We start from the raw sequence: 72089 nt of genomic DNA on the forward strand, positions 1-72089 counted from the left end.
TCACAGTTGAGTTCCTTAGTCCAAGATAGACAGTGTCCACTAATACAATTAAATATTAATGTCCTACCCCTGCGAGATGCTGCTATGTGGTGCAATCAGTTCAGGGTGAATGATAGGTTATTGATGAATGAGGGAGGAAGGGCATGTAAGATGGTAAAGAAGAATGGCAGAAACAGTTCAAAATAACCAAGCGCTGCTTCTGCAGCTCCACAATATTGGTAGTGTGAGTCTGTCCTGTTTTTATTCAAAGAATTCAGGGTATGTACAAGGAGATTACTGAACTTGAAGCATCTCTGCTTGACAATCATTCACCAAGTCTATCTGGACATCTCTCTCCTCAAATAAACTCTGAGCACCTCTTGCACAGGAATCATGTCTTTCATTTTCATTATGTTCACCCAAGAGTACATCACAATGTTCTGTACATGGTAGTTGCTCAGATGAGCACTGTACACTCAGTAGACACTCACTCAATGTTATTATTAATTCTGCAGCTAAGACTTTGAGGTAGTAGATGGGGGTGCTAATAGAGGAGGATGGGGGAAAGGAGGATGACTGAAAACAAAATCAAAGATGGATACTGCCCATGCAGAACTTTATCATTATCATCATCATCAATAATATTTACTGGGTGCTCCCTATGTGCAAACCACTGTACTAAGCCCTGGGAGAGTACAATACAATCAAGTTGGATAGGCACATTCCCTGGCCACAACGAGCTTACAGTTTACAGGGAACTTCTTAAGGAACAGGAGTAGGGAAGAGGACTGGGGGCAGGGTTTGGGGAGGGAATCTGTAAGTGAGCAGATTTATCTATTTATCTATTTTTAAATTTATATAATGCCTGTCTTCCCCTCTAGACTGTGAGCTTGCTGTGGGTAGGGAACCTATCCAGTAATTATTTTGTATTTTACTCTACCTTGTGCTCAATACAGTGCTCTACACATAATAAGAGCTCAAGACCTACCATCAACTGACTGACCGATCGATTGCTTGCCAGCAATGTGGAGGATTTTTAGTCTTTTCATGTTTAGAATTTCACTCGATGTATCTTTGAAAACAAAGGACAGACAATTGTACATATATATATGACAACACAAACAGGGAGCAACCTTCTTCTTTTTTTTTTTTTTGCACAATGTACCCAGTATTGTGGGTCCTGTCTTGGCCTTTTTAGTCAGTCAAGGGTAAATTACATGCTACTGGTGTCTTCAAATACACACGTATATTTATGTGTATGCAGGGACATCTATAAAAACAGTGCTTCTTCGGGAAAGGAACGTGACCAGTGTCTTCAATGTTACAGAAACTGTCTGAGGTATATACATATGATTATTGGAGGGAGAGTTTTACAAAAATTGTGTCATCATTCTAATTAAGGGTTTAAAAGGGGTCAGACACATTACCATTTTTTTTACCAAAGTGTAGCTATCTCCCTTAAAACCTTAAATGAAGTCTTTCTTCCCCTCAGCGGAGGAAAAGACAAAGTGATTCCCCAGAGACAAGAATGCACTTGTAAAAGGAGAACTGGAAGGGAAAAGCTTGAGAAATCTCCATTGTCCAAGGGAAAAAAGGCTGAAGAATCTGCAGCGTGAGTACTCGCTGACAAAAGCACAGACTATCAGAGTGGAATTGAACCGACTGTAAAGTCTAATTAAAATAAACCAACATTGGCTGACAGCTGGGAGCTAATCGTGCGCCAGAATGTAGGAGAATGAACAGGGAAACTTTGACTGAACTTAACTTTCGATTTGAAAAGTGGCCACAGGGCAGCTGGTTTGCTGTATATCCTCCAAAGAAGAATATGGGAGAAACATGATAATGAGCCATAACTTAGGGAAATGAAAACCAATCTATGTAGGGGAGATGAAATCAAGGAGCAAAGCACCTAATGTAATTAATCCAGCTACTTGATTTAGGCAGAGATTTAATTGTCTCAGATTTTTCCATTTATATCCTGCTGCTTCCTTCTTCCCGTTCAGCGAGTTTGGTCTGCTTCAACCCCTCAATCAATTGTATTTATTGAGAGCTTACTACTTACAGATCACTGTAGTAAGCGCTTGAGAGAGTTAAATTTGTAATCTCCCATCATTCCCTAAGGACCAGCTCCTTTTTCATTTTCTTTGCAGTGTCCCTCCAGGAAGGACACCTCCTGGAAGGCCTCTCAGATTCACTGAGCTGCAGCTTCCATCCAGTGAGTTGAAGCTTTCTTCCACCTCAGTCCTAAAACAAAAGGGAGAAAGAACTGATGATTAAAGGAATAGAAAGCAAGGCATTGGTCAGAAATTTTCTTTCCCCTGGATAAAATACATTGTTCTCTTCTAGTCCTTTAACCTGCCTCCCTCCTTTGCATTGAAGCTAGCTGGAAAACCTTGCACTGGTATAACTGGTGGTTATAGGTAAGTAGTGTGGCTCAGTGGAAAGAGCACAGGCTTAGGAGTTAGGTCATGGGTTCAAATCCCGGCTCTGCCACTTGGCAGCTGTGTGACTGTGGGCAAGTCACTTCGCTTCTCAGTTTCTCAGTTACCTCATCTGTAAAATGGGGATGAAGACTGTGAGCCTCACGTGGGACAACCTGATTACCCTGTATCGCCCCCAGCACTTAGAACAGTGCTCTGCACATAGTAAGCGCTTAACAAATACCAACTTTATTATTATTATTATTATCCACTTCCTGGTGTTAAAAGGAAGGGACCTCACACCACCCTAGGAAGAGAAGATGCCATTCTAACAAAAATAATAATAATAATAATAACAATAATGGTATTTGTCATGTGCTTATTATGTAGCAGGCACTGTACTCAGTGCTGGGGTGGATACAAGCAATTCGGTTTGGACCCAGTCCTTGTTCCACTTAGGGCTCATAGTCTCAATCCCCATTTTACAGATGAGGTAACTGAAGCAAAGAGAAGTGAAGTGACTTGTCCAAGGTCACCCAGCAGACAAGTGGCAGAGCCAGGATTAGGATCCATTACCTTCTGACTCCCAGGCCCATGCTCTATCTACTACAGAGCCTTTCAGATTCCCAAAGATTAAACATAACTGCAGAAAGCAGAGCCTGAAGCCCGGTTATAGGTACCAAGGAGAGTTGAGAGAGGAAAGTGAGCTTTGACTAGTAAAATAAGTTCTAAAAGTAGCATCCTTTGGAGAGAGTGCTGGAGGAAAGGAGGATTCAAAGAAGAAGAATGATACAGAAGGAAATGTGGTATTGGTAAGAGACCACTACCAGTACTTGATATTGCCTAGGGAAGTAAATGAAAGGAAATGGTTAAAAAAAAATTTCAGGAACCAAGACACACACAAAAAAACTACCCAATACTACTCATACCATGCCAGAGGAAGCACTCATACCGTCTTATGCTATACTATCTTATTCTGAACCCACTGTCCTCACCAGTTGTTCCAGAAGTTTAACTACCTCCCACTCTCACCCCCTTGCCTTGCCCATCCCTTGCCCCTAATGAACTGGTGATTACCTTTATTGAGAAAATCGACACTATCTGGCACACAAGATCTATCTCAAATATCCCCTGCCCTTGCCCAGTCCATTCCCCCATCCTTCTTCTGCTTTGACTCTCCCATCATTCCCAGCAGTATTTCTAGAGATCTCCTGTCTTCTCTCAAAATCCACCCACTCCACCTGCACATCTGACCCCATTCCTTCACACTTTATCAAAACGCTTTCCCTCCCTCCATGTCATTTTCATCTGTTCACTTTTCAGTGGCTTCTTCCTCACTGCTTTCAAACACACCCATGTCTCCCCTATCCTAAAAACAAAAACAAAAACTTCCTTGACCCCACAGCTCTTTCTAGTTATTGCCCCATCTTTCTCCTATCATTCCTCTCCAACTCTTTAAGTGAGTTGTCTACACCCACTGTCTCAAGTTCCTCTCCCCTAATTCTCTGATAGGAGTGGGTGTCGAGGGAGGGGGAAAAGGGGTGGTGCTGGGACAGGATGACAAGGATGGGGTGGGGAGGGACAGTGGGGATGAAGCAAGGGTTGAGGTGGGGTTGAGTGGAGGAAGGGGAGGGGAAGGTGTGGTGGGAGGGGATAATTGGGATGCACTGACTGGAGGGTGGGTGTTGAGGGGACACGGTAGGGTCAGTGAACTTTAAGCATGATAGGTAAGGTAAGTAGGAGGGAGAACAGGAGAGAGAAGCTGAGTGGACTGGTGGAAAGAGACCGGTCTGGGAGTCGGAAGACCCGGGTTCTAATCCTGGTTCTGCCACTTACCTGCTTTGAGACCTTGGGTAATCTATTTTACTTCTCCATGCCTCAGTTTCTTCAACTGCAAAACTGTGAAGCCCACGTGGGACTTACTGATCTTTTATCTACCCCAATGCTTAGTACAGTGCTTAGCAAATAGTAAGCGATTAACAAATGCCACAGTTATTAACAGGCACTGATTCCCCATTTTACAGATGAGGAAACAGAAGCATAGATAAATGAATTGCCCAAGGTCACACAGCAGACAGGTGACAGAATTGGAATTAGAGCACAGATCTTCTGACTCCCAGGCTCGAGCCCATTCCACTGGGCCATACAGAGTGATTTCAGAAGGCTAGCATGTCCCTGTGTTTCAGATAGTGAATTAGGGACCCGGTGGAAAATTTAACATACAATCTCTTGAGAGTCTATTGCTTAACTCACTGAGTCACTCTGTCCTTTTTGCCCCCTTTCTGAGGGATGCCAAGAAAACAGATAATTGTAGATGGACCCCAAAGAACCCCTCCTGAATTTTCGATGAGTCTGAAACATCTGGGCTAGAAATTGATTCCTCTTTTGGTTCCACTGAATAGAAAAGGCAAAGGAAATGTCAGCAGGTTAGGCATCCTCCCAGCCAGCTCTCAGTAATATGTTCCTTCCCCTGATCCTAATATCAGAGTGGGCCTGCTTTCAGTCCCCTGCCAAGAGGAGAAGGCTGTTCAGTGTAACAAGAGGCTTTGGGATGAGGGCCAGAAACTAACATCACCTCTCCCATCCCACAAGTCAGCCCGAGCAGTCAGCCAGCAGTGGTTGCTGCTGACCATAGCAGTGTTGTTTTAATTGCTATTGAATAACAGTAAATTACGAAAAGCGGCAGAGGACACATGAGGGACAGAGATAAGAATCATACTTGTGTTTTGAAACATAAATGGGGAAGGACACTTGCAATGATACCCCAGATTTTCTCAAACAGAAAGAAGAGAAATTGTCGTTTTAATTTTCTTTGAAATAGCCCATAGTTGACTTTTTTTCTGGCAAGCAGCATCTCTGTTTGTTAGAAAATGGTGGTGGTTATCCAAATAAGGATATTTGAGAAATCAGTCTGGAAACTGAAGTCCTATGGATTTTGAACTGATGGTGAGCTGACTGGCCGGGGAAAGGAAAGCAGATAGGGAAAATGGCTATCACATTTTTCACCACATGGCTTGAAACCCAAAAGAGCAAGGAAATCAACATTCCAAATGATCATACCTTTTGGGGTCTTATTATTTTTCTCCATGCCTCTGAAAAAACATGAAAATATCTCCAGAAGAGATTTCCCATCGATTTTCAAAATGTTCCTCCTCTATTTGCGCCTCTGATTCCAACCCTTCTAACTTTATAAAATCCCTTTCACTGTCCCTATCATCATCAACTGCTCACTCCCTAATGACTCCCTGTCTTCAAACTTGCTCATATGACTCATGAATTCTTAAAAAAAACAAACCTCTCAGTACCCCAGTGATCCCACTGCATCCTCCAGCAGTTACCTCATCTCCCTCTGCTCATCTTGTATACATTCCTCAGTCAGTCATTCATGTTTACTGAGCACTTAGATACTCCTCCCCGATTCTCAAGCCACGAGCTTGACATTAACCTTGATTCCTCTCTCAGACATAAATTGATCAATCGTACTTATTGGGCACTTACTGTGTGCAGAACACTGTACTAAGCTTCAGATTGTGAATCATAAAATCCTCTGATCTCTTTCCTCATAACATAATCAGATTCTGCCCTACCTCTCCATTAAAATGGCTACCCTGCTAGCCAACATTTGGCTGCTGAACCAGGTGGCTCTCAGACCTCTCTGCCTCTAGCCTCTTCCAACTCCAATCCATTCTTCACTCTGCTTCCCAGATCATTTTTCAAAAATATCATTCTGCACCCATCTCTTCTCCTTCTCAATACCTCCAGTATTCACCCATTCCTTACCACGGGAAAGTGGTCAATCTGCTACCTCAGCACTTCTGAGCCAGCTAAACACTGGTGTGTTCTCAGTCTTATGATTTCAGAACTAACTCATGTACATATCCCCTTTTCCTTTGTCCTCTTGTCTGTAAATTACTTGAGTGTCTGTCTCCACAGGCAGATTGTAAAGTCCCTAAGGACAGTCTTATTTACTGTATTTTATTCTACCAAACATAGTTTCAGGGATTTAGAGTTTCCTCTTCCTGGCAGAGGCATACTGTAAGGTCAGGCTTGTCTTGCAGGAAATACCAGCCCAAATTGAAATCCGGGTCAAGGACACTTTATAATGAATGCATTTATTGGGCATGCATTCATCACACTGACTTTTCTTAGGCCCAGTTAGCACACACATGCTACCTAGTCTCATGTCCTGCTATATGCGCTCAGGTCAGGGGCATACCGGTGCCCATTTCCTGGCAATTATGGGTCTGTTATGGTGTAACAGGTGTGTGGTCAGGGGCCACAGGTAAGCACAGTAGGGGGTGAAAAGGAGAATACCAATACTTACAGCAACCATGATGACAAAACTATGAAAGACTAGGGCTGTTTCTTCTGGTGTATTATTTTTCTTCCTCATTAATGGGTACTACAGGGAAGATGGAAAAACTTGGTTATAGGTTGTGCTGTCCAGTGAGGGAAGTGAAATGAAATGATTATGTTCTTACAGGTCGATGCTTCCATAATTCCCTCACTTGTGTGCTGTGAAAGCCACAGCTCAGAATCAATTAATTCATGGTATTTATTGAGCTACTGGTGAAGAATACTGTACCAAGCACTTGGGTGAGTAGAAGTGAGGTGGTAGACATGATCCCGGCCCTTAAGGAGATTGTGATCTAGCTGGAACCACTCTCTGATTTAGATTGGGAAGTATCTTCATGGATTTCAGAACATCCAAAAGATTTAACTGCACTTATATATAGCTAGAATAAATGGGACAAGTTAGAGGAACCAGACATTTCACTGACTTTCCCATGGTTTCCTGGGGTATTCTTTTGGTAGAACACTTAAAATAAAATATCTCTCTTTCAGTGAAATCTGGGTGTAAAGAATGTGTGAATGACATCTAGAGAAATGCAACTCAGGTCAGACTGAATGAAAGTAGCTTAGTGGCTGGGTAGGCATGATGTTAGCAGGCCAGAGGCCTAAAGAAGGAGGCAGGGCTAACATTTCCCTTAGAGCTTTAGCATTTTTTATAATGACTCATGGGTGATTAAAAAAAATAGTTGCTTTATTTTGATGATTTTCCATGAGAAGCAAGGGAAAATTCTCTGGACAACAACCATTTTGTTTTCTTATTGCAGGTGAAGTTTGTATGACTGCATGTACCATGCATGTACTTTTGATGGCACAAGGAGATGTGTCAGACCCGGGGTCCCTGAGCTTAAAACCTTTGTCCTCCCTGGTAATAAATCTACTTTTTTAAACTGTTTGTAATTAATAACAGGGCAGTTTGTTCATTCTACTGGAAAAGAAGGCTATCTCCCAATCTTCCTCTGGAATAGGTCAACTAATTAATGTAATTGTTTCCATGACATTCATTTGAAAAGTGTTCTGAACACTTAAACTCTTTATTATTTTTCCCGTGCTCCGAATCTTTAGCTAAAATCCTTATGAGAAGAATGGAGTCAACAGTCCTTAATTGGTTTGGATCTGTAACCTGGTGGGAAGAATGAGAGCTGGAAATACATTGCTTGCTCTTAACTTGCTCTTTCTTCCTCCATCCCTATACCCAATCCACTCCCTCCAAATGAAGGGGGTATGGTCTGGGGAGACTTGAACTCACTCCAACATAAAACAAACCCTTAATCTGTGTGGTTCTAATGATGAAAATAATGATTGATATTCATGATAATGGTATTTACTAATCAGTGTGTGAGGAAGATAGATGGTTATCAATCCATCCGTGGTATTTACTGACTGCTTAATATGGGCAGAGTACATTGAACACATTGACCCTCCTTCAACTCTCCTGTCCTTCAACTCTCCTGCCTTCTCTCAAAATCCACCCACTTCACTTGCACATCTACCTCATTTAGCCATTCATTCATTCAGTTGTATTTATTGAGAGCTTACTGTGTGCAGAACCCTGTACTAAGCGCTTGGAAAGTACAATTCAGCAACAAAGAGAGACAATCCCTACCAACGGCTCACAGTCAGTCCTTTAGACTTATTAAAGCACTGGCCCCCTCCTGTCTTCCCTTACTGACTGTCATCTTCCACAATTCATTTTCAGGTGGCTTCTTCCCAACTCCTTTCAAACATGCTCATGTCTCCCTTTCCTAAAAAAAAGCTCCCTTGACTCCCACAGCTCCCTCTAGTTATCGTCCTGTCTTCCTCCTACCATTTCTCTCCAAACTCCTTGAGTGAGTTGTCTACACCCACTGCTTTAAGATCCTCTCCCCCAATTCTCTCCTTGTCTCACTCCAATCTGGCTTCTGCCCCTTTACTCCCAAGAAACTGCCCTTTCAAAAGTCACAAATAATCCCCTTCTTGCCAAATTTAACACTTAGTACAGTGCTCTGCACACAGTAAGCACTCAATAAATATGTTTGAATGAAATCCAACAGCGTCTACTCCATCCTAACCTTCTCGACCTTTCAGCTGCCTTTGACACTGTCCATCACTCACTGCTCACGGAAGTATTATCCAACCTCAGCTTCACTGACATTGTCCTCTCCTGGTTCACCTCATCTCTCTCTGGCGGCTCATTCTCAATATCTTTTGTGGACTCCTCCCCGGCTTCCCACCCCTTACTGTGGGTGTCCCTCAAGGTTTATTTCTGGGTCCTTTTCTATTCTCCATCTACACCTATGCCTTTGGAGAACCCATTTGCTCCCATGGCTTCAATTACCACCTCTATGCATATGATTGCCCAAACTGTATCTCCAGCCCTTATCTCTCTCCCTCTCTGTAGTCTCACATTTCCCCCTGCCTTCAAGGCATCTCTACTTGGATGTTGTCCTATCATCTCTGGCTTCACATGTCCAAAACTGAACTCCTTATCTTCCCACCCAAACCCTGTCCTCCCCATGACTTTCCCATCACTGTAAAACAGCACCACCATTCCTCCTGTCTCACAAACCCATAACCTTGGCATTATCCTTGATTCTTCGCTCTCATTCAACCCACATATTCAATCTATCGCTAAATCTTGTGGGTTCTACCTTTGCGACATCACTAAAATCTGCCTTTTTCTCTCCATCCATACTGCTACTACATTAATCCAAGCATTTCTTCTATCCTTCCTTGTTTGTCATAGTAGTCTCCTTGCTGTCCTCCTTGCCTCCTGACTTTCCCCACTTCAGTCCATACTTCACTCTGCTGCCCAGATCATTTTTCTATAAAAATATTTAGTCCATATTTCCCCACTCTTCAAGAGCCTCCAGGGTTGCCCACCCATCTCCACATCAAACCGAAACCTCTTACCATTGATTTTAAAGCCTTCAGTTACCTTGCTCCCTCCTACCTCATCTTGCTCCTAGTGTAGATTCAAGATAATTAAGTTGGACAAAGTCCTTGTCCCACATAGGAATCACAAAATTAGTCCTCATTTTATAGATGAGGTAACTGCAACACAAAGAAGTTAAGTGACTGGCCCAAGGTCACAGAACAGATGAGTGGCAGAGCCGGTATTAGAACTCAGGTCCTCTGACTTCTTGGCCCATGTTCTTTCCAATAGGTTGCTTGGATCTGTACCTCTTAAGCACTTTGCTATCCACCCTACCCCCAGCCCAACAGCATTGATGTACATATCCATAATTCATTTATTTCTTTCACTGTCTCTCTCCCCAGCAGTGTGGTTTAAGGGCTAGATCCCGGGTCTGGGAGTCAGAGGGATCTGGGTTGTAATCCCAGCTCTCCCACTTGTCTGCTGTGTGATCTTGGCCAAGTCACTTCTTTGGGCCTCAGTTCCCTCATCTGGGGGATAAAGAAGGGGATATTCAATTGTACTTTCAATTGTTTCCTTTGATTACTCTTATGTAAATATTTTCACATCTGTCTTTCTCATTAGATTGTAAGCTCCTCTGGGCAGACAATGTGCCATTTCTTTACTTTGTATCTCTGAAGTGCATACTATAGTCCTTTGTACTCAGTGGACACCCAATACATATTAATACAACTGCTAATAGTACTCCTCTTTCCCTTTTAGGCCAGAGAACTGATTAAACTCGTGCTTGGAACTTCACTTTCTTAGATACAAAATCTGTTCCAGAGCCCTGGAACTACCCTTTCTTAATACAAAATCTGTTTCAGAGTCCTGGGAGTAGTAATGGAATTTACTGAGTGCTTGCTTGGGGTGAGCACTGTACTGTGTTAGAGTGAGTACACAGTAAGAGAATTTAGGTATGGTCCTTCTCTCACAAAGGGCTCAAAATCATAGAGGGGATGGGGAGATAATGCCTGGCTCCTCCTCTATTTAAGCTTGTTGTGGGCAGGGAACGTAGCATCCAATTCTGTTACATTGTATTCTCCCAAGTGTTAGTGCAGTGTTCTGCAGTTCTGCACACAGAAAGTGCTCAATAAATATGATTGATTGACAGATTGGTTGGGAGATATGTAGGAAAAATTATATATATATATATATATATATATATATAAAGATACAAACTCCTTGGGTGCCTAGGGAATATAAATCCAAGAAAGTGATGTAGGTCACTCTAATAAAATGTCAGGAGTCCAAGCTGAAGAAGACCGATAGTGTTCTTTTACATATTTTCTGTATAGCATTTCAGTTCAATTCATCTATTATGACTTTGAAACGAATGCATTTCTTTGAAAGGTCAAACAAAGCCCACACTTCCTATTCTAGAGTAACACAAACACCATTTCATAACTTAAAACAATTTTTGTCAGTTCTTTTTTCTAGTCTCAGGATTCTGTCAACCCACAAAAGTAGACAATCAGGGCTTTCTTTTTGAAAGTATTCCCAGGTGTGTACACTAAAAGCATGTGGGTGGAATTCAGTCTCAAAGTTGAAGGAAATACATGTTCTTCTCTGTCTTAAGCATGGCAGTGAATAGTTGGGAGACCCCTGAGGCAGACAGAGTAGCTTGGTGGGAGGTGGGGCTGGAGAAGCAAATGGGAGCGAGTTTGCTTTCTTTGTGGTAAGGTTTCATTAAGATATGCAAACCAAATTTGCAAACAGAGAAAGACTCTGAATGAAACAGATCTGTGAACTTGCCAATCATTCAATCAATCAGTGGGATTTTTTGTGTGCTTACTGTGTACTCAGCACTTGGGAGACTACAGTACAATAGGGTTGGGCAACACAATCCCTTTCCCCAAGATGCTTATAGGCTAGAAGGAGGTGCCTATTCCTAAATTCGGATAATGGGTCAGAGTGAGTTGGTCACACATTGATCTTTTCAGGAGCACAACCTACTTACATAAGGGAGCTACGCCTGCAGCGTCATCTTCAAAAATGAAGAGTAGTTATATATATTTATGCATGTGTGTGCTGTATGTGTGTGGGGTGTGTGTGTGTGTGTGTGTGTATACACTTGCATTTATGTATACATGTGGAAGAAATGATTTTGACGTTATCTTTCTCCAATGGATTGGCTGTTTAACTGACCAATTCCTTTAAATCACATTTTAAGTTGACGTGAAATAGAAAACGATTTGGGGGCTGGGGCAAGGTCACTTTGATTGTGTAATCCCAATTTCATCGCCAATTCTTTGAATTTTCTAAGGCAAATGAAGACTGGGGGATTTCTCTTTTTAATTCATCCAGGTCTCAGGACTGCGGTCTTGGAGGCTTAGAGTAAATTTGTTTTTCTTCTTTTTGATGTTACAATGTGTAAATTGTTTCTGCCAGTTTACAAGATTTCTTTCCCTTAATGATATGAAGGAAGATGAACTACTCAGAGAACTGACAGAAGTAAGAGGACTCGAATCAGTTATGCTTCAGAACTGATATAAGGTCGCTTGCTGCAAAATCAACAGAGATTCATATTCCAGAAGACTAGTCTATTGGTGGTGCTGCTGCTCTTATCTCTTGGACCACAAATCTCCAAATAAGATTCAAGGTCAGCCACCACCATTTCTGGAGCTCCTGACTCTACTATCAATACCAGGGGATGAACATTTTCCTCTACCTCAAGCAATCTGTTATAGAAGGAATACTTAGATCCAGGTTTTTTGTTTGTTTTTTTTTCTGGCTGGGGGGTTATTTTAAAATGGGTAATGAATGAAAATGTCGTGGGCTTGTGAGTTATTAAGAAAAATGGGCCATCCTTTACTTTGGTCTGCAGGGAACTCCAGATGATCAAGTCATTCGGGATCATTCTGGGAGAATGGCAGAGACTTCAACCTTTAAGCATCAGCGAGATTTCGGATGGCAGAGACATTCTCTCCATGACCCCTTCACTAGATTGCCCTACCGGTGTGTACTGTGGTCTCTGTCCTTGAGGTTCATAATGTTTCTTTTGGAAATCATCACAAGGAAATTGACTGAATTTGTACCAAGTAGAATTAATGCAGGATGCTTCTAACACATTTCCAGATGTTCCTGTGGATGAGATTTTAACACCTTCTTGGGGTCTCTGGGCAATCAAGAAGATATTCTACCCCAAGTGCTAAATACTCATTAATCAATCGTTTCTCATTGTAAATGGACAGCCAGTTTTCTTCCCAAAGACTGACAGCCTGTGTCCCACAGGCTGTGTCTGGACCCCTGACAGCTACCATCTTTCCATTGTCAGCATGACACAGAAATCTCAATGGTTGCCCCAGCCTATGCACACAAAATAGGTAAAATATAATAATACTCCGGTGGGATTTTGAGTAGGTTCTCTGAAACCAAATCTAATTTGGGATACCTCCATGCAATCCCACCTTCAGGCCCCAAACTGTAGTCACATTCTCCTCCTTGTCAATCAATCCATGGTATTCACTAAATGCTGCCTATTTGCACAGAGGCAGGTGAAGAGAGCATAAAAATGGTTGATAAGGAGAGAACTGGGGGTTAACTTTTCTAGAAACCATCTGTTTATTTGATTCTTTTCTAAACCTACAAGCTGAGCAATTAAGACATTTTCCTTCAGTCAATGGGAGGTCTATAGATCTACGGCAGACAGGTTCTAGGGTTGAAAAACCGAATCATCTACATACAGATTTAGTAGACGCTGAGCCATCATCGAGAGTCCTACACTTTTGATACAAGGGTAATCTGACAAACTGATTCACTTTGAGGTTTACAATGCTTGAGCCTTCCCTATAGCCTCTGTCATTCCCCTGACATTTTTAACATCAACTCCCTACTGATCTGTTTATTCAACAACTTAGGTTCAGTGAATCAATCAATGGTATTTATCATTCATTCAATCCTATTTACTAAGTGTTTACTATGTGCAGAGCACTGTACTAATCACTTGGAATGTACAATTCGGCAATAGATAGAGACAATCCCTGCCCAACGACGGGCTCACAGTTTAATTTCTTACTCTGTGCAGAACACTGTATAGGCACCTGGGAGAATAAATGACTCCTGTCCTTAAGGAGCTTAATATTCCCAGCAAAAAGTGAGCTGCTTCTTTCCAGCTTAATTTCAAACTTCAAACCCTACCCAAAGCCTGTCCTCTGCCCTCCTGTTACTTTCCCATCAGTGTAGATGACGTCATTATCCATCTTGTCTCCCAAGACCTTAAACCTGGTATTTTCCTTGACTCCTCTTTCTCATTCAATCCACACAATCAATCTATCACTGAATCCTGTTGATTCCACCTTCATGGCATAGCTAAAATCCTCCCTTTGCTCTCCATCCAAACTGCTATCACATTAAACCCATCACTTATCCTATCCCATTTTGTTACTCTATCATCCTCCTTGCTGACCTCTCAGCCTCCTATGTCTCCCCGCTCCAGTCCATATTCCATTCTGCTGCCCGTATCTTTTTTCAACAAAAACATTCAGGACATGTTTCCATTCCTTGAGAAACTCCAATTGTTGCCCATCTACTTCTGCATCAAACAAAAACTCCTCACCATTGTCTTTAAAACACTGCATCACCTTGCTTCCTCCTACCTCACCTCACTACTCCCCTACTTCAACCCAGGCTGCACACTTGACTCCCAATTCTAATCTTCTCACTATCTTGCCTAACTCGCCACCGGACCTCTTGCCCACATCTAACCTCCAGCCTGAAACTCCCTCCCTCCTTATATCTGATGGACAAGTACTCTGTCCCCCTTCACGGTGGTATTGAAGGCACATCTCCTCCAGGAGGCCTTCCCTAACTAAGCCCTCTTTTCATCTTCTCCCTCTCCATTCTGCGTCACCCTGACTTGCTCCCTTCATTCACCCTCCCATCCCATCCCCAAAGCACTTCGGTTCATATCTGTAATTCATTTATTCGTATTAATATCTGTCCCCCCTCTAGACTGTAAGCTTGTTATGGTCAGGGAATGTGTCTGTTATGTTGTTGCGGTGTACTCTCCCAAGCGCTTAGTAGAGTGTTCTGCACACAGTAAGTGCTCAACAGGCTGGCATCTCCTCCTGCCTTAAGACATCTCTACTTGGATGTCCTCGCATCATCTCAAACTTAACATGTCCGAAACAGAGCTCCTTATCTTCCCACCTAAACCCTGTTCTCTCTTACACATTCCTGTCACTGTAGGCAGCAGCACCATCCTTCTCGTCTCACAAACCCAAAACCTTGGTGTTATCCTTGACTCTGCTTTCACGTTAAACCCATATATCCAACCTGTCACCCAATCCTGTTGGTCTCACCTTCACAACATCACCAAAATCCACCCTTTCCTTTCCATCCAAACTGCTGCCACTTTAATACAGTCATTCATCCTAGGCCACCTAGAGTACTGCATCAGCCTCCTTGCTGACCTCCCCACCTCCTGTCTCTCCCCACTCCAGTCCACAGTTCACCCCACTGCCCGGATTATCTTTCTACAGAAATGTTCAGGACATGGCACCCCTCTCCTCAAATCTCCAGTGATTGCCTATCCACTTCCTTATGAAACAAAAACTCCTCACCAGTGGCTTTAAGGCCGTCCATCACCTCGCCCCCTCCTACTCCACCTTGCTTCTTTCCTTCTACAGCCCAGCCCTCACACTTCGTTCCTCTGGCATTAACCTTCTCACTGTGACTCCCTCTCACCTGCCTTGCCTCCGACTCTTGGCCCATATCCTACCTCTGGCTTGGAATGCCTTCCCTTCTCAATTCCCACCAATTACTCTCCCTGCCTTTGAAGCCTTATTGAGAGCACGTCTCTTTAAAGAGGTCTTCCCCGATTAAACCCCCCTTTTCCTCATCTCCCGCTCCCTTCTACATCGCCCTGACTTGCTTCCTTTGCTCTTCCTCCCTCTCCCTGCCCCACAACACTTATGTATGTGGCTGTAAATTTATTTATATTGATGTCTGTTCATTTGTATTCACGTCTCTGCCCTTTAGACTGTGAGCTTATTGTGGGCACGGACTGTCTCTATTGCTTTATTGTACTTTCTCAATCGCTTAGTACAGTGCTCTGCATACGTAAGCGCTCCGTAAATATGATTAAATGAATGAATGAATGGATGTATCAATAAATACAATCGACTGAATGATTTAACTTGTGTGCCCTTCAGTTTCCTAATCTGTCGAATGCTTATTTTACCTGTCAGTCAAATAGAATACCTGGGATACCTGTTGTCAATGTGGTGGAGAAAAGTGAGAGTATTCAACACAGCACTCAAGGAGGTGTTGTTACATTTCAGACAATTGGCTGATCGTCATGGGAGAAGGGATTTTGACATCTTTCTCTTACTTTCTGAAGCTAGAAAAAGAACAACTTCAATATAAATATTGTTCCCTTGAATGCTACTTTCATTCTAAGTTGGATTCAAGGAACATTCCTGCCAGGACACTGACAGGAAATAATTTTTCCTTTTTGTCACTTCTTCCTTCACAACACCACTAAAATCCACACTTTCCTCTCTACCCACCCTGCTACTAAGCTAATCCAAGCACTTATCATGTCTCACCTCTACTACCTTATCAACCTCCTTGCTGATCTCCCTGCTTCCTATCTCTCCCCACTCCAGTGCATTCTTTACTCTTCTGCCCAGATGATTTTTCAAAAAATGCATTTAGCTCTTGACTCCCCTTTCTGCAAAAATCTCCAGTGGTTGTCCAACCAGCTCAGCATCAAAAAAACCTCCCTACCTTCAGCTTTAATACATTCAATCAACTCACCCCCTCCGACCTTACTTTACTGATTTCCTACTGAAAACCAGTAGCCCCCACACTTCACTCCTCTAATGGCAACTTATGGTGCCTTGATTTAATCTATGTCACTGATGACCCTTTTCCCACATCCCCCCCCCCCCCCCGCCCAGAACTCCCTCCTCTCTCTGGTACAACAGATCATCGCTCTCCCCACATTCAACACCTTATTAAATCTCATCTCCTCCAACAGGCCTTCCCGACTAAGCCCTCATTACCCCAGGTCCCTGTCCATTCTGCATTACCTATGTAGTTTGATCTGCATCTTTTAAGCATTTGAAAGTCACGTCCTGCTCCTCTCCATAGCACTTATGTACACATTCTCAATTTATTTTAATATCTGTCCTTCCCTGCTAGACTTGTACGCTCCTTGTGGGTAGGGAATGTTTCTACCAACTCTGAGGTACTTTACTCTCCCAAGTGTTTAGTCTGGTGCCCGTCTGTCTGTCTTATGCCATCGAGTCGTCTCTGACCCATAGCGACACCATGGATGCAACTCTTCCAGAAGGCCCCACCTCCATCTGCAATCATGCCGGTAGTGTATCCATAGAGTTTTCTTGGTAAAAATGCGAAAGTGGTTTACCACTGCCTCCTTCCACGCAGTAAATTCAAGTCTCTGCCCTAGACACTCTCCCATACTGCTGCTGCCCAGCACAGGAGAGTTTTATTTGTAGCAGAGTACCTTCCACTCACTAGCCATTGCCCAAGCTAAGTATGGAATCGATAGGCTTCTGCTTGACTCTCCCTCCCATAGTCAAGATTGGTAGAGTACTGGAAACTCTCCAGGTATGACCCTGAGAGGGGAGGTTGGAGGCCTTCATACAGTAAACTCAATAAATATCACTGATATATTGATTTTATGTCCGTGTGTATTTGTGAAGCATTTTCTATGTGCCAAGCATTGTACTAGGTATAAGATAAGCAGGCCAGACACAATCCCCATCTCACATGGTGCTCACAGTCTAAGCAGGAGGGAGAACAGATAGTGAAATCCCATTTGGCAGATGGGGAAACTTAGGCACAGAGAAATTAAATGATTTGCCCAAGATCACACAGTAGGCAAGTGATGGAAACTGGAATTAGAATCCAGGTGTTCTGATTCCCAGTCCTGTGCTCATTCCACTAGGCCAGGCTTCCTTGTCCTCCATCCCCTTCCTTTATACTCTCTTGAGGGGGAATTTGTACAATTCCCAACAGGGCATTGTCATGTCATGTCAGAAGCAGCAGGGTAAAGATACCAGAGGAAGCAAATGGCTGATTCTGTGCTTGCCACAGACCTGTGTTCACTCTCCTGCAGCCCCATACCACGGTGCAACAGGGCAAAGAGTTGATAGTCATTAGTCCTCCACCATTCCACATCAAGCCACAGAAAATGCCGTGAAACCCCATGAGGGGCAGGAACTATGTTCAATTCCCACCTGTGCATTCTCTCCCAGCGCTTAGTAGAGCACTTTGTGCACACTTATGCTCTGCTGAGGAGATACCTCCACTTCCAGACACTCAGGATCATTCAACCCCTGCAAATAATCCAGATAGTATTCTAGCACTGGCCTTGCTTTTCTGGATATTTTAAACTGACAAAACTTACTTTCATTGCAATAGAGCCACCACTGAGGATAATCTGTATGGACATTCAGCCCAAAATTAACCTGTAGTATTAACCATGACCTAATGTCATTATTCTTGTGGATCTAAAACATCGTAAAGAAGGTATTATACTGATTTAGTAAACATGTAGATTTATACAGAGTAGGGGCTATGGATGGACTATACTGTCAATGTCTCGATTTTGCATGGGAGGCACATTTGACTCCACTCACACAAGTGATGAGTCTACCAAAACCTGCATATTTCTTGTCAATTGCCAATAGTTTGGGTGGTAAATTGTCACCCAGGACTTACCTGGACCTGGGTAGCCTCAGTGACACAAAAAAAGTCAAACCACAACCAACCACCAAAGTTACTGTGGAAACTTTTTTACTTAGTTTTACCATTATGCAAAGGAGTGACAACTACACACTCTCACTCATTCCACTCCATCAAGAGTCCAGTACCAGTCTGCTGATGAAGGAAGCCTCTTCTACAGAACCCATGGTAGAAGGTAGGGAGAAGTTCCGGGTGAAGCGAGCCGCTGACATTGCAAGCCACCTCTTCCTCCGCCCGCCGTGTCCTCCAAGCTTTGCTTTCCCCAAATGCTGCTTCCCTCTCTGCCGCCTCTCTGCTTCCGATTGTTTAGACTGTGAGCCCATTATTGGGCAGGGATTGTCTCTCACTGTTGCCGAATTGTACACTCCAAGCGCTTAGTACAGTGCCCTGCATATAGCAAGTACTCGATAAATACTACTGAATGGTTGCTGCCGCTTTCTCCTGCTTCCTTTTTAGTGATTCAAAGTGACTCTTATCTGTGTTAGACATAGCAGCTGTAGCTCTATGTGGCAGTCATTGATTAGTCCAGGCCCGGTACAGGTTAGAGCAGGGGCAGAAGGCCATATCTCCCTCCATGCTCTACCCCAAGGGCCAGTAACCACCTGTCAAGTAGATCACATCAGTGTCTTTGTGAGTTTCTTCTTTTTCTTCATCATTGTTCATGGGATCACAAATAGCCACTAGTAAAGTGGCCTGCCGCCCGTTCACCACAGTCAGAGGTAGCACGTTCTTGCTTCCTCTTGAGGAAGCACTTCGCCATTAGGGGATGAAACATAAGATGAAAAATCAATCAATCAATCAATCCACGATAGTCACTGAGCACTTACTATGTGCAGAGCACATTATCAAGCACTTGGGAGAGTATAATGCAGAAGAATTACCAAGGCAGGTTTCCTGCCCTTAATGAGCTTCTAGTCTAGAAGTGGAGAAAGGCATTAATATGAATAACTAATTTGTAATATATAATTTAAAGATATGTACAGAAGGACTTTGGGCTTGGGGGTGGGGTGAACATCAAATGTTCAGAGGGCACAGATCTAAGAACATAGATGATGCAGAAAGGAGAGTAAGCGAGGGAAAAGAGGGCTTAATTGGGGAAAGGAAATAGATTTGCAAGGTTACCCTCCACAACAAAATGGAGTACTGGAAATGTCTGAGTTCTTCATATTCTGGTCATTCATAAGGTCCAAGCAATCTCAGCTTTCAGAATCACTTGAGAAATCCTCAAAGGTCAGTGCTTCCTTAAATGACACCAAAACAATGGGTTCTATTCTGAGAAGCACAAAAGTCTAAGTCTTACCTGAATGAAAATTCAAGGTCCATAATATTTTCAAAAGGATAATTCAACTAACCAACCCACATTTGAAAACAAAAATGGCATGCTTTTTAACTGTCTAAACATTGGCTGCTTCTTTATTCTGGGCCAAAGGAGAAATGTTCTTTCAGTGCTATTTTCTGAGTCCTTACTGTATTCAGAATATTATACTAAGCACTTGGAAGAGCACAGTACAACAGTAAATAAGTATATTCCCATCCCACAACGAGCTTACAGTCTAAAGGAGCTTGTTCAGCGAATTTGGGGGTGGGGAAGGTGGGTTTTGGTTGTTGTCAAAGAATATCCAGAGTAGCCAAAGAAAGTGTGGAAAGTAGACAGTCTCTTAGATCTAAAGCTATGCTCACCTAAACAGAGATACTCTGAGTAGCAAATGAGAAGTGAATGAGCAACATCAGCGATCCCAAGAAACTGCTACATGGAGAACTGAAATCGGGAAACTGATAGGAGGGCAGAGGAAACATTTTAAGGACACATGAAGTAAAACCAAAGACACTGCTGCATCCCAACTGTCAACTGGAAGTCAACCACTGAGAAAGACCAAAAGACTATACTGCTATCAGGAAAGGAGTGTCTCTTGTAGAACAAAAGGTTTGCAATCAATTGATCAATCATTTTTATTGAGTGAATACCGTGTGAAGAGCATTGTTCAAAGTCCTTGAGCGAGTACAGTACAGCGGAATTGGTAAACAGATTCCCTGCCCACTGAGGGAATAACTAGAAGGGGATACAGACATTAAAATAAAATTATGGATAAGTACATAAGTGCTGTGGGCTGTGGGTGAGGTGAATATCAAGGACTTAAAGGGCACAGATACAAATGCCTAAAAGATTCAATTTGGAGATGGAATAGGGGAAATAGGGCATTATTAGGGGAGGCCTCTTGAAGGAGATGGAATTTAAACAAGGCTTTGAAGGTGAAGAGAGTGATGGTCTGTCTTATACAAAGGGCCAGGAAGTTCAAGACCAGAGGGAGAATATAGGTAAGGAATTAGCAGCAAGATAGATGAGACCAAGGTACAGAGAGTAGTTTGTTATTAGAGGAGTGGCATGTGTGGGGTGGGTTGTGGTAGGAAAATCAGTGAGATCAGATAGAAGTAAACTGGTTGTGAGCAGGGGATATGTCTGTTCATTGTTATATCTTGCTTTCCCAAGTGCTTAGAACAGTGGTCTGCACACAGTAAGTGCTCAATAGATACAATTAAATAAATGAATGAAGAGGAAGGTGTGAGCTGATCTAGGGATTTAAAACCAACAGTAAGGTTGATGTGTTCCATTTGATGTGGAGGTGGATTGACAAACATTAGAGGTTTTCAAGAAGTGGGGAGATGTGAAAGGAATGTTGTTTTATAAAAATGATCCAGGCAGCAGAATAAAGTGAGGATTGGAGGGGTGAGAGACAGAAGGCCAAGGAGTAAGCAAAGAGGCTGATGCCGAATATTCTAAGTGCTTGGATCCCCAAAGTAGCCATTTGGATGGAGAGGTAAGGGTGGATTTTTAGTGATGTTTTGAAAGGTTGACACTTACAGGATTTGGAGACAGACTGAATAAGTGGGTCGAATGATAGAGATGAGACAAAGATAATGGCAAGATTTCGGGCTTGTGAGACAGATAAGATAGTGATGTTGTCTACATCAGCAAAGACAGGGCAAGATCAGGGTTTGTGGGGGACTATAAGGAGATCTCTTTTGGTCATGTTAATTTTGAGGTGTCTGTGGGACATCCAAGGAGAGATGTCCTAGTAACCTTATTAGAGATGTTGTGTAAGGAAGGAGAGACAAAAAAAAGTTAAAACTGCTGTGGGCGCTCCAAAAATTATGCATGACAAGGCGGAAAGGTACAGCCATTTTTGTGTGCACAACACAGTCAGGACTGTGGGTCCCACATTGACCTTCTCAGCCACACATGAATTCACAAGTGAATTTCTGCCTCAGTGAGGTCTTCCAATATGACGGGTAGGTAAATACAGCCAGAAGAAAGTAGTCTGTGTAGAAGCTGTAGCTGTACAGTACAGAAGCAGCGTGGTCTAGTGGATAAAACATGGACTTTGTTGTCAGAAGCCCCTGGGTTCTAATTCAGCTCCACCACCAGTCTGTTGTTTGACCTTGGGCTTGTGACTTCACTTCTCTGTGCCTCAGTTACTTCATCTGTAAAGTGGGGAATAAGACTGTGAGCCTCATGTGGGAGAGGGACTCTGTCAACTCTATTTGCTTGTATCCACCCCAGCGCTTAGAACAGTGCCTGGTACCTAGTAAATGCTTAATAAATGCCACAGTTATCATTATTATTATTACAGTACAGTAGATGTAGGTTGCACAGACAGGACTTTGCAATACTGGGATCACCGGACCCCATTTCAGTGACGAACCCCTTGCTGAAGCCTATACTTCTCCGGGTTCAGGCTCAGGACTTTTCTTGTTGGTCGAGTTGGCCGGTGTATTTCAAGGGTAAAGGGTATGACCTGGATCTCCAAGCCCCAGCCATCTGGCTTGTTAAATCGGGTAGCTCCTTTCTGACTGGAATGGTTCATCAGAAACCCTTCCTGCAGACAGAGAGATTTCCATTTTTCTCTGGGCCCTACTCTCCAGTTCTCAAAGGCCCAGGCTGAACCTAGGCAGCCCCTAGTGTGTAGCCTGATGTTTTAGTTCATTGTTCAGGAACTTTCCAGATCTTGGTAGCCACTAGCTTGGCTTCTTCTAAGCTATCCGGGGGGAGTGTGGATTTCCGCACAAAGTCACGCCTCCCTCTCCTTAATTCTCAATCCAGCTCTTCCTACTACCTTAGAGCTACCGATGTTTTCAACTCCTTGGGTGCTGCCAAAGTCTCTCTCTTAGTTTCAAGAGGGAATCACCATCAATTTGAATTTCTTGAAAGACTCTTTTGTCTCCCAAAGGTTGGTGCCCTTCCATGTCAAAGTGAGCCAACAGGCAGGAGTTGCAGTGGAACCAACAGTGAGTGAAGCGCCAGGATTTACAAGCCAGATGGCTGGGGTACGAATATCCAGGTCATACCCTCTACCCTGAAATACAGCAGCCTGCTTGGCCAACGAGGAAAGTCCTGAGCCTGGACGTGGAGAAATCTGGGCCTCAGTAAGGGGGTCCATTGAACAAACAGCAAATAAAATCAATCTCCTTTCTTGTTCCCAAGGCACACTTTGCAGTTGCTGCAGCCCGATAGTCAAGCAGTTCTTCAAATCCTAGGGTGGTCCTGAGAATGACAAAGCCCATTTCAGGGCATGTGGCTATGGCAGAAGGGAGAGGGGTGAGGTAGACAAGTCTGTCCACAACAAGATCTGATTTTATCATGCTAGATATCTTTAGCAGATAGATGCCATCAGCCTTAGGACACTCGTCAGCTCTACCCACCTGCCTTACTTTGTTGATTTACTATAACCCAATTGGCACCCTTCGCTCCTCTAAAGCCAACCTATTCTCTATCTCTCTATCTCGTCAATCCTGCCACCGACCGCTTGCCCACATCCTCCCTGTAGGCTGGAACTCCCTCCCTCTTCATATCCCACAGACTGTCACTCAACCCACCTTTTAGGCCCCATAAAATCACACCTTCTCCAAGAGGCCTTCCTAAAGAAGACCTCATTTCTCCTACTCCCTCTCTCTTCTCGGTCACCTATCCACCTGGAGCTGTACCCTTTAAGCATTTGATATTCACCGTGCCCTCACCTTCAAAGCACATATGTATATATTCTTCTATCCTGTCATTTTGCCTACCTGTAGTTTATTTCTAGGACTGTCTTCCAATCAATCAATTATATTTATTTAGCATTTACTGTGTGCAGGACACTGTACTAAACACGTGGGAGAGTATGCCACAACAATGTCACAGGCACACTTCCTGTCCGCAGTGAGCTTGCAGTCTAGAGCTCCTTGTGGGCAGAGATCATGTCTACTCACTCTATTGTCTTGTTATTCATTCATTCAATTCATTCTATCATATTTACTAAGTGCTTACTGTGTGCAGAGCACTGTACTAAGTGCTTGGAAAGTACAAGTACTGTTAGGGAAGCAGTGTTCCCCAAAGGATAGAACAAGGGCCTGACAGTCAGAAGGACTTGGGTTCTAATTCCGCATCCACCACTTGTCTGCTCTGTGACCTTGGGAAAGTCACTTCATTTCTCTAGGCCTCAGTTACCTCATCTGTAAAATTGGAATTAAAACTGTGAGCCCTATGTGGGATAGCAGCTGTGTCCAACCTGATTACCTTATTTCTACTCTAATGCTTAGTACAGTGCCTGGCACATAGTAAATGCTTAACCAATATTATCATAATTATTACTCTCCCAAGCACTTAGTACAGCAATCTGTACACATTAAGTGCTCATTAAATACCATGGATCTACTGGCTGATTGATAACAATGTTGGTATTTGTTAAGTGCTTACTATGTGCCAAGCACTGTTCTAAGCACTGGGGCATATACAAGGCAATCAGGTTGTCCCACGTAGGGCTCACAGTCTTAATCCCCATTTTACAGATGAGGGAACTGTGGCACAGAGAAGTTAAGTGACATGCCCAAAGTCACACAGCTGATCAGTGGTGAGCTGGGATTAGAACCCAACCTCTGACTCCCAAGCCAGTCCTCTTGCCACTAAGTCATGCTGCTTCTCTATGGTTGCAGCACCTGGAGCTGATTACTTTGCCTTTCTCCTAATAAGATTCACAGGCTGCCTAATCACAGCCCCCTATTCCTGTTGGCTGGCCCATCTGACATTAATGGGCCCTCAAGATTGAGGGAGATGCCACTGGGTTCACCGTATGTCTCCATCCACTGTACCACCCACTAAGACTGAACTTGGTGGCACTTTACAAGAGTGGAATGAAAAGAGAAGGGCTTGAAAACTGGGGAAGGGGGCAAGACCTGGGACTGGAGTATTTTGGACTGGGAAGCTAATAGCTGGGAAGAAGGCTGCCTCTCGACCGGACACCTAGCTTGGAAATCATCACCTAGAGCCGCCCAATCCGGAGAGTGGCAGAGTGCCAACCTCACGGCCAGCTTGGCAGCACTGAAAGGTAAATTCCTCTTCAGAATCCTGGCCGGCCTCAGTGGACCCAAGGACAGGATCTTGGCAGAATGCACTTGGTCTCGGGCATTATGGCACCAGTACTATTTAGCAGTCCTGAAGGCAGGGGTTAAATGACTTTGCCTTTCTTCCTGTTAGAGATATCAAGGCACTTATGAGGTACGTGATAGATGTGCAATTTTTTTTAATGGTACACGTTAAGCACTTACTATGTGCCAGGAACCATATTAGCACAGGGGTAGATACAAGCTAATCAGGTTGGACACAGTCCATTTCCCACGTGGACCTCACCATCTTAAATCGAATTCTGTCAAATGGCATCAAATGGTTTATGATTCATAATGACTTTATGGACTTCTATCCATAGAGTTTTCTTGGTAAAAAAATATGTATATATGTGGATGTGGTTTACCATTGTCTTATTCCGTGCAGTAGAAACTTAAGTGTCTGCCGTGTCTTTGATTGACAGAATCCCATTTTACAGATGAGGTAATAGAGGCCCAGAGAAGCTAAATGACTTGCCTGAGATCACACAGCACACGTGTGGTAGAGCCGGGATTAGAACCCAGCTCCTCTTTCTCCCAGGCCTGTTATCAATGGACTTTTCAATAGTCCATGCTGACTTGACACTAAGCCGAGCTGCTTCTCAGCAGAGGTATTTGTTTGGATTATGAATGTGTCTGAGGAACCTATCGGATCTACCTATCCCCAAGAGAAGGAGCTGAATCATGATCCAACATGGCACCGCCTCCCCTACGATTGATCTCCGCCAATCATGGTACCCAAGCTGATGGCAGCCTGGCACCCTCTCCCCACATAATTCCCCAGTGAGGCCCTTTCCCCAGATGCACCAGAAACTTAATTCCCCTGCCCCTGCTGTACTCTATCCCCTGCCCCTGCCAGAGCAGCCTCTCTGACCCCCTCCACCCACCCAGCCTGAACCAGAGGTTTAATCCCTCCTGCCCCCACCAGCAGCCTCTCTTTCCCCTATCCACACAGCTGCCGTGGAGGTTCCATCCCCCTGCCCCTACTGCAAGAGCCTCCCTGACCCCATCCATCCACATAGCAGAAACTCCATAATAATAATTGTGGTATTTGATAAGCGCTTACTATGGGCTAGGCACTGTACTAAGGGCTGGGTTGGATTCAAGCCAATCAGGTTGGATACAGTTCTTGTCCCCCGTGGGACTCACAGTCTCAATCCCCATTTTACAGATGAGGGAACTGAGGCACAGAGAAGTAAAGTGACTTGCCCAGGGGTCACACAGCAGACAAGTCACAGAGTCGGCATTAGAACCCATGACCTTCTGACTCCCAGGCCCATGCTCTATCCATTACGCCATGCTGTCATCCTGTCCGCTTCTTCTGGAGTGGCCTTTCTGTCCCCCGGAGGGATAAGGAGAGACATGCTTGGGAAGGCACAGTCCCTCCCGAGGAACTGGGATAGAGATGCTTTGATTTGTATCAGACTCCTGTTCTGGTGGAGGAAACCTTGCCTGTCCTAGGTAGATTTTGCCCCACTGCCCCTACTGTGGGGGTCAGTTCTGTCCTATCCAGCTGATCCTATCCCTCCTTGACTACTGCATCAACCACCTCACTGACCCCCTGCCTCCGGTCTCTCCCCACTTCAATCTATACACTTGACTCTGATGCTGGTATCATTTTCCCACAAAACTGTTCAGTCCACATTTCTCGACTGCTTAAGAACTTTCACTGTTGCCCATCCACCTCGGCATCCAAACAGAAATTCCTTACCATTGGCTTTAACCCACTCAATCACCTTGTCCCCTCCTACTTTGTCTCTCTGAATTCTTATTACAACACAACCCACATGCTATGCTCTTCTAATGCCAACTACTCAATGTATCTCAATCTTGTCTACCTCACCACCATCCTCTTGCCCACATCCTGCTTCAGACCTGGAATGCCCTCTCTCTCAATATACATCAGATGGTCACTCTCCCTATCTTCAAAGCCTTCTTAATAGAACATCTCCTCCAAGAGGCCTTCTCTGACAAAGCTCTCATTTCCTTTTCTACATTACTCTTGCATTTGGATTGCACCCTTTATTCACTCCACCATCAGCCCCACAGCATTAATATACACCTGCACAATTTATTTATGTATTTATATAAAGGTCTATCTCTGCTCTCTAGACTGTAAACTCCTTGTAGGGAGGGAACATGTCTACCAACTCTATTATATTCTACTCTTCCAAGTGCTTAGTATAGTTCTCTGCACAAAGTAAGTGCTCAATGTATGACTGATTGAATGATTGAATGAATGCGACCTCAGTGTAGAAGGATGTGAATTTATTACTGTCGATTGCATTTTGCTAGGTGCCTGTATCTTTAAAGGCAGAAGAAATACTAGGTAGAAAAATATTCTTAATTACAGTTGGTCAATTATTTAACCACCAGAAAAACATTGTCAGTATTTTATTTGGGATTAAAAAAGCCGTGGGTGAACAGAGGACAGAAAAGTGGTGACAATGGAGAACAGACAAATCAGGATTAAGGAAATGATAGTGTCTTTTTATTGTATTGAAGGGAGTCATTACAAAATAAAGTATGGATTAATCCTTGAATATTTTAATAACTTATGTTTTCCAAAGTATTTTCAGTTCAACTATCTTACTTTGTCCTCTTACCAGCCCTATAAGATAAGGACAGGAAGATATTTTCATTATTTCAGAGACAGGGACACTGAGGCACAGAAAGGTTAAGTGCCCTACTCAAGGTCACAAAGAGGGAATTTGGTAGAAATAAGACTGAGTCAAGCCATTTACCTTTAATCCAAGAGGGCTTTTTTGGGTTTTTTTTCAGATGGCATGTGTTAAGCACTTACTACAAAAATAATAATAACACTAATAATGTTGGTATTTGTTAAGCACTTCTTATGTGCCAAACACTGGAGCGCTAGAGTAGATACTGGATAATCGGGTTGTCCCACGTGGGACTCACAGTCTTAATCCCCATTTTACAGATGAGGGAACTGAGGCACAGAGAAGTGACGTGACTTGCCCAAGGTCACCCAGCTGACAAGTGGTGGAGCGGGATTAGAACATGCGTCCTGACTCCCCGAGCCCATGCTCTTTCCACTAAGCCACATTGCTTCTCTAAACTGGGATTGAGACTGTGAGCTTTATGTGGGACAGGGACTGGGTCCAACCCGATTTGCTTGTATCCATCCCAGTACTTAGTATGGAGCCTGGTATATAGTAAGTGCTTAATAAATACCATTATCATGATTATTATTCTTATCATTATTACAAATGAATGAGTTCTCTCTTTTGTCTGATCATCAGTTCTGGCTCTTTTCCCTTGCTGATGGTTGTTATGGACCACAGTCCATCACAGAACTTGGTATGGTAACTATAATTCACATTTTTAAACTTTTTGATAATTTAAGCTAAACATTTTGTAACATTTCCCTCTATATCATGTGGTGACCAAAATATGTTGTTTTGGATTAAAAGTGCTTTTCAATTACCTGTGCTACCACAGTAGTTAATGATGGATATGTGAATAAATCAGGAGATGCAATCAATTAGTAGTTGATTTATCTGATTTATTTATTGTTCACTCCCACGGCTTCAACTTTCGCTCCCATGGCTTCAAATATCATCTCTATGCAGATGACACCCAAATCTACATCTCCTCCCCTGTTCTCTCCCCCTCCCTTCAGGCTCTTATCTCCTCCTGCCTCCAGGACGTCTCCACCTGGATGTCTGCCCACCACCTAAAACTCAACATGTCCTGAAACTGAGCTCCTCCTCTTCCCTCCCAAGCCCGGTCCTCTCCCAGACTTCCCTATCACCATGGATGGTACGACCATCCTTCCCGTCTCTCAGGCCCACATCCTCGGTGTCATCTTTGACTCATCTCTCTCATTCACCCCACACATCCAATCCGTTACCAAGACCTGCCGGTCTCACCTTTACAATATCGCCAAGATCCGCCCTTTCCTCTCCACCCAAACGGCTACCTTACTGCTACAGGCTCTCGTAATATCCTGGCTAGACTACTGTGTCAGCCTTCTCTCTGATCTCCCTTCCTCCTCTCTTGCCCCGCTCCAGTCTATTCTTCACTCTGCTGCCCGGCTCATCTTCCTGCAGAAACGCTCTGGGCATGTCACTCCCCTTCTTAAAAACCTCCAGTGGTTGCCTATCAACCTCCGCTCAAAACAAAAACTCCTCACTCTAGGCTTCAAGGCTCTCCATCATCTTGCCCCTTCCTACCTCTCCTCCCTTCTCTCTTTCTACTGCCCACCCCTCATGCTCCGCTCCTCTGCCGCCAACCTCCTCACCGTCCCTCGTTTTCGCCTATCCCGCCATTGACTCCTGGGCCACGTCCTCCTGCGGTCCTGGAACACCCTCCCTCCTCACCTCCGACAATCTAATTCTCTTCCCCTCTTCAAATCCCTACTTAAAGCTCACCTCCTCCAAGAGGCCTTCCCAGACTGAGCTCCCCCCTTTTTCCCTCTGCTCCCTTTAGCCCCCCCTTCACCTCTCCCCAGCTAAACTCTCTTCTCCCCCCTTTCCCTCTGCTCCTCCCCCTCTCCCGTCCCACCCCCTCAGCACTGTACTCATCCGCTCAACTGTATATATCTTCATCACCCTATTTATTTTGCTTAATGAGATGTACATCACCCTGATTCTATTTATTTGCCATTGTTTTTATGAGATGTTCTTCCCCTTGACTCTATTTATTGCCATTGTTCTTGTCTGCCTATCTCCCCATCAAAGGGCAGGGACTGTATCTGTTGCCGATTTGTACATTCCAAGTGCTTAGTACAGTGCTCTGCACATAGTAAGCGCTCAATAAATACTATTGAATGAATGAATTCACCCTACACATCCAATCTGTCACCAAAGCCTGCTGGTCTCACCCTCACAATATCGCCAAGATCCACCTTTTCCTCTCCATCCAAATGGCTATCATGCTAGTACAAGCTCTCATGATATTCTGGCTGGATTAATGTGTCAGCCTTCTCTCGGATTTCCCTTCCTCCTGTCTCTCCCCACTCCAGTCTATTCTTCATTCTGCTGCCTGGATCATCCTCCTGCAGAAACACTCTGGGCATGTCACTCCCCTCCTTAAAATCCTCCAGTGGTTGCCCATCAACCTCTGCACGGAACAAAAACTTCTCACTCTGGGCTTCAAGGCTCTCCATCACCTTGTCCCCTCCTACCTCAACTCCCTTCTCTCTTTCTGCTACCCACCCCGCATGCTCCCCTCCTCTGTCGCTCACCTCCTCACCATCCCCCATTCACACCTATCCCACTGTCGACCTCTGGCCCACGTCCTAGCACTATCCTGGAATGCCCTCTCTCCTCACCTCTGCCAAACTAACTCTGTTTCCCTCTTCAAAGCCCTACTGAGAGCTCACCTCCTCCAAGACGCCTTCCCAGACTGAGCTTCCTCTTTTCCCTCTACTCCCTCTGTTACCTCTCTGCTCCTCCTCCGCCCTCTTCTCCCTCTCCCTTCCCCCTTTCACCTCCCGTCAGCTAAGCCCATTTCCCTCTGCTCCTCTCCCTCTTCCTTCCCCTCCCCTCATCACTGTGCTCATTTGTATACATTTTTATTACTCTATTTATTTTGTTCATGAGGTGTACATTCCCTTGATTCTATTTATTGCTACTTTCTTGTCTGTCTCCCCCGATTAGACTGTAAGCCCATCACAGGGCAGGGATTGTCTCTATCTGTTGCCAAATTGTACATTCATTCATTCATTCAATAGTATTTATTGAGCGCTTACTATGTGCAGAGCACTGTACTAAGCGCTTGGGATGAACAAGTCGGCAACAGATAGAGACAGTCCCTGCCGTTTGACGGGCTTACAGTCTAATCGGGGGAGACGGACAGACAAGAACAATGGCACTAAACAACGTCAAGGGGAAGAACATCTCGTAAAAACAATGGCAACTAAATAGAATCAAGGCGATGTACAATTCATTAACAAAATAAATAGGGTAACGAAAATATATACAGTTGAGCGGACATTCCAAGCACTTAGTACAGTGCTCTGCACATAGTAAGCACTCAATAAATACTATTGAATGAATGAATGAATGAATCTGTCATGACTCTTTTTTAAAACATGGTATTCATTAAGCATTTACTATGTGCTGAGCCCTTGGGTAATTACAATACAATCATGAGGCTCTCAGAATAGCAGGGAAGGAGATCAAGTGCTTACTCCCCAGTTTGCAGTGGAGGAAGCTGAGTTGCAGAGAAGTTAGATGACTCATGCAAGATCACTCAGTAGATAAGTGGCAGAGCTAGGATTATTCATTCATTCACTTGTATTTATTGAGCACTTACTGTGTGCAGAACACTGTACTAAGTGCTTGGAAAGTGCAATTCAACAATAGATAGAGACCATCCCTACCCAACGATGGGCTCACAATCTAGAAGAACCCAGTTCCCCTGACTCCCATCCTGGGCTTTGTCCTGTAGGTCACACTGCTTATCTATTTACTAAAAACATTTGTAACCACCTCTAAAGGTGTATTCTTTAACAGAGTTGAAACCATTTATATTCTCATCTAATGGAAAGGTGTACCTCTCTGAAATGAGATCAGTATCCAGAAACTTAGCCTTGTTGTCATTCATTCATTCAATTGTACTTACTGGGTGCTTACTGTGTACAAAACACTGTACTAAGTACTTGGGAGAGGACAGTATGACAAGAAACAGGCACATTCCCTGACCACAAGAAGCTCCATGACACATCACCAAACCAGAGACATACTCTAGCGTTATAATACTTGTTACACATCTCCTGGGTGCCAAGCTCTGTAATTAGCACTGGGGTAGATACAAGATAATCAGGTTTGATACAGTCCTTGTCCCTCGTGGGGTTTCTCAGTCTAAGTGAGACGAGGAACTGAAGCACCGAGAAGGTAAGTGATTGTCCAAGGTCACACAGCAGGCAAGTGGCAGAGTTGGAATTTGAAACCAGGTTCCCTGATTCCTAGACCTGTGCTTTTTTGATTAGGCCATGATATTTCCCCCACAGGAACCCTGTAGCAGTAAGATTTCTGCATAAGTAGGAATCGGCAGAAGGCTTTTTGATTAATATTGGCCCGGAGGGAATGCCATACAGTACAGCATCTCTTTAGAAACTCTTGTTCCAGGTAATTTCCCTGATCAGCTATGACGTTAATCACTGCCAACATAGGACACCCATAAACAATCAACCACATACATCTTCCCTGACATGACCCTTCATCATGGAAAAGGGAAAGCTGTTGCCCTTGATTAACATTGCACTGCTGAATCCGATCAGTCTGCCATCTCATTGATCATGGACTGAAGCTGGACTACTCTGGGCTTCTGGGTGAATCTCCAGGGGAGAAGGAATGCAGGGCAGAGCTTCTTATTGGCTGCCTCATGTCAAAAGCAGGACAGAGGAGGTTGACAGAGAAGGAAAAGCCCGCTTCTAGAAACAGTAACAATGGGAAGGTGAACCAGTACTAAGTTAAGGAGAGAAATGCTGGAGACCAAACTATTTCCCAACTCATTAAAGACCCTATTTCAATCTGGTTCAATTCCCCGAGGGCAAAGAGAGAAGCCCAGTTTTATCCTGTCAGTTCTCCACAAGGAGCCCATCCCATTCCTGTCGGAAAGATGCCCTCTGCTTGCTTTCACCAAAAGGAGCCTTGTTCCTCCTTCCCTTTTTCCTTCTTAAGGAGGCAGCATGATCTGGTGGACAGAGAGCTGGTCTGGGAGTAAGAAGATCTTGGCTCTTGTCACGGAAGAGCGAGCAGAGAAAAAGAGGCCTTAGTCTAGGAAGGCCTCCTGGAGTAGGCGAGCTTTCATTCGGGGTTTGAAGGGGAGGGGGGTAAGTGTGGTAGTTTGGCAGATTTGAGGAGGCACTAAGCATTTGGCAGAATACAATATAGCTGAGTTGGAAGAAATGTTTCCTGCCTACAAGGACCTTACAATGTACAAGGAGTTTACGGTCTAGTACTTGATAAATTCAAACAATCATCATTCCAAGCTGTACTTAAATTCACCTCTTCCAGGGAAAACTCTCAAAATAGAAAGGACTTAATTCCATTAGTGTCTCTCAGCCCTTTGCCATGTGTGTCTACAAAATGTTGAAATATTTCTCCCCCATGACATTTGTGTTCATGCGAATCATCCAGATGTAAACACTTCAATCCTGTGTGTTTTCATTCTATATTTTACTCCAGTCAGCATTTATTACATAGAAGTCTCTCATGGCAAGAATTTTCACTAGCTGTTTTGGGATATAGTATCATGGTGGGGGGGAGGGGACAGTCTTCCCACACTGCATTTCTGCTGACTAGAAAACAGCGCAGTGTCAGAATTGACGGTTGAGTTCCTGCACCGGATCCTGATTGTGCTGCGGTCTGAGTCTTCCTTAATGAGCGACTCTTCAAGAACAGGCCTGCCAGGTTATCAGAGGATTTGGATCTGATAGAGTAGAACACATGTTAATGGAGCTTAGGTAAATTTCTGTTACTTGCCATATCTGTAATTGATTTTAATATTTGTCTTCCCTATTACATTGTAAGGCCCTAGAAGGTAGGGATCCTGTCTACCGACTCTACTGTATTTCACTTTCCCAAGCACTTAGCAGAGTGCTCTGCACATAGTCGGCTCTTAATAAATGCCTTAAGAAGGTCCTGGAGGAACTGAACTGCTTAACCAGTTATGCAGTGGCAATTATGGACATTATCAAGTGCTTTAAAGAGTAGAATTTATTTTTTTTGTGTGTGTGTGATCTCATGGCCATTTTAAATGTGAGCTTCTTGGATGTGTCTGAATAGTACCTATCTACTTTCATTTTGCTTTCCCTAGCCACCGTTAGTGCTGGGCATATTGCAATGTGTTTAATAAAGAATTATATTCAACTGTAGTGATTTTTCATCACTAGACTAATTTCAAATTGGTTTGCCTTTAGAATATGTGGTGGCCACAGTGAAAATTAAGAACATATTGTGGTACTTAATTGTAGCCCATCAGTAAATCAATAATATTTGAGAAACTACAGTAGAATTAGAATCAATCAATCAATTGTATTTAGTGAGCACTGTGTGCAGAGTACTGTACTAAGTGCTTGGGAGAGTACAATATAGCAATATAACGGAGTCGGTAGACACATTCCCTGCCTGCAAAGACTTGACAGGTAGAAGACAGGATCTCTGCACTCAGGGAGCTTACATTCTAGCAGCGGCAGTTGAAATGAAATTATTTTCAGTTAGAAGAGAAAGAAAACACTAATTTGCAGATAGATGATTAAGCGTTTAAATAGTAGGCTAGGTAGATAGCAACATAAATTCTAAGGGCAACTGAGTGGATAAGTGTGAAGTTGCACAGAAATGCTAAGGTGGTATTTTGGGGTGGGGGTAGGAGGAGACTAAGACCTGGAAAGAAGAAAAAGTGATAGAGGAAGGCCTCCTGGAAGTAATGTGATTTCAGAAGGGTTTTGAAGATTGGGAGATCTATGGTCTGGCAAATTTGACTGGAAAAGGAGTTCCTGGCAGGAAGAAAGACATGACAGGAGGAGGAGTGTGGCCCAGGGGGAAAGAGCAACAGGCCTGGGAGGCAGAGGCCCTGGGTTCAAATCCCAATTCTATTTGTCTGCTGTGTGACCTTGGGCAAGTCACTTCACTTCTCTGCACCTCAGTTACCTCAGCTGTAAAATGGGGATTAAGACTGTGAATCCCATGTGGGACAGGATCTGTGTCCAACCTGATTAGCTTGTATCTACCCCAGCACTGAACACAGTGCCTGGCATATAATAAGCACTTAAGAAATACAATGAATAAATAATAATAATTGTTTGATTGATAAAGTGTCCCTGGGAATGCAGGTTGGCCTCCCTTATCAGTGAGAAGGAGGGGGTAGTTCTGATCACATACAGGCTTTTTGATAGAATGATTTCTGAAGTGGGGAGCTTTTTCTCAGCTTTCCACCCACACTAAAGTGCCATCTTCCCATTTCATTGCACGGGGACTAGCTCCAGTACACACAGGGCTTTGTGTCTAAGATGGACAATGTGAATTTGGACCTCTGGGATCTGCTCTGTCTGACGAGGGCCTAGTCACTGAGGAAAAGACAAAAGAGGAGCCAAGACCAGATACTGAATGGTGGCTTGAAGCAGAGTAGAGAAACTCAAAAATGAACAGGGTTACAAAACAAGGGAAAAAAAATCAGAGGAGAAAAGGACTAAGACTCTTGATCTAAACCAAGAAGTGGCTTTAAAAAGCAGCAGTGTTGTAGGTGCTGTATTCTCAAGATCAAATGCGAAACTATGAAAGGTAACATTCAACCTGCTTCTTCTTGAGATAAGGAATAAAATGCCCATTCTTTCAGAACTGTGAAGAAAGGATAGCCCTCCAAAGTTAGTTTTTTTATTGTAATAGTTACTTAATTTCTATTTTATCATCTCTCCTTTCCGTTCTTCTTCTTCTTATGGTATTTATTAAGCGTTTACTATGTGCCGAGTACTGTACTAAGGACCGGAGGAAATACGAGCTAATCAGGTTGGACACAGTCCATATCCCACATGGGTCTCACAGTCTTAGTACCCATTTTACAGATAAGGGAACTGAGACACAGAGAAGTTCAGTGACTTGTCCAAGGTCGTATAACAGACAAGTGGTGGAATTGGGTTTAGAATCCAGGTCCTTTTGACTCCCAGGTCCATGATTTAACCACTAGGCAATGCTATTTCTCTGCTTCTCTTTTCTCTGTTTCTTCTCTTTCTCCTTTCAGGGTTAAGGTCTCCTTTCCTCTGAGTTATAGTAAAGCTAAAGAGCAATCAGTCAATCAGTGAGCAACTAAAAAGTACTAAGCCCTGCATTAAGCATTTGGGAGAGTACAACAGAAGGAAAATACAAGTTTCCTCCTCTCAAGAGGCCTACAACCTAATAGAGGAGACAGTCTAATAAAAATGATCTACATGTAGTGAAAACAGAAAGGAGAACCAAAATGCAAAAGGTCACAGCAGGATGAACTTCGGGGATGAAATAGATAGATAAAGGATTGAATAAACGTATATATCAAAGTGCTGAAGATGGGCATGAAATGAATAAGTGCTAAGGTTGGCTGTTGGGTTGGAATGGTTTCTCTTGTCTTTAGCTGTTGAGTCATCTCCTACCATAGCGATGCCATGGCCTCATTTCTCCCAGAATGTCCCAACACCATCTGCAATTGTTCTGGTAGTGTATCCACAGAGATCCCTTGGCAAAAATATAAAAGTGGTTTGTCACTGTCTTCTTCTGTGCAGTAAACTTGAGTCTCAGCCCTCGACTCTCTCCCATGACTCTGCTGCCCACCACAGGTGAATTTTGACTTGTAGCAGACTGCCTTCCACTTGCTAGCCACTGCCCAAGTTAGGAATTGAATGGATAAGGCTCTGTTTGAATCTTCCTCCTGTACCTGAGAAAAGTAGAGTACCGGAAACTCTCCAAGTGCATCTCTGAGAGGGGTGGAATGGTTTAGGATGTTGGAAATTCAGTGAGAAAGGTTTCCTGGAAAATGAAGTACAAAGACTTGCTACCTGCTATGAATGATCATGAAGCTAACCTATCTGGCTCTCTTCTATCAAATTGGGCTTCTTACTGAACCTGATGCTACCAAATAGCCCATTTCTTCGATGATGAACTAGAACACATGTTCATCGAGCTGACTGGTGAAACCCTGAAGACAGGGTGGCCAAAACATTGGAATAAAGAATTAAAACAGAGAAATAGCATGGCCAAGTGAAAAGAACACAGGATTGGGACCTGAAAGCTTGGATTCTAATCTCAGTCTATTGTGTGATCATGGGTAAGTTATGTAATTTCTCCATGCCTCTGTTTCTTCCTTTTTTAATTGGAGAATAAATATCTGTTCTGTCTCCCACTTAGATTGTGTCCGACTTGATTACTTCATACATACCCCAGAACACAAAGTAAGGGCTAAAAATTACCTTAATTACTATTATCATTATTCTTATTATTATTATTGTTACTAGCAGTTTTCAGAAGGCCATTGAGCCCCTCTGACAAGCTACTTGGGAGATGTCCGCACTATTTTCACAGTTCCACAGACTGTGTTCATGCATATTTTGGGTATGAGAAACTGAGATCTGGAATGAGGGTTCTTCTTCTTCCCTGATCTCCAGGCCGTGTCCCAAGAAACTTGTAGCATTCACAGTTAGAAAGAACACCTTGTGATTGCTATTTCTGAACATCCTTTAACATGAAGACTGAAAAATGTGGTGTTGAAATTATTGAGGGAATACTCATATCATCTCACAGGGTCAGTCCTCAGAAAAAACTTTCCTCCTACAGGAGCAGATGGGATCTGCGTATACTGTGGGAATCATACGCTTGGATTATTTTGAATTTCAGTTAGGAAGAATCCCTCACCCTGCTGGAAGGGTGTAAACAATCACTAATTATACCCCAATAACAATATTGTCACAGCAATACCGTCAAAGTGCATTTTGATGATGGTCCCAATTACTGCTTAAATTCTGAAAAGAACCTAGTCTTGAGCACAAAGAATTTACTGGCTTCCCAAGGAAATAGTCCTTTAAAAATCTATATGCTATCATCATAAGTGAAAATTTCCCAAGAACTTCTGATGCACAGAGGTACTTGATATTGACCCTAGGGAAGTAAGGTGACCAGATATCCCACACTTGGCAGGACCACCATACTGCTTTTAGGTCCCTACCCCACCCACCCAACAAGCCTAAGGTAGGAACCATTAAAGTTGGGATGGTGGAGCAGAATCTCATACTTGCTTCTTCTTCCACTTCGCCTGTCACTTCTGATGCTACTGCTATGTCCATCATTAACAGCTGAACTCCTCTTTGCAGGCCAGAGTGTACATTTTTGATCAGGCTAGAAATGTTACATCTGGATCTATCACATACAAAAGGAAGGGTCAGTTTGAGCATAGCTGAGTGGCTAGATTACCATGGATGCCCTCTGGTCACAACATGCTGCACATTACCCTCTATCTGTCTTTCTAACGGTATCCCCTTCTTTGGGGTCCCAAGAGGCCCAGATTTGAAGCTTGTACTATCTCTTTAAAGATAATTTTAATAAATATGTGTGTTGTACATAAAAAAAATCAATAACATATTATTGAGTGCTAACCATGTGCAGATCAAAAACATCAATAGTATATTACTGAGTGCTAACTGTGTGCAGATCACAGTACTCATTCATTCATTCATTCAATCATATTTATTGAGCACTTACTGTGTGCAGAGCACTGTACTAAGCTTGGGAAGTACAATTCAACAACAAATAAAGACAATCCCTGCCCATTACAATCTCATTGTCTAAAAGAGGGAGGTAGACATCAAAACAACTAAACAGGCATCAGTAGCATCATTATAAATAGAATTATAGATATATACACATCATTAATTAAAAAATTGAATTATAAATATGTACATACATATATACAAGTGCTGTGGGGTGGGGAAGGGGTAGAGGAAAGGGAGTGAGTTGAGGCAATGGGGAGGTGGGAGGGCTGAAGAAAAGGGGGGCTTAGTCTGGGAAGGCCTCCTGGAGGAGGTGAGCTTTCAGTAGGGCTTTGAAAGGTGGAAGTGTGCTAGTCTAGTGGATTTGAGGAGGGAGGGCATTCCAGGCCAGAGGTAGGATGTGGACCAGGGGTCGACAGTGGGACAGGTGAGAACGAGGTATAGCGAAAAGGTTAGCGGCAGAGAAGCAGAGTGTGCGGGCTGGGCTGTATAAGGAGAGAGGGCAGTGAGGTAAGAAGGGCAAGGTGAAGGACAGCTTTGAAGCCAATAGTGAGGAGTTTTTGCTTGATAAGGTGGTTGATAGGTAACCACTGAGATTTTTGAGGAGGAGGTGACATGCCCAGAACGTTTCTGTGGCAGATGAGGTTTGGTAGGGAAGATAAGGAGCTCGGTCTTGGACACGTTGCATTTTATGTGGTGGGAGGACATGCAAGTAGAGATGTCCTGAAGGAAGGAGGAGATGCAAGCCTGGAGGGAAAGAGAGAGATCAGGGAAGAGATAGAGATTTGTGTATCATCCGTGTAGAGATGATAGTTGAATCTGTGGGAGCGAATGAATTCACCAAGGGAGTGAGTATAGATGAAGAAGAGAAGGGGACCAGGAACTGACCCTAGAGGAACCCATACAGTTAGGGGATGGGAGGGGGAGGAGAAGCCCGTGAAGGAGACTTAGAATGAATGGCCAGAGAGATGAGGAGACCCAGAAGAGGACAGAGTCAGTGAAGCCAAGGTTGGATAACATGCAATAGTAACAGTAAGCATTTGGGGGATTAAAATAGAGGTAGTAGATAGGATCACTGGTCTCACTGATATTAAAATCTATAATTCATAATTGGGAATGTGTCTTTTTATGCATAAATTCTGGCTGGGTGGTGTTTTGGTCATTATGCCCTGGATATGGCCTGAGAAGAAGACAATTAACTGGGGAAAGTCTCTGGTGAGGGTGGGATTTCAGGAAGACTTTGAAACAGGAGTGAGCTGTGATATGGCAGTCTTGAAGGGGGAGGAATTTCCATATGGAAGGAAGGGCATGGACATGGAGTTGGAGGCGGACAGTCAAGAAGGAGGGATTTGACTCATTTCTCCTATTTCCCCTTTCCACAGCCTCTCCTAAAGAGAGGACCAGAGTGGATCCTTCTGTCAATGTGCAGCAAGAGGGGATAGAATTTGATTCCTGAGCACTGAGAGCCCCTGGGAGACTGACTCTATGCTCAAGATCAGAGAGTGACTCCCAAGGCTTGATTTTTGCTCTCTCCACAAGAGAAAAGATCAGAAGCATAATAATAGTCAGTGTGGTATTTGTTAAGGGCTTACCATTTGCCAAGTGTTGGGGAGGGAGTAAAGAGTGTTAAGAGAAACAGAAGGATTAATATTGAGGTTGGGAAACAGCAGAGGAGGGAGTGACAGATTTATGGAGGCAAAACAAGATAAGAGAGACACCGTTTAAAAGGGGGCCTTAGAGAAACGACAGCATCAATAAAATACATGATAAAATGTGAGGGAATGTACAGACAAGGCTCGCAGTTGGATGTCATAGTATGCTGTGTACTTTGTTACTAATTGTAACTGATTGTGGTACCCGAACTGTGGTACCTCTGCTGTGCTTTAGTGGGATTTATAGCATAAGGGAGGGGCTGCAGTCTAATGGAACTGGCTGGAAACTGGCAGAGGAAACAAAGCAGTGCCCATGTCAAGGGGCAGAGGCCTGTAGGAGGAAACATCACTTGCCATATTGGAGGAGCAAAATGGGCACCAAACTGCTTAGACCTGATCAACCAACAACGGAGGGATAGGGATGTTGCAGAAGACCAATGGACACCCAGTGGAAATACTGGCAACCAATGGACATAATAATAACATTCACTAAATGCTTACTATGTCCCAGGCACTGTTCTAAGTGCTGGAGAAGATACAAGATAATCGGGTTAGACACAGTCCCTGTCCGACATAGGGCTCACAGTCTTAATCCCATTTTGCGGATGAGGGAACCAAGGCTCAGAGAAGTTAAGGTCACAGAGCAGACTGGTGGTGGATCCAGGATTAGAACCCACAACCTTCTGACCCAGGCCCGTGTTCTAATAATAATGATGGTATTTGTTAAGTGCTTACTAAGTGCCAAGCACTGTTCTGGGACTCTATGCACTCTATCCACTAGACTATGCTGCTTCTCATGAAAGAAGGTTTATATAGCTCCTTATCTTCCCTCCCAAACCCTGTCCTCTTCCTGACTTCCCTGTCACTATGGACGGTACGACCATCCTTCCCGTCTCTCAAGCCCGCAACCTTGGTGTCATCCTTGACTGGGCTCTCTCATTCACCCCACACATCCAATCCGTCACCAAGACCTGCCGGTCTCACCTTTATAATATCACCAAGATCAGCCCTTTCCTCTACACCCAAATGGCTATCTTACTGGTACAGACTCTCATAATATCACGGCTGGATTATTGTGTGAGCCTTCTCTCTGATCTCCCTTCCTCCCATCTCTCCCCTCTCCAGTCTATTCTTCATTCCGCTGCCCGGCTCATCTTCCTGAAGAAACTCTCTGAACATATCACTCCCCTTCTTAAAAACCTCTAGTGGTTGCCTATCAACCTCTGCATGAAACAAAAACTTTTCACTCTAGGCTTCAAGGCTGTCCATCACCTTGTCCCCTCCTACCTTTCCTCCCTTCTCTCTTTCTACTGCCCACCTCATAGGCTCCGCTCCTCTGCCACCCACCTCCTCGCCGTCCCCCATTCTCACCTATCCCGCCGTTGACCCCTGGCCCACATCCTCCTGCTGTGCTGGAATGCCCTCTCTCCTTTCCTCTGCCAAACTAACTCTCTTCCTCTCTTCAAAGCCCTATGAGAGCTCACCTCCTCCAAGAGGCCTTCCCAGACTGAGCTTCCCCTTTTCCCTCTGCTCCCTTTCTGCCCCGTTTCACCTCCCCTCAGCTAAGTCCCCTTTTCCCCCCCTTTCCCTCTGCTCCTCCCCCCTCCCTTCCCCTCCCCTCAGCACTGTGCTTGTTTGCTTATTTGTATATATTTTTATTACCCTATTTATTTTAATGAGGTGTACATCCCCTTGATTCTATTTAATACTACTGTTCTTGTCTGTTTGTCTCCCCCGATTAGACTGTAAGCCAGTCAATGGGCAGGGATTGTCCTTATCTGTTGCCGAATTGTACATTCCAAGTGCTTAGTACAGTGCTCTGCACATAGTAAGCGCTCAATAAATACTATTGAATATAGGTGGTGGATGGTACATATCGGGGTCCATTCTTCAGTAATACTGGAGAGTGCATCCATTAGGCGGCACCCCGATGTGAAGTGGGGATGGGGAGGGTTTCCCTGGTGTACCGGGCATCAGCGGGATTCAGTAAATAACTATTGTTGACTGGGAACAGGAAACACCAAATAGGTCTCATCGATGTTCACTGTCTCCAAGTATCAGTGATGGGGGACAACACAAAGGATTGAAATAAGGATTGGGGCATACACAAGATAATCAGGTTGGACATAGTCCCTGGCCCACAGTCTAAGTAGGATGGAGAACAGGTGTGGAGTCCCCATTTACAGGTGATGAAACCGAGGCACAGAAAAATGAAGCAACTTGCCCAAGGTTACAGAGCCACTAAGTCTCAGTGAGGGGATTAGAACCCAGATCCTCTAACTCTCCAGCCTGTGTGTTCCACTAAACCATCATGCTTCTTAGACATACTCAGCACCACATGCTTCGGCTGGTGGTGATAATGTCGAGCTTGGGAAAAGTTAACTCTTTCCTTGCATGACCAGGTGAGTTGCTCCATAATTATGGGGATGTTGTGAGCTAACTTTAATAATAATTATGATAATAAAATTAATTGTGGTATTTGTTAAGTGCTTACTATGTGCCAAGCACCGTTCTGAACGCTGGGGTAGTGCAGTTGTATCAGGTTATCCCAGGTGGAGCTCACAGTCTAAATTCCCATTTTACAGATGAGATCAATGAGGCACAGAGAGGTTAAGTGGCTTGCCCAGGGTCACACAGCAGACAAGTAGCAGACAAGTGGGATTAGAACCCACGTCCTCTGACTCCAAAGCCTGTGCTCTTGCCACTAAGCCACTGTCCAAGGAAAGGGAAGCCCAGGGTGGGGGCCTGTCTTAAATGTTGAGAGCAGAAGGAAGTCAACAAGGCAAGAGAGACAGCTGGAGCTTTGGTTCCAGGGAAAACAATAACTCCACTCTGTGCTCAGTGTCCTGCTCAAACTGGACAGAGCTGGTGGGCATCATAAAAAATGGTAAAAGCTCTATGAAAGTCTTTTTCTCTTTTATGACATTGGTGGTGGAGCTAAAGGAGATATTAGATCAGCTGCAAGGCTGCACCCAGTGGGAAGTCCGGGCAGAAGTAATAGTAAGAGTATTTATTAAAGAAGTGAAAGAGAAAACCAAGGACTAAATCTCCCCGCTGATGCTGACCTGAGGCTCACCATCAACAATGGATGAGAATGTAGTGGGGCCTAGGACACAACTGATTAGAGGAAAGGAGGGAACAGTCTCTCGGGAAATGTTCAGCAGTACATCTTCTATACCTCAGCTAAAGAAATAGGTAACGAGAAACATCGTCACCTCCAAGGATTGGAAGGTTTTAAGCAGTAAGGTGGGGAGCAGATTATTTAGAATGAAACAAGATATAGGTTGGTGTGACAATAAGGGAGAGGAACTTGGATGAATTTCAGTCCCTTCCAGCTTGTGTTCACTATAGGAAGAGACAGTTTTATTTTCTTGTTCTCTGCGTCAAGTTGAGCATAAGATTACCAGGGGATATGGTACTAAAATGCAATCAGTGGTATTTTTCTTATTTTTTATGGCATTTGTTGAGTGCTTCGTGTCTTAATGGAAAGAGCACGGGCTCAGAAGGTCATGGGTTTTCATCCTGGCTCTGCCATTTGTCTGCTCTGTGGCCTTGGGCAAGTGACTTCACTTCTCTGAGCCTCAGTGACCTCATCTGTAAAATGGGGGTTAAGACTGTGAGCCCTAGGCAGGACAGAGACTGTGTCCAACCTGATTTCCTTCTACTCACCCCAGCACTTAGTACAGTACCTGGCACATAGTAAGCGATTAATAAGTACCAGAATTACTGTTATTAATATATGCCAAGCATTATACTGAGCAGTAGAGAAAATCTAATAAATTTGGACATAGTCCACATTCCACAAGAGACTCACAATCTTAAGCGCCATCTTAGAGATGAGATAACTGAGAAACAGAGAAGCTAAATGACTTGCCCAGACAAATGGCAGCGCTGGGAATAGAAACCAGGTCCTTCTGACTCTCAGGCCCATGTACTATCTACTAGGCTATTAGATATTTTCCCACCCACAAACATTAGCAGAGTTTGGTGAAATGCTCTTCAGAAGAAAATTTTGGAAAGCAATGTTACTGATTTGTACATTCCAAGCGCTTAGTACAGTGCTCTGCACATAGTAAGTGCTCAACAAATACTACTGAATGAATGAATGAATATGCCAAATCAGTGATATCAAACACACTTCTTTGAATGGACTGTGATTGTGATTTTAGTGTGGGCCCCCCTTCAAACAAGCTGCAAACAAATGATGTATTTTTCATTAATTAATTTGTAGCCTAATCCATTATTGTTGAATGGAGAATGAAATAGAATTGTAAACTAAAACTATTTCTACTGTTTTCTTTCAGATACAGTGGCAGGGACAGAGGGTACAACTAGAAGGGAGTAGAAAACAGGAGAGAGAGAATAAAACAGAAGCAAATTCAAAATGACATTCGAGAGAATAGATTCAGGCAGCATGGTAGGGAAATAGACACAGAAGGGCAAAGTGAGAAAAAGAAAGAGACAAAATGAGAGACAGCCTGGGCTAGTGGAAAGAACATCAGCCTTTGAGTCAGAGGATCTGGGTTATAATCCTTCTTCCATTAGTTGCCTGATGTGTGACCTTGGTCAAGTCACTTAACTTTTCTGTGCTGCAGTTTCCTCATCTGTATAATTGGGATTCACTAACTGTTCTCCCTCCTATTTAAGTTGTGGGAAATGAACTGTGTCCAACCTAATTATCTCGAATCTCTTTGACTGCTTGGCACATAGTATAGCTTCACAAAAAACTGATTATTTATGATATTACTATTAGAAGACACAGGGAGAGACAATGAGAGATGAAACAAGATGCAGAACCCAGAGTCATAGACAATAGACAGAAAAATACAAGACCACACACACACACACTCTCACCAAGATATTGGGAAGCAGCATGGCCTAGTGGAAAGAGCACAGGCCTGGGAGTCAGAGGACCTGGGTTCTGATCCTGCCTCTGCCACTTGTCTCCTGTTTAACTGTGGGCAGTCATTTAGCTTCTCTGTGCTTCAGTTGCCTCATCTGTAAAATGGGGATTAAAAGTGTGAGCCCTATGTGAGACAGGGATTGTGGCCAAGTGATTATCTTGCATCTACATGAACCTATTTTAAAATTATTTATTTATGTAAATGTCCATCTCCCCCTCTAAACTGTAAGCTTGTTGTGGGCAGGGAGCATGTCTGGCCACCTCTATAGTATTGTACTCTCCCAAGAAATTAGAACAGTGATCTGCACATAATAAGCACTCAATACATACCATTGATGATGAAGATATTTCTGCACACAGTAAGCACTCAATAAATATAATTGAATGAATGAATATTTACTGAGAGTCAATCCGTTAAATAATGATATTTATTGAACATTTACTGTGTTCAGAGCACTATATCCTAATATATTTCTCTCAACTCAGAGCACTATACATTGCTTGGGACTGTACAATACAGTAGAGTTGGTAGATACTTTCTCTAGGAGCTTATAGTTTAGTGGGGTAGAAAGACATGAACATAAATTAAAGATAAAGGAAATAACAGAGGATAAGGATATGGACCTAAGTGCTGTGGGTCTGGGAGTAGGGTGAGCATCAGGTGTTTATGGGGTATGCATAGGAGATGTTGACGGGAGAGTCAGTAGGATAGGGAGTTTAGAAGTGAACCAAGGAAGGCTTCCTGGAGGAAATACAATTTTAGGAGGGCTTTGAAGATGGGTAGGTGGCAGTTATGCCTACTATAGTAGATTAAACTGTCTGATGGACAGCACTCAGGGTGGCAATAGGGTTGCTCTCCACAATCAAATGCTGAAAAGAAGATGGAGATGCCAAGAGGGAGCCTGTTCAGGGACAACTCGTTATTCTGAAAGATCTATCTCTATGTACAAATTGGATGGATGGAAGGGACACTCCCCATTAGTCTTTCAAACTCACACATATGGCTGCTATGGCTATTACCTCACTGTCAGTCACCCCATCTTTGATAATGAAGGTGTGCATGTGTGTGTGTGTGTGTTGGGATAAAAATTGGGCAGGACGATCTCAGAACACAGTAGTGTGTTTTCCAATTTCTCCGATGAGTGGGCGAGGAAACAGTAGTAATACTGTTATTCTTACCTCTGACCTGTCCTTAACCCCGCCTACTTGATGATATTACAGAGGAGGTCACCAATCCCTAGAAGCCACAACTCTAGAAACTCCACCTAGTCATCTGGTATTCTGGGAATTTCCTTGGCCTGCAGTCGAAATAGTCTGGCCCTGAAAGTTGATGCCCAGCACAATAGGAGGAAGGTCAAATGATCTCTCAATTTATTGACTTTGTCATAGAAGCCCAAGGAGGTTTGGATTCTGAATAATGTAGTCCCTACCCTCTAGGAAGTCCTTCCTTTCTTTGCTTTCAGTTCGAAAGGGATATTTTTCATCCCACCTTTAAACCAGGCTACCCTCTTCTGTCTGTTAGCCTGTGCTCCAGGACACAGACTCCTTCCACTTTCTAGGACTTACACTGTGAGATCTGTCCCTCACCCTTCCTTAACAAAAGAACCCATAATGAGGCTTCCCAAGTTTAGCTCTTGTCATTAACCTTTTGACTTCAGCGACAGACTTTGTGACCCAGATCTTCATTCCCAGTGACATTATGCCCAACAGTTCTAGTTTCGCTTCTGGATAAGTCCATAGACTCCGATGCTCCGCAGAGCTCATTGATTCCCTTTCACTTATGATGGATGGAGCTAGGGCAAAAAGCCACAACCTTTCTCCCAATCAGATTTGCAAGATGGAGCCCTTAGAACTCTCTTTTGTGATGGGTCTAAAAGTTTGAATTATAGTCCAAGGGGTTGTTTGGTGAAAAATGAGAGCTTCATATTTAGGAGTGTAGTGTTTTCCCCTGAAGGAAACGATCCTCACTGCTCCATGGATATGAACCAAGCCAACAAGTAATTCATTCATAAATAATCCAGCAGAAATATGCTTTAGTTTGAGCTCTATAGTACAAATCCATACTATATTAAAACTGGAAGCTTGACAGTGCTTGAGGCACAGGTTATGAGCTCATTTCAAAAGACCAAAAATAGGTATCAGATAATGAACACTTTCATTTTGCATCAGTAATGTCCATCTGCATTAAATATAGGTATCTAAAAATGCTCAACTTTTCAATATATTTCAAGGGAAATTCAGGGAATAACTTCATGTGGGCATACAAAATTTATTTGTGTATTGCTCTAGCCACTACCACAGCACTATGATTTAATTTTATTGATTATTATATTCTGTGTGTAAATGTGTGAGGGAAAGGACCAAAAAGACAATATGTCTTACAAAGTCCATTAAGATGGCTATGATTTTGAAGTCATTTAATTTCGAGTAGCATTTTGGGTGTTCTCCCTTCCCATATCATCCTAACTAGAGTTTTATATCAATCAATCAGTCCATCAATACTATTCACTAAGCACTTATTCTGTACAGCATATTGTACTAAATGCTTGGAGCATATTTGAGGTAGTAGACATGATCTTTGCCCTTATGAAGTTTACAATCTAGCTAAAGAAATACTAAAACTAAAAGAGATGGCATCTAAAGATAGGTTCAGTGTGGGTGTGTAAGTCCCCAAGTGCCGAGGTCACATGGAAGTGCTGAACTGGCAGAAGCGAGGGAAATAAGATGAGGTGGGGCAGGGAGTGGGCAGATGAGAGATTAGACAAGAAAGACTTCTTGGAGGAAAAGCCATTTCAGAAAAGCCTTAAAGATGATCAAATGATCAATTAATTGTATTTATTTAGTGCTCACTGTGTGCAAAACACTGAACACTTGAAAAAGTACAATATAGTACTATAACAGACATATTCCCTGCCCATATAGAGCTTACAGTCTAGATAGACAGGAGTTTCTGTTTAATGCAGAGAGGAATGGGCAACCATTGGAGGACTTGCAGGAGTGGGGAGATACGTACAGAAGGATGTTATAGAAAAATGTCCTAGGCAGACGATTGAAGTCTGGGCTGGAAAGAAGGTGAGGAGGTTTGTGAAAGGTTGTTTCACTAGTCTAGTAGAGATATGTCAAGTTCTTGGACTAGCTATGTAGCAATATGGATGGAGTAGAAGGGGTGAATTCTGGAGATGCTCTGAAGGAAGAACTGACAGGAACTTGTGAAAGACTGAATATGGAGGTTGAAAGGAAACCCAGGATAAAGCCAAGATTGCAGGCTTGATGATGGGGAAGATGGTAACATTGTCAACAATGATGGGGGATTTCTGGAGGGAGAGAATTTGGGAAGGAAGATGAGTTCAGGATTGAACATTTTGAGTTTGGGATGGGAGGAGGACAACTAAGCACAGTTGTCCTGGAAGTAGAGGAAGATGTGAGACTCCTGAGAAAGAGAGAAGTGATGGATAGTGAGGTAGATTTGGGAATCATCCTAGTAGAGTTGGTAGTTGAAGTTGTGAGAGCAGATGAACTCCCTAAAAGAATGATTGCAGAATAAGAAGAGGAGATGCAGAACTGACCCTTAATGAATACACACACACACACACACACACACACACACACACACACCCTCCCCCCACACACACAGATAGGGGATAGGAAGTAGAGGAACAGCGAGTAAAAAGGATTGAGAAAGGATGGATCAGAGAAGTAAGAAGAGATCTAGAGAACTAGTGTTTTTCCAGAAAACAGGAATGGTTTATGTTACTGATATGAAAGGTTCTCTTTGGCACTACATGACTGCAAGTAGATATAGCGAAGGAGAGGTGAGAACTGACCAAGCAGATGGGCACAGTTAATCCATGAATCAATCAATCAATTGGATGTATTAAGTGCTAACTGGGTGCAGAACACTGAACTAAGCACTTGGGAGAGTACAATGCCACAGAGTTGATAGACTCTAATCCTGGCTCTTCCACTTGTCTGTTGTGTGACCTTGGGCAAATCACTTCACTTCTCTGTGCCTCAGTTATCTCATCTGTAAAATGGGATTAATATTGTGAGCCTCACATGGGACAACCTGATTACCCTGTATCTACCCCAGCACGTAGAACAGTGCTTGCCACATAGTAAGCGCTTTACAAATTAACAAATACCATCATTATTATTATTAGACACATTCCCTATCCTCAATGAGCTTACAGTCTAGTGGTGAAGGACATTAATAAATTAATAATTAATAATATATAATTTTAGAGATGTACGTAAGTGCCATATTTATTAAGACTTCCAAAAGATAGGGGTGGAGGAGCAGAAAGATAAGAATTGGAACAACCCAGCAGGAATGTGTGGTGTGTGTGGCAGGGTAGCATTAATTCATTGAGTGCCTATAATATTTATTCAGACCTTAAGTGAGAGGCAATAGATGTAAGAGATGCTATAAAAATAATAATAATGATAGTGGCATTTGTTAAGCACTTACCATGTGCCATGCACTGTTTTAAGCACTAGGATAGATACAAGCAAATCGGGTTGGACACAGTCTCTGTCCCACTTGGGGCTCACAATCTTAATCCCCATTTTAGACCTGAGGTAACTCAAGCACAGAGAAGTGAAGCGACTTGCCCAAGGTCACACAGCAGACAAGTGGACAAGCTGAGATTAACACCCAGGTCCTTCTGCCTCCCAGGTCCACGCTCTATCCACTAGGCTATGAGACTGTAAGCTCTTTGTGGGCAGGGATCACTTCTACTAACTGTATTTTATTTTCCCAAGTGCTTAGTACAGTGCTCTGCACAGAGCAACTACTCAGTGAATTCCATCTATTGATTGATTAATGCAGTCTCAGGTACCTGCTTACTTTCCCCTTTCTTATCATCCTATTCTTCTTCCACTCTTTTTCCCTCCTCCTTCCATTCTTGAGAAATTTAATTCTTCTATGACTCTGCTTAATAGCTCCACCCCTATTTCAGTGTTCATTCATTCATTCCATCTCATATTTATTGAGTGAGTACTGTGTGCAGAGCACTGTACTAAGTGCTTGGAAAGTACAATTCGGCAATGGATAGAAAATATCTTTACCCACAGTGTTATGAAGCAAACTGGGGCAATTTATGATTATAATGAATATTCATGTATTTTTACCCTCCAACACTCATTTCTCTACATATAAGTGATTTCACAATCAGTTGATTGACACTGGTATTCAATGGTATTCTTTGGGCACTTGCCATGCTCAGAGCCCTGTACTAAGTGCTTCAGAGAGTACTATTCAACAGTTGGAAGAGAGAACCCCCATCCACAAGGAGCTTACGGTTTAGAGGGGGAGACTAAAATTGAAGTAAAAAAATAAATAACAAGTATATACATAAGTGCTGTGGGACTGAGAGTAGGGTGATTATCAAATACTTAAAGAGTATAGATCCAAATGCTTAGGTAATGCATAAGGGAGAGGGAGAAGCAGAAATGGGGGCTTAGTCGGGGAGGCCCCCTTGAAGGAGATGTGAATTTAATAAGACTTTAGACCTAGGGTTTCCTCATCAGTAAAACAGGGATTCATTATCTGTTATCCCTTCTAGCTAGACGGTGAGCCCCTGTGACAGGGACTGTGTCTGACCTGATTAACTTGTATCTTCCCTAGTGTTTGGAGCAGTGCTTGACACAACATAAGCACTTCAAAATACTAAAATGATGACGATGCCTGGTCCTTAGATCAATATCATATAGAATGTCAGAAAGGCACACTCTCCGCCGTCTTGCAGATTACAACATACCATGTTCAGGACATTTTCCCCTCGTGCGATGGGGAGATGAACCTTAGCTTCCTCATCTGCAAAATGAGGATTCAGTGCCTGTTCTCCCTCCTCCTTGGATTGTGAACCCCATGAAGGACAGGAATTGTGTCTCCCCTGATTATTCTGTATAATAATAATGTTGGTATTTGTTAAGCGCTTACTATGTGCCGAGCACTGTTCTAAGCGCTGGGGTAGACACAGGGGAATCAGGTTGTCCCACGTGGGGCTCACAGTCTTAATCCCCATTTTACAGATGAGGGAACTGAGGCACCGAGAAGTTGTGACTTGCCCAAAGTCACACAGCTGACAAGTGGCCGAGCCAGAATTCGAACCCATGACCTCTGACTCCAAAGCCCGTGCTCTTTCCACTGAGCCACGCTGCTTCTCTATCTACCCCAGCATTGAATATTTTGTTTGGCCAGAGTAAGCACATAACTAATACTGCTTATTATGATTTTGTCCTGGGAATCTTTGAGTAAAGACAGAAATTGAATTACTTTCCTTCACATGAAAATTTTCCCTAGTTTCCAGCAGTGTGCATCTTCAACAGAAACTCTGGCCCTTGAGTAGGTCTGGAGCTTTTGAATTTAACCCTGGGAGCACTTCTGTCGATTTCACAGACAGGCCACTCATCATTCCAATGCTGATAAAGTTGTCAATAGTCCACAAGTGATCGGAGAGACCAACAGATGGAAGCAGCTGGGAAAGATTATATTTTTTCCCACAAAACTCGCTTGGGATTTGAAATGCATAGTGACTCCAGAGGAGGTAAAGAAGGCAATTTTTCTTCAAAATGGAAAGACTCTCATGGACACAAAGGTCGCCCATCCGTTTTTTCTTTTGTTCCCTGAGCTCTCTAATTCTCTCTTACTGCAAAGCAGCAGAGGGAGGCAGGACCGTGAGCAGTGTCGAGAAGTATCTTCACATGCTGCTGTGATTTCCTAGAGCTGTCCACCACAGGCCTTACGGACGCAACTATGCCCCTGTCTTCCAGAAGGGTCTTTCTAATTAACAGTGACTAAAAAATTATCTCCAAAGAGGCAGCTCCGAGATGACAGAAAGTGTATTCTAATTAAATGATTCTTGAGCAAACTGGGTTTATTAAACCCAGCGCTCCTCTGACAACTTAAAATGAAGACTAAATGGAACACAGCAGTTCTCTGGGGCTGGAGAGGACCCAGCTGTATAGGTCCTGTACCTCTGACACAGATGTTTTCCACGAAGCTGCCTGGAAATTTGTTTTCAAATGTCATTCACTTTTGGGGTCCCAACCCCCAGGCTAGAGTCTAGGCCCCCTTTTGTGATTAAATTTCAGCCTCTCAATCAGCTCATATATGGACAATAGTTAATGACACAATTCACATTCTGTTAAGAGCTGTGTGGTGTAGGGGCACAGTTTTCAAGGCAATAGTTCAGTGAAAGATTATGATGAGAAAAAACCTTTTTTGATAAGCTATAGTCAACGTGAAAGGGGATGGCAAATGGGAAATCAAATGTGGGGTCATGGAGGCTGCCCTGCTTGTACCCCCTTCAATTTGGCCTGATCTTAATGACCTCCAAGTTCCTGGAGCTACACAGTTTGGCTTTGTCATTCCTGGCTCCTCATAGTGTAAGGCTAATCTCTGTGCCACAGAAACATGTGGGTCAAGTCTGGCCCAGAGATATCTGTAGCTGATAGCAGGAGACCCAGGGAAATCACTCATTCATTCATTCATTCACTCAGGATTAATGTACACCAACCTTCTGTAGAGCACTTTCCTGAAAACTTTGGAGAGCATTGTCAGCCAGGACCCCAAGTGGATTTTCCCATTACCCCTCCTCAACAAGCTACTTGCATGGTTTTAGTCCAAACATGGAGCACATCTAGTTACTTGTCCTCCTCAACGAATCCTTCCCTGGCTATAGCCGATGGTGAGAGATATCCAATATGGGAACTGATTTGAGTTCATTGATAGACAGAGGGATTGACTGACTACAAGGAAGATAGAGAAGAAGCATGGCCTAGTAGATTGAACACAGGTCTGGCAGTCAGAAGGACCTGGGTTCTACTTCTGGCTCTGCCACCTGTCTGCTCTTTGGCCTTGGGCAAGTCACTTAATTTCTCTGTGCATCAGTTACCTCATCTGCAAAATGGGGATTTAGAGTATGAGCCCCATGTGGGATATGGACTGTGTCCAACCTGGTAATACTATTATTATCAAGAATAAGAAGGAAGAGGAAGAAGGGGGAATGGAAATGTTCAAGGAAATGTCCACCTCCCCATCCCTTCTATCTCCAACCATATTGATATTTCAGATAAACTGCTCTTTTTTCTGTCTTTAATGACCAAAATCATCAGCTTGATTTTCCTTTTCAAATTGATAGGTTCAATGTGGTTTCTGAACTCACACTGATGACCTTGAAGAAACTAGAAAGACGAGAATAGAAAGAAGAAGGAGCAGATATCGTGTTCCTTTTTGACCTAGCTCTTGATTCATTTTAGGTTTTCAGTTTATTTTTATTTTTTTGCCTGTTTTATGCCCTTGTCATTTGAAGAATATTCAGTATCAGCATATGAAAGTGTTGCTCAAATCATCACCTCCCCCATAGTCTTCCTGAGTGCTTGTATGCAGCCTCATTCTGTGCTCAGGGCCTGGACAGCCGGAAAGGCATGGGAAGCTGTTGATTTCCCATCAATCTACACAGATCTAGGGCAGGGCTTTGCCCGGTAGGTGCTTGTTAACTGATTTACTTGTGATAAATGTTGTTTTTTTCCTTCTAAATGCTAAATACTTAGGGAATGCAGATAAACTGGCAGCCTGTCTGTTTCTTTTCCGATGCTAGGAACAGTCATATAAATCACTGACAGGCGATCCCTTGCCTAGCATCATGAATCACCACTTTAAGAGGGCTGCTTCTTCCCCAGTAACAGACTTCATATACATAGCTGAGAAGGGTTTGCCATTGTCTGAATGGGAAAACACCTAACTCTCTAATGCTCTGCTTTTTCTTGGGGATGTCAGTCTCTATGTCAGAGGAGTCATCTTCAAATGTTTGTGTGTGTGCAAAAATGTGCTTGTGTTCATGCCTGTGAGTAAATATGCATGTGTATACATATTTGTTAAACACTTACCATGAGCCAAGCATAGCTGGGCTAGAGACAAGCTTATCAGATTGGACAGAGTCCATGTCCTGTGGATGTAAATATGCATATGTGTGGGGGTACATATGTGAATTACATTCATGTGTCTATGCAAGTATGTAAAGGTGCCTGTGTGTAAATGTACACACAAGTGTTTGTAAACATGCACGTGTGTGAGTGTATATTTAGAATACTGGGGCTGGGCTTCTTGTGGCAGTGGTTGTTGTTACTAGTACAGTGCTCTGCACACAGTAAATGCTCAATAAATACGATTGAATGAATGACTATCCACTCGGAACAGTCGTGTCTGAGTAGCGAGGAGCCTGAAAATGTAATTCTTATGATGCTTTTTCTTGTCTTTTTTCAATTTATGCTGTTTTCTGTTCAGTCTTACTGGTGTGCCTGTCACCAACCTACTCCTCACACCTAACTCCCTACAGCCTGCTTATTCTTGGATGGTGAGCCTTTTGAGAGTTAAGGACCTACTACCTTTCCCCAGGTACTTTGTCCCTTGGGGGCTTGAATTAATATCATTCAAATCCAACAGACAACTACTTTCCTCTCCTTTAAAGCCTTACTGAAGGCACATTGCCTCCAAGAGGCTTTCCCAGACTAAGCCCCATCTCATCTCCCACTCCCTTCTGTGTCACCCTGACTTGTTCCCTTTGCTCTTCCCTCATCCCAACCCCACAGCACTTATGTACATTTCTGTAAATGTATTTGTATTCAAGTCTGTTTCTCCCTCTCTAGACTATACGCTTGCTGTGGGCAGGGAACTCGTCTGTTTATTATTGTATTGTACTCTCCCAAGCTCTTAGTACAGTGCTCAGTAAATATGATTGAATGAATTAATCAATAATTGCTCCAAATCCCCACGTCTGATAAGTTTCTTGGGACAGTTACTCTGCCATCTCACTCGATCCCTCAGGATCTATGGGAAGGGATTTCTCTCTGATCACATGATCTTCTTTAAGTTCACTCCATCAGGACAGTTTGAAAACTCAGTTTCAAGTACATTTGAAGTTTGAATGATGCCTTCGATTGCTATCATGAGCTAATGATTTTGGGAAATATAGTCACAGAGCACCCAATTCTCTAAACATGCTCATATCCAAAAACCTACCATTCCCAGAATCCCATGCCTTTTCATCTCATTCTCAAACTTGCTGACAGGTAGGACCATACTTTACGTTACTGTATCAGGACCGAGCATCACAACACTATGACATTATATTGTGATAGTGTGGTGAATTTCACTTCTCTAAGAATTCATTGACCTGGACTGAGATATGCCATTTTAAAATAATTCTAAACATGCTTTCAGGAAGTAATTATTCATTACCCTTAAAGTATGTGTCATGATATTGAGCACAGGCAAAGGATTATATTGAGATGGTTCCCTGTATCAGTTTCACTAGTCTTTTCCAATGTGACCAACATTTTCATTCAGGAGTCTGAGAAGTAAATTGAGTGCAAAAAAATCCACAACGGGCAGATATTTTGGAGACAATAGAAATTTCTTCTTAGGAGGAGTTAGTTATTCAATCATATGCCTGCTGGTAATACCTATTTTGCACTTGTGTTAGCTTTAAGAAAACAAAACAAAGCAAAACAAAAAAAACCCCATTTAGGTTTATTGTCCCTTAAATGATCTCTAGAACCCTTAGAGTAGCAGCATAATTGGATATATGAGTCCTTTTTTAAACTTTTCACTGTTTGGAGAGATCTAAGTCCCCTTTGATTTCACTGGGAAAAGTTGACTGGACTTTCGTCCTCTGCCTGGTAATGCCAAACAAATCCTGGAAAGCAATAAAGAAATACGTTCCCATAGAGAGCCAAAGAGTTGGGTTTGGTCCAAATGATCTAGATGATGTGTTGAATAAATTGTCACTCAAAAAGTAGCTCTGGATTGCATACATGATTGGATACTAATTTCCTGAAGTGTGTTCAGCGGGCATCCTTAGGCATACCTATCTGAGAACCCTCCACCTAATTGAAGGGGTTGATTACAATTTACTGATGAGCCATATCCTCTCCTTCAGAAGGGATGTGATTCATTTGGAACATGTGCCAATCATGACCCAATATGATGCAAACATGGGGGCAAGGAGGGGAATTTATCCAGGCAATTTCCCTGTGAGCTCCATAGCACTACACTGTGGCTCTTTGGGGAGATGTCATTTCAGCCATGATAACCCCAAGCTGCTGAGGTTATCCCTGTTCCTCCCTGTCCCTACAAAGGGATCTAAATAAGCATAGGTGATTTGAAGAGGCTGAAGACCAGTGGTTAGGAAGGGCAGATGTTTGTTCTAGTTCTGATGGTTGTCTTCCTGGTCTAACTCCTGTATCCCCAAATTTCCTAGTCCCTGAAATACAAAAACCTGATTGTATTTTACATTTAGCCTATTAGCTGGTTTTAACCTAATGAACATTTGCTGATCTTGTTAAGCAAAGATTTTCCCTTTTTTTTGGACATTTCCTTTGTTCCAATAGGCAGAGCAAAGTGCCTGGAGCAGACTTAAAAGATTCTCAAATTAGTTACTCCTGAAGTCATTCTTTGCTAACTGTGCATTTTTTTATTTGATATTAGCATACTAAATATATAAACATTTCATTTTTAAAAGGAAAATCCAATCAATTACTACTGGACTTAAATAAGAATGTATTACATATTGAGTGCCCTGAGCCTCTAGAAGAGGGGAATGAGCAACCAGGAAGGGAGAGAGAAGAGTCATACCCCAGAGAGATGTGATGTTCTCCTCTGTAACTCAAGATGAGGCAGCTCTTGAAAGAGCAGAGTCTGAAAGCGAAACTGCATCGCTTAATGGAAAGAGCAAGGATCTAAAAGCCAAGGGATGTGAGTTCTAATACTGGCTCTGCCACTCACCTGCTCTGTGACCTTGGATCTTGATTGTTTAATGTCTCTGTGCCTTAATTTCCTTACCCTAAAATGGGGACTAAATGCCCAATCTCCTTCCCATTATATTGTGAACCCCATTTGGGATGGGACTGTGTCTGACCTGATTATGTGGTAGGTACCCCAGAATTTGGCACAAGGTGCTTAACAAATATCACAATTGTGACTTTCAGCTTATCTTGCTCATTTTACTTCCTATCTTTTCTCTCCCTCTTCATCTTGGCGTGACATTCCAGTACTTTCTGAATTTTTGGCATCAGGGCCCTAGAACTCCCAGATATTTATGGCCAAGGTAGGGACATTTGGGGGGTTTAGTACACCAAAAGAGGTGGGAAGGGAACATGCATACCAACTCTGTTGTTTGCTTCCAAGTGATTTAGTACAGTGCCTTGCACACAGTAAGCACCCAATAAATGCAACTCATTTATTGCCCCATGATTACTAGATTTGGAATACCTGAAAATCATATGATGGAGTTCACCCACCAGTCCTGCACTCTAAGGGCAGGCTGCTGAGATTTGGAAAAATGTCAAATACACCACTTCCTCTTTGTCTTGGAATTTTTGGTTTCCATGAGCACAGGCACTCTTTGGTTCTAGCCAGATAACCAGTATTTACTTTGTTAAATTTTCAGTAGCAGCACTTGCAGAAATCCATACTTCTGCAAATTATCAATTTAGTACATAAGCAACACATACCATTCCATATATGCACTATCAAGGACAGAGGCAGCATAGCTAGAGAAGCAGCACAGCTCAGTGGAAAGAGCGTGGACTTGGGAGTCGGAGGTCATGGGTTCGAATCCCAGCTCTGCCACTTGTTAGCTGTGTGACTGTGGACAAGTGATTTAACTTCAGGTTGTCTCAGTTACCTCATCTATAAAATGGGAATTAAGGCTGTGAGCTTCACGTGGGACAACCTGATTACCCTGTATCTACCCCAGCATTTAAAACAGTGCTCTGCACATAATAAGTGCTTAACAAATACCAACATTATTATTATTATTGTTATTGCCCCAAACAGAATCTTAAAAGTAACAGTAGAAAAAATATTTTTTTAATATTTACTGTGTGCAAAGCACTTGAACTAAGAACTGGGAAAGAGTGCAGAGGTGGAATTAGACCCAATCCCTATTCCTCAGGGAACTCACAGTCTAAGAGCATAAGTGGGAAGAAGTTACTGGAGATGGACATATCAAGAATAATGAAACATTAAAATGCCAAAAAGATACACCAAGTGAAGAAAAAATAATAAGGTATGGTGGCATAAGGAGCAGAATTTCAGGTCCCTCAGGACTCAGAGTTCAGAGCATACCTTGTCATAATGATCGCTACAGGAACCACCTGTCTTCCTGGAATTACATGGAGGTCTCATGCTGCAGATGCTTTTTTCTTTCTTGACAGGGTAGTGGAAGATAGGGATGTATGGAGTTTCCTCCAAGGCCCAGAGGAGAGCTGGTTCCAGTTTCTTTCCTAAAGCCTTACTAAAACCACATCTCCAAGAGGTCTTCCCTGATTGTGCCGATATTTACCCTATTCCTCAAATCCCCTGCCCCATCACATCCTCCTCCTTCTTCTCCTCCTCCTCCATCTCTTGTCGCTGATGACCAGACCACCTGGCTTACTGAGAAAATTGAAACCATCAGCTGTGATCTCTCTAAATTCTCCCCTGCTCCTCTCCACTCCTTCCTTCTTCCTGTTGCTTCTTCAACTCCCTCATCTTTCCCAGCAGAATCTTAAGAAGACATCTCCTACCTCCTCTCAAAATCCACATCCTCCACCTCTGACCCCATCCCATCACAATTTATCAAAGTGCCCACTCCCTCCTTTCTTCCCTCCTTGAACACCATCTTCAACTGTTCACTCTCCAACGGCTTCTCCACCAATGTTTTCAAACATGCTGATGTCTCTCCCATCTTAAAAATATCCTCCCTCCAGTTATTAAATAGTGTGAAGCAGCATGGTGTAGTGGGTAGAGCACAGGTCAGGGAGTTAGCAGGTCATGGGTTATAATTCCGCCTCCTCCACTTACCTGCTGTGTGAGTCACTTCACTTCTTTGGGCCTCAGTTATCTCATATGTAAAATGGGATTGAGACTGTGAGGCCCATGTGGGACAGGGACTGTATTCAACCTGATTTTCTTGTATCCACCCCAGCATTTAGTAGTACCTGGCACATAGTAAGTGCTTAATAAATACTGTTTTTCTTATTATTATTATTCCCCCATATTCCACAGCCACAGTCTACCTGGCAAACACTCGCTTCCTATCATCCAATCAATCAGTGGTATTTATCCAGAACTTATAATGTGCAGAGCATTGTGCTATGTATTTGTGAGAGTATAATACTACAGAATTAACAGATGGGTTCCCTGCCTATAATGAGCTTGCAGTCTAGAGACCAGAGCTTTCCCTCATGGGTCCTGAACTCTGAACACTGCCTAGCTTCTAGAAACCTTTGGATCTTTCTCCCTTAACTATGGGAGGACCTAGCCTGCTGCCAGCCAACAGTCCAGAGGATGACATTTTGCCAAAAAGAGGTTAGGAGCCAGGTGAGGTGCAGATAAACCTGAAGGCAGAAGGATGGACTAAATGATTATAGAGTTGTCCTTGGTTTTGCGATGAGATGGAGAAATGTAATTACAGAGATTAAAGAGAGTAGATTACAGACAACCTGTACTTATTTTGTTTGGCCTATTAGAGGGATCAAACATAGGCTGCCTCAAGGCTGTATCCAGGTGGTCCTGGTGCTCTCAGTGATTCTGGTGGAAGTGCATGGCATGAATGCTATCTTTCTAGGATTCTAGGATGGAACTTTACCATTCTTTAGCTTCAGATGGGACTCTGCCATGTGTGGGTTGATTGTGAAGGGATTAACTTTTTAACAAGACCACTGGGATTCTAATGGATTTTCTGAATTAATTGCATTTTCTCCCATGACATTTGAGTGGTACAATCTCTAATGGAATTGGTAGTATGCTCACGTAACATTTACAAAATCTGAGAAACATGTGAGACAGTTTATTTCAGAGCTCTGCCAGGGCAACTGTACAAAGGTAATGTGTAAGCATAATGGTCAAGGTCCTGCATTTGTTCCCTTCTCTCCAGACTTTTTCCACTGTAGACCTGCTGGATCACCTCTGGTTACCAAGAGAATCAAGTTTGCCAAATATCTTCACTTTGTTCTCTATGTCTACTATAAGGAGTAGCTGAAAAGATTAAAGCTACCTCTTCAGTGGGGTTGTGTGGGATTTACCTGGAGAACAAGGTAGAAAATCCTGTTCCATGGGCTTGTTGCTGCCTATCCTGGTGTATTTATCCTGCATTATACTCTTTGATTAAATTAGATTCTGTATTGTATATAAGGAAGCTTTTGATTGTTCAGGCTTAAGATAGCCTTGACTAATAAAAGAATCTCTTGTCTTTCAATCACGACTCTCTGTTAGTGTTAGTAGAAGCGCTCATAGTAATAAACTTGTCTCTAACATAACCTCTCAAACAGAACACAGAATCTGTGAAGTTTTTCTTCCACAATAACCACAATTTCCCATTGAGGGAGTCCAGGAACACTCTGTGCATTCATTCCAATGACTTACATCTGATGCCTGCTTAAGAATTCATCAATCAAAGGGACTTCCTGAGTGCTTACTGTATGAAGAGGACTATATTAAGTGCTTGGGAGAGTGCAATAGAGGTGGTAGACATGCTTACTGCCTACAAGGAGCTGACAATCTAGTATGACAAAAACAAAACAAAATGAAGCTGATATAAGGGAAGCCACAGAGTAGAGGGCTAGGTACATAAGTGTTGTGGGGCTGGGAGTAGGATGAGTTTCAAAGCACTTCAGGGGTACAGACCTAAGTTCATCAGTGATGCAGAAGGGAGAGTGAATAGGTTGAGGAACAAGAACTAAATTTATAAAGGTGGGAAGATGTCTTGCATGTATAGATGCTAAAAGTCTTGCTCAAACCTTTTTTGTAATGATATTTGTTAGGCACTTACTATATGCCCAGCACTGTTCTAAGTGCTGGGATAGTTATGAGTCCCTGTCCCATGTAGGGCTCCCCATCTTAATCCCCATTTTATAGATGAGGTAACTGACATCCAAAGAAGTTAAGTGACTTTTGAAGGTCACATCACAGACAAGTGAGAAATTTACAACTTCAACTGATAACTCATAGTGAGTATGTCAAGACTGATGTGATTCTTCGGGACCTGACCATCTCTGGCATTTGGGCATCAAGGAGCCACTGGTCATTAAAAACTTTCAGTGTATTACATGATTCATTCATATTATCAAGTGTTTCTTGCCTCATGAGCTTTCATACTTTTAGCCCGAGAAAAATGGGGGCAGTGTTCCTGCATTCATTATGCATGTTAACCACATTGGCAACACAATTTACCATCATTTATTAAAGTGCAGCTGGTAATGCTAAGTGCAATAATAAGCATTTATGATAGATCCTTTCTACAACTGTAATATCCGTCCCCTTTGGTGGAATGCCAAAATAGTGCACATTTGTCTTGAATTTCAAATAAATCTCTGTCCGCTTGCAAGTACATAAATATAATGGAGGGCATACAGTCTTTCACCACAACAGATAGAAGTATATTTAACCCTTTTTTATTATTCAAGGTGCACACCTCCATTCATTGCAAATTACCTATACAGTTACTAGTCCCTTGGATTCTCACTGAGTAAAAAAAGTAGTTGGTAAGTTGGTTCATAAATTTTTACTGAGCCTTCAAGAGGTGCTATAAAAGCTATGTTTGTGCATAGGTGTGGTTCTTACACTTAAGAAACTTCCAGCTGATGAAGTTTGGTGAAAAGAAATGTCACTCCTAACCCTCATGGCCTACACTTGGGGATGCTTTGGAAATAAAGCCAGTCTGTTATTATTTGATTTTCGAAAATGTAGATGAAAAAATAAACTTTTCTATATATTACCATTGGAAAGTGGGTTACATATAGTTCTGAATACCTATCTTTTTTTCTCTGATAATCCATCATAGTCTATCAGATTCATGATTTCTCCAGTCATCTAACATCCTGAACCTTTGCCTGAAGTTACCTATTATGGGACCTTTCATCCAAGAAGGTAACAAAACATTTTATGAATGTTAATACACACTCAACAAGAATTCATCTGTAAAGATAATATGTCTGAAGAAAATGCAAGCCATTTACCAACATACACCCCAAACTCCTATAAAAATCCAAAGGTTTTCATTAGCTCTTCAAAACATAAAGCTGTCACTGCATTCTGCTACCTAGGCATTACTCTGTCCACTGATGCACAGATAAAGAGATAGATAAAATACAAAAGCCAGCAGGGTCTTTGCAAGAGAGAGTGGGCCAAAAATATGAATTCAAGCTTCATGCTAAGTTGAAGACCTATGAGGCTATTATAATGTTAAAGCATCTCTATGGCTGTGAGATCCGGAACTGTTATACAAAATATATCCAGTTCGAGTTTTACCATATTTATTGATGAACCACTCAATGTCAAGTAAGAGAACAAGATTCCTGATAATGAGATCCTGAAATGCGACACCCACAGCTCCTGTGGGTAACGTCACATCTGCAACCAGGCTCTGTGGGACCATTGGGAGGTAACTCCAATTATTGCTTCCATCTTCTTGCTTTCCTCCACCGTGATCATTCTCCATGGTCAGGGAATGTGTCTGTTCATTGCTACACTGTACTCTTCCAAGTGCTTAGTACAGCGCTCTGACTACAAGAAGCGCTCAGTAATTACAACTGATCGACTGAATTTAGCACAGAAAAGAGTCCCAAATCAGTTTCACCAGGGAGCTTATCTCTCTCCCCACTCCCCCTCTGTCCTTCGGGTGCCACAGGAAAGCCGGGCCCCCATGCACTGAGCCACTACTTCCATAAGCCACCTCTGGGCTGGCTGAAGCCAACTTCCTGACTCGTATCAATCTCACATCTTTTTCAGTCATATTCAAGTTCATGGATTGGACTTCACTCATTTTATAGTTCCCTTGAAAATCTACAGAATGCTGGATACAATCTCTCTCTCTTTCCCTCACGTATTTATCTTTGTTGCTATTGCTCTATTTGTAGCTCTAAATTGATAAAACATTGAGGATGGGAACAACCCAATAGATCATTTAGTTCATATCTCTGCTCTCAAGAAGAACCATACTTAGTCTTTATAGACAGACAGTCTTCTCTCTCTCTCTCTCTCCCTCTCTCTCTCTCTCTCCCTCTCTCTCTCTCTCTCCCTTTCTCTCTCTCTCTGTAGCCCCACTATGCTTTTTCCTCCATCTCACTCCATTTCACCCTCTTTCCCTCTGCAATGTAAATGTCATTAATTTAATGACCTCCTTGGAATGGTCTGACTTTGCCGAAGATGGTTCCAGGATGCAAATCTTTCCCCTTCCCAAGCCAGTCTTTTCATGGTGCCTCAGACACAACTCTTCCACCTCCTACCCAATGCTCACTCCCTTCCTTCTGCTTGATACTCCCTCCCCATTCCAGTCTAGGAGACCACCTTCCCTCTAACCTTCTAAAACCTTCTAAAATATCACTTCATCCAGGAAGCCCTCCTTGATTAATCCCCATCAACCAGGTCAAGATATACTATCAGGCATAGATCCCACGTGTCAATCTGTTTTGTTCTTCATTATCTAGTCCTACCTCACAGTTCTCCAACAACTCATGTACTCACAGTATGCTTTGGATAAAACACCAATGGGGAATTAGGGAATACTTATCCAAAAATACACATCTGTCCAGATAGCATGTAAAATGATGGTGGAGGAAATGGGTTTGAACAGATGTGTACTAAAGTGAGTTTTCCTTAACATAAGGTTCATCAGGAAGGCATCCCTTGCAATACAGAATAAATAGGGGTATTTGTTTATTATTTTTGTGGTTATACTCTGACGGTTTTTTTTGTATGTTTGTCCATTTACGGCTTGCTTCTCTGGCTGGATTGTAAATTCCTAAAGGACAGAGGACCATGCCTTTCACTGTTGCTATCTGTTCCTAGTGTTCAGTGAATGGGAGGCACTGAAAACTGCTCTTGATAATGATGATGATTAAGGGAGTGAAGGCAGAGGAGAAGAGAGGGAATAGGGGGGGCTTTGTGCTGTAACATTCTTTCACTGCCACAAACTTGCTTCCTGGAGGAGCAAAACTGGTCTAAAGAGCTCTGAGCAAAGACTCAATTGTAAGTTCCTTGAGAGTAGGGATTGTGTCTATCAACTATACTGTACTGTACTCTCCCAAGCTCATTGTACAGGGCTTTGCCTACAGTAAGTCCTCAATAAATTCCACTGATTGATTGAAGAAATACAAATCTCTGTCTCTGTGATTCTTGGCCTGGCACTTTATCATCACCATCACTAACACCCGCTTTCTTCCTCTCCTCTTTCCTACTCCATCCCTACTTATTTGCTGTGATGATGGTATTCCTTAAGTGCTCATTATGTGTCAAGCACTGTTCTAAATACTGTTTTGCCTTATCTCTACTTTTTTTGTTATGATATGGTACTTGTTAAATGTTTATTTTGTGCCAAGCACTGTTCTACCTTGTTACTTACTTTCTTCCTCACATTCTCTTTCCCTCTCATCCCATGGAGTTTGGATCGGTAAAACCTGACCTCTTGAGAGGTATCCCTAGCTGAAAACCTCTCTTCTATAGAACGATCTCAGCTGGTATTTTTGAGGTCAGAAACAAAAGACTCTCAGCTAATAAAATGATCCCTTCCCTTTATTACACTACTACTTTGTCTTTTCCTTGAAGGTTCTCCAAGCAATTTACAGACATTAATTGTGAAAGTCTCCAAATTCCCTTGCGAATTAGGGATGATCAAACCCTTTAATCATAGTTAAGTGCTTTACAAAATTAATTAATTTTTGTGATGCTTCTAGGTTAATTTAACAAATTTATCTTATAATCATCAAAAACTGGAGGAAGCCTAGATGAAACCGCTTGTCCTGCATTGCCAAGGACACATTTCTGGGATCATGGTGAAAGCGACCCCCATAGCTGCCAGCCAACCAGTAGTTATCCCACCAGGGGATCTGGGAGAGGGCAGGGCAGATGATGGCTGTCATTTCATTTGCTGGAGCCCAGGTGTAGGCATTAGATTTGGCATTATGGGTATTGAGGAAAACAAAGGACAGGATCATCTTGTCAAAAGGGACACAGTCAAAAAAGCCTTAATGAATCAGTTTAAAGCCTTTTAATACTAATATTAGAATTAGAATTTGAAAATGTCCATCCTTAGAATAAATGGAAAAAAAAGTTTGGCATTTAAGTGCTTACTATGTGCCAAGCTCATCTCCTCCAAGAAGCCTTCCCAGACTGAGCTCCCCCCTTTTTCCCTCTGCTCCCTCTACCCCACCCCTTCACCTCTCCACAGCTAAACCCTCTTCTCCCCCCTTTCCCTCTCCTCCTCCCCCTCCCATCCCACCCCCTCAGCACTGTACTTGTCCGCTCAACTGTATATATCTTCATCACCCTATTTATTTTGTTTATTTTGTTTAATGAGATGTACATCACTCTGATTCTATTTATTTGCCATTGTTTTTATGAGATGTTTTTCCCCTTGACTCTATTTATTGCCATTGTTCTTGTCTGCCTATCTCCCCCGATTAGACTGTAAGCCCGTCAAAGGGCAGGAACTATCTGTTGCCGATTTGTACATTCCAAGCGCTTAGTACAGTGCTCTGCACATAGTAAGTGCTCAATAAATACTATTGAATGAATGAATGAATGAATGCCAAGCACTGTTCTAAATGCTAAGGTAATCTGGATGTCCTTCGTGAGGCTCACAGTCTTAATCCCCATTTTACAGATGAGGCAACTGAGGCACAGAGACTTTAAGGGGCTTGCCCAAGGTGACACAGCAGACAAGTGGCAGACCTGGGATTAGAATGTGGGGAAAGAGTACTGTTAAGGGAGGAGCTTTCTAGCCAACACAAGAAATATTCTAATAAGGGAAGAGTAGTAACAACAGGTTCTAGCTTAATACAGTTTCACTTGGATATAAGTTAATCTTCTAATAATGTACTCAAAAGGGGCTCAATAAACACTTGGGATCCTGTTTGGTGATAATTGGATGAATGATCAGTCAGTGACATTTACTGAGTGCTTATTCTCATCAAAGCGTTTACTAAACTCTCAACTGACCATGATGATGATGATCATGATGCTGCTGCTGTTAATGAAAATGGGGGTCCCCATTGGTGCTCTCTCTTCCAGCATGTTGTGAGATGTGCATAGAAGCTAATGCAGGAGACACACATCTGACTCCAAATTGTGCATGCAAAGGTTAGCACAGATTATTCTGCAGCTCTTAAAACTATTTTTCCCTGACACTTAATCCTTTTCTATGATAACAGGTTTTTCTCCAAAGGAATGAATAGCCCATACTGGCTCTGAACAAAGAGAATTTGCCTCTTTCCACCACACACATTTTACCTCACTGGCCTCCCCTTCATATGGTAGTGGACAAGTTAACTTTCAGTGCTATAATTCTCCCCAGATGAGCACCTTTCACTGTGATGTGATTGTCTGTTGGTAGCTATTAAATGCCCTGCAAAAGTTCCCAGGGTCTTACCTGCCCTGTATCCCTCCTCGCTTCCATTCCTGACATGACCCTTCCTCTCTCTTGTCACTGGCTGCTTCAGGAGGGATCTCAAAGGAAGGCAATAGCAGATAACAATACCTTTTGCACATGTGTTCTGTGTCCTCAGCATTTCTATACCTATAATTATTCTTAATGATTGGTATATCAATCAATCACTGGTGTTTAGCACTTACTCTATGCAGAACACTATACTAAGCACTTGGAATGTACAATTCGGCAACAGAGATGATCCCTGCCCAACAACGGGCTGACAGTCTAAAAAACGGGCTCGCAGTCTAAAAGACGGACTTACAGTGTGGTTATACTCTGATGCTTTTGTTTATTGTAGTTTATGGCTTGTTACCCTTGCTGGATTGTCAGAGTGCTCTGCATAGAATAGGCACTCAATAAATACTATGGAGATAGCAGGTATACAAAACCAGTTGGAGGAGTTTGGACAGGCATGGGAGGAGGAAGAGGCAATGATAGCTGGATGGTAACCTGTGATCCAGAGAAGGCTGTTTTAGGATAGGGGAGACATGGGTGTGTTTTAGGATAAGGGAGACATGGAAGTTAAAGGATAGGGGAGACATGAGGGGAAAGATTTATGAGAGAAAATAGTTGAAGATGGCAATTGGGAGGTAAGAAGGGCCACAGATGTTGTTTGGAAGCTGGGGAGGGGTGAGGCCTGAGGTGGAGGGGGGCGGGATAAAGTTTGAAAGAAGAGAAGGGTGAGCAAGTAGATGTTGGGGGGGAGGTAAGTATATTTGATGGGGAGATTTCAACTTGATCAACAAAGTAGTTCGACAGTTCATCAGTGGAGACAAGAGTGAGTGTGGAAACCAATCAATCAATCAATCAATTAACAATATTTATTGAGCACTTACCATGAGCACTGTACTGAGCACTTGGGATATCACAATTCAACAGAAGTGGTAGATGAGATCCAGTAACTGAGGCCCAGAGAAGTAAAGTGACCTGCCCAAGATCACACAGAAGACCAGTGGTGGAGTCAGAATTAGAACCCATGACCTTCTGACTCCCAGCCCCGTGCTCTATCCACTATCCCAGGCTGTAGAGTAGAGAAAGCATACTGTGGAGGTGAGCCAAGTTGGGAATGGTGTTGTAAATTGGACGGAGGGACACCAAACCAGATTTCTTTTACCTCTGTAAACCTGCTCAAGGCTCATCTCCTCCTGGAAATCTTTCCAGATTAACCCTTCCCTGACTCCAATGTTTCCTAGAACGCCTTCAGTTGATTTTTATATTTCTTACCTAATTTTGTCGCTGTGAGGTAGGGAGAGGCCAGTATTGCTATCCCCATTTTTAGAGATGAAGAAACTGATACCCACAGAAGTTCCCTGACTTGCCCCAGGTAACATAGCAGTCCACCACTCCATGACCCTCTTAGTTCTTAAATTTATTTGTCCACAGTTTGTGCATATGCTCATTGATGTGGCTTAGTGGAAAGACCAGGCTTGGGAGTCAGAGGACATGGGTTCAAATCCCCACCCCGCCATTTGTCTGCTGTGTGATCTTGGACAAGTCACTTCACTTCTCTGTGCCTCAGTTGTCTCATCTGTAAAATGGGGGTGAAAACTGTGAGCCCCACATGGGAAAACATGATTACCTTCTATCTACCTCAGCACTTAGAACAGTGCTTAGCACACAGTAAATGCTTAACAAATACCATAATTAATTAATTAGAATAATAATGATAATGATACTGTTAAGCATTTACCATGTGCCAAGCCCTGTAATAAGTAATGATATAGGTACAAGGTAATCAGGTTGGACACAGTGCCTGTCCCTCATGGGGCTCCCAGTTAAGTAGAAGGAAGTAGGATTCAAACCCCATTTTACAGATTAGGTTCAGAGGAGCCAAGTGACTTGTACAAAATCACACAGTAGGCAGGTGGTGAACTGGGATTAGACTCCAGACCCTCTGCTGTCCAGGTATACAAAACCAGTTGGAGGAGTTTGGACAGGCATGGGAGGAGGAAGAGGCAATGATAGCTGGATGGTAACCTGTGATCCGGAGAAGGCCACACTGTCTCTCAGTTTTTTTCTTAGTATTTTATAGCATTTCTTAAGCATTCTGTTAAATTGTACTACCCCAAGAGCTTAGAACAGTGCTCTGCACAAAGTAAGCACTCAATAAATTCATTGATTGATTGATTATGTGTCAGGCTCTGTACTAAATACTAAGTTAATCAGGATGGACATAATCCATGACCCCCAGAGGTTCAGTCACAGTTCACAGTCTTTAGCCCCATTTGAAAGATGAGGTAATTGAGGCACAGTCAAGTTAAATGACATGCCCAAAGTCACATAGCAGACAAGTGGCAGAGCCGGGATTAGAACCCAGGTCCTTCTGACTTTCAGGCCTGGGCTCTACCCTCTAGGTAGCACTGCTTCTCAGGGTATGAAGAGCTTTTCTAGGCTTTGAAGAGCAATTCCCTTAAACAATTTGAAACTTCAGCACAAGCAACTAAGTTAATGTCGAGGCCCTGGAGCTGAAGTTAGCCTGATGAAAGGTAATGTTTGAATGACATAGCTAAATCATGACACTCTTCAAAACACAGGGTGCTTAGTGGATTATTTATTTCCCTCACACAAGTAGAGTTTAGACAATGGACTATTTAGTTACATTGCTGTGCTCTAAAAGGTGGCTTTGTGGCAGAATTCACTACCAGGATAAACCTTACTTCCAAACCCAAGATAATAATAATAATAATAATTATGGTATTTGTTAGGCACTTACTATGTTCCAGGCACTCTTTTAAGTTCTAGAGTGCATACAAGCAAATTAGGTTGAACAAAATACCTGTTTCAAGTGGGACTCACAGTCTCAATCCCCATTTTACAGATGACGTATCTGAGGCACATTCATTCATTCATTCAATCATATTTATTGAGCGCTTACTGTGTGCAGAGCACTATACTAAGCGCTTGCAAAGTACAATTCAGCAACAAATAGCGACAATCCCTACCCAACAATGGGCTCACAGTCTAGAAGCAGGGGAGACGGAAAACAAAACAAAACAAGTAGATAGGCATCAATAGCATGAATATAAATAGAATTATAGATATATACACATCATTAATAAAATATAGAATAATAAATTTGTACATATATACACAAATGCTGTGTATATGTGTACAACAGTGCTTCTCTGTGTAAAAGGCACAGAGGAGTAAAGAAGATCTGCGTTCTGGGTTCTAACATTTGTGCCATAATTTTTTAATAGTTGAGTGATGCCTTTTGAATTTACAAGTCCTCAGTAGAATTCAGGACACACTCAGTTGATTCTTTATTGTTTAACACCAAAAACCAGGTGGAACATGTTTGCTGCTGAGGTTCCTTGTTCTCAAATGTGTTAGAAATGAAGGGATCCTTTACAGTTTCCTTTGTAATCGCCAGATCCAGCCAAGGAACTTCATTGTTAGAAATTAGCTTCTAGACAAACGTTGCATTCCCTTTAGTGAACGGGTACCTAAATGCCCATTACCCATGTATTTATGGTTGATGCTTAGACTGCTACTCTAGAAAATTGGGCCCACATGGTCATGGAGTTAATATTGCTTTCACAATCCAACTTCCGAAAATAGTGGTGGAAAGACACAAGGGAGCAGTTCCTCCAGACTACTACAATGCCTAGGAAGAAATAGCCCCACTGGTTTCTATCACTGGGATGATGCTTTGATTGAAAACTTCTATCTGTGATTCTCCCACATCTCCATGGAGGCTAATTCTCACTCCCACAGACACCAGTGCTGGAAGTAAACTGGAACCAGCCTGAATCAGTCAATAAATGGTACTTACTGAATGCTTAGTACTAAGCACTGTACTAAGCACTTGGGAGAGTACAATACAATAGATTTGCACTGACTTGCCCAGAATCATGCAGCAGACAAGTGGCAGAGCCAGGATTAAAACCCAAGTCCTCTGACTCTTGGGCTCAAGCTCTTTCCATTATATCACACTGCTTCAATAATTATCCACAGTTGGCTTCCTTTTAAGCTGTGGACTAACTTATTTCCTGATCCTGGACCACCACTCTGAAACTGATTTGTTCGGCTGTCTTCACCACATCGATAGATATATATTGATTGCAAATATATTTGTTTTTGAAGATGATGCCTACAGAAAGATCTCAACCCATGTGAAGAACAGGGTGAGGAAGCCTATATGTGACCAACACTTCCCGATTAGACTGTAAGCCCATCAATGGGCAGGGGCTGTCTCTCTCTGTTGCTGATTTGTACATTCCAAGTGATTAGTACAGTGCTCTGCACATAGTAAGTGCTCAATAAATACTATTGAATGAATGAACTTCCTGCCATATTTTCTGTCCTTCAGGATATGACTTTTGTTCTGGCCTAATTAGTGTTAGATAATATAAATAATATATAGTGTATTTGTAAACAATGGTAACAATTCCCCCTTCTAGACTGTGAGCCTGTTGTTGGGTAGGGATTGTCTCTATCTGTTGCCGAACTGTACTTTCCATGCGCTTAGTACAATGCTCTGCACACAGAAAGTGCTCAATAAATACGATTGAATGAATGAACAATGGTGCTTGTTAAGGACTTACTATATGCTAAGCACTATACTAAGCACTGGGGTAATTACATAACAATTAGGTTAGACACAGTCTCTGTCCCACCTGGGGCTCAGAGTTCAAAGGTGAGAGAAAAGAGGAAATGAAGGATAAGGAAACTGAGGCATAGAGAAGTTTAGTGACTTGCCCAAGGTCATACAGCAGGCACATCCAGCTATGGGATTAGAATCCATACCCCCACATTCTTAACTACATGATCTTTCCCCTAGGCCACACTGCTTCTATGAAACACAGGATGCTTCTCTAAAGGAGCTGCGTAATTTGGAGAGTAGAGTACAGGCCTGCGAGTCAGAATGACATTGCACACAGGAAGCGTTCAATAAATACAATTGAATGAATTCAGTCATTCATTCAGTTGTATTTATTGAGCGCTTACTGTGTCCAGAGCACTGTACTAAGCTCTGGGAAAGTACAATTCAGCAACAAAAAGAGACAATCCTTGCCTACAGCGGGCTCACAGTCTAGAAGGGGGTAGACAGATATCAAAATAAGTGAACAGGCATCAGTAGCATCAATATAAATAAATAGAATTTTATATATGTATTTTTATATATATGAATATATATGAATTATATGTATATATAATTCCCGGCTCTGCCACTTGTCAGCTGTGTGACTATGGGCAAGTCAATTAACTTCTCTGTGCCTCAGTTACCTCATCTGTAAAATGGGGATTAACTTGTGAGCCTCATTTGGGACAACCTGATTACCCTGTATCTACCCCAGCACTTAGAACTGTGCTCTGCACATAGTAACTGCTTAACAAATACCAACATTATTATTATATTTATATGCAAATCAGAACAAGTAAAACAAGCATTAACATAAATTGAATTATACCCAAGAAGATACTCAAGTGCTGTGGGGCGGGAAGGGGGTAGAACAAATGGAGGGAGTTGGGGAGAGGTACATTCTAATCGCAACTCTGCCACTTGTCTCCTGTGTGAACTTCAGGCAAGTAACCTCACTTCTCTGTGCCTCAGTTATCTCTTCTATAGAATGGGGATGTAGACTGTGAGCCCCATGCAGGACAGGCACTGTTTCCAACCTGACAACCTTGTATCTACCCCAGCACTCAGTACAGTGCCTGGCACCTAATAAGCACTTAGTAAATGTCCAAAAAAAAGAATGAAAGTTCTCCAGACTTAGTCTTCTGATGAATCCAGTTTAAGTTAGTTGAGGCGGGCAATGTTTAGGCACCTTTTCTAGCCCCTTTAGCTAAAGATCTCTGGAGAAGGAGACCATTTAGCCTCCCTCAGGAACCCATTCTGATGTTTTACAGCTTTGGTCACGGTGCTATAAGAACAATTTATATTCTTCACAGAGAGGAGAAGAAAGCCCATTTCACTTGCTTCATGAAATGATTTTATGGATAACTTTAGGATGACTAAGACAAAAGGACAAGAACAAATAAAGGTTGAACTTAAGGGTTTTGGGGGGTTTTTATGGTATATTTCCATGATGTAGAAAATGGAAATGACTACAATTACAAAGAAATTCATTAAACATTAA

General features: G+C 42.8%; 1 non-coding gene across 1 annotated transcript; it reads right to left on the reverse strand.

Annotated features, from left to right (window-relative positions):
• Positions 1 to 17100: 17100 nt before the first annotated feature.
• LOC114805536 lies at positions 17101 to 17238 on the reverse strand. The gene has a single exon (XR_003753508.1). It is a non-coding gene; the product is annotated as a small nucleolar RNA SNORA7 (small nucleolar RNA).
• Between the last annotated feature and the right edge of the window lie 54851 nt (positions 17239 to 72089).

Source organism: Ornithorhynchus anatinus, chromosome 18 (genome assembly GCF_004115215.2).
Source record: "Ornithorhynchus anatinus isolate Pmale09 chromosome 18, mOrnAna1.pri.v4, whole genome shotgun sequence".
Lineage (NCBI taxonomy): Eukaryota > Metazoa > Chordata > Mammalia > Monotremata > Ornithorhynchidae > Ornithorhynchus > Ornithorhynchus anatinus.